This window comes from Sapajus apella, unplaced genomic scaffold, assembly GCF_009761245.1.
Source record: "Sapajus apella isolate SASKATOON/1434 unplaced genomic scaffold, GSC_monkey_1.0 scaffold32, whole genome shotgun sequence".
Taxonomy (NCBI): domain Eukaryota; kingdom Metazoa; phylum Chordata; class Mammalia; order Primates; family Cebidae; genus Sapajus; species Sapajus apella.
The window spans coordinates 7,247,634-7,319,722 of NW_022436972.1; the positions used below are offsets into that span (position 1 = coordinate 7,247,634).

General features: G+C 35.8%; 1 protein-coding gene and 1 long non-coding RNA gene across 2 annotated transcripts; one reads left to right on the forward strand and one right to left on the reverse strand.

Moving 5' to 3' along the window:
- The first annotated feature begins 11,898 nt into the window (after positions 1–11,898).
- LOC116562538 lies at positions 11,899–15,468 on the forward strand. Its single transcript, XR_004274000.1, has 2 exons — positions 11,899–12,123; positions 15,327–15,468. It is a non-coding gene; the product is annotated as an uncharacterized LOC116562538 (long non-coding RNA).
- An 11,642-nt stretch (positions 15,469–27,110) lies between these two features.
- On the reverse strand, positions 27,111–31,882 carry LOC116562210 (nucleolar protein 56-like). Its single transcript, XM_032294344.1, has 2 exons — positions 31,856–31,882; positions 27,111–28,255 (listed from the first exon to the last, which is right to left on the reverse strand). The coding sequence occupies exons 1-2, from the start codon at positions 31,880–31,882 to the stop codon at positions 27,860–27,862; spliced, it is 423 nt and encodes a 140-aa protein (XP_032150235.1). The 3' UTR covers positions 27,111–27,859.
- Positions 31,883–72,089: the final 40,207 nt, after the last annotated feature.

Consider the following 72,089-nt stretch of genomic DNA (forward strand, 5'->3'; position numbering starts at 1 on the left):
TGTTCATCAAGATATCTGACTACCACCCAGGGTTAGCTGCTCACTTTAAAGGCCTCTTTAAAACTGGGGCAGAAAAAGCTTCAGTTCTTTTTTTTCTTAAAAGGGTCACTGCAATCTCCACCTCTCATGCTCAAGTGATTCTCCTGCCTCAGCCTCCCAAGTGGCTGGGATTACAGGTGCGTGCCACCACACCCAGCTAATTTTTGTATTTTTAGTAGGGATGGGGTTTCAGCAGGCTGGTATTGAACGCTTGACTTCGGGATCTTCCCACCTTGGCCTCCTGTGTGAGCCACCGTGCCAGCCAAGAGCTTCAATTCTTTCTGAACTCCAGGTCTAGTGTAGAAGCAGAGCAGATCCTTCCTTCCCATTTGACTCAAATGCCACCTTCACAGTGCCACATTCACCAAACGAGCACTTTAGAACTGCAAACCCTCACTCCAGCCACCCAGGGTCACCTTTCTGACTATCTTTCCACCTCAACCCAACCGGGGCACTTATTGCCATTAATAAGCACACTACATATTTTACTTACTTTGTTTATTGCTTCCTCACCTGACTAGTCTAAATTCCAGGAGAGCGGCGATTTTGTTTTTATTATTGTGTCCTCAGCCCCTTAATGCAGTACCTTGCATTTAGCATGGCTCCCATAAATATTTATTGATTCGAATGAATAAACCACCACTTGGAAGATGGAGTGGGCGTGAAAAGGAATTATAAACAGAACCATCAGAGTTTAAGGCTCTCCTGCTCTACCTCCCCCACCCTTTCTGCACGGGCTTTCCCAGCTTATTTTTGACACACTGCATTGGGTTGTCTACTGCCAGTGAGAAGATTGCTGAAGACAGAGCAGTGGTCAACAGGATTGGCTGTTAAGATTATAATCCAGAGGCAACTGGATGGAGGCTTGAGGAAAATAGCTTTTTGACCGAAAATGCAGTACTTTCTGTTTTTGTTTTTTTTTCTTTTTTTTTCACTGTGACTAGCACAATGACAATGACCAGTTGGCCACTTAGTACAACTGCCAAACAGAAAGATTATATGACATACTCTATAGAGGTCCCCATGTCAAGGTTTTCTTTGCTGCTGCACCAAAAAAAGAAATAACTACTCCAAACCACTTAAACACAATAGAAAACATAAAAACAAATGCACCCCCAAAGGACTCTACTTAGGGTTCCCACAACAAGTCTTCCAAAATCAACAGTGCAGTCTATATGAATGTTATCAAAGCTTGCTAACCATGCATTCCCATGACATGACTCAGTGACTCCATTTCCTGCCTGCACTTCCGCTAGCTCTGGGCCTCACTGTGAGCTTGGCTGTCAAGTGTAGTAATGCCAGATACTTCCAGCTGCTCCATGTAGACCATAAAAATTCTTTAGAAAATATACAACATGTGAGAATAATATCAGAAAACAATTTACTTCCCAATTTCATCCATTCTTGTAATTGTACCTGCCAATTAAAAAAGTATTCAGAACTCTAGGTTTTCTTGGACATCACTCAAACCAATTACCATCTTAACCATTTTAAGTGGACAGTTCAGTGGAAATGTGGAATTTTGAACTTATCTTTTATATTAGAGACTTCTTAAGAAAATGCTGACTTATCAAATAAGAGCTTCTCTATACATGGTAATATTTGAGAAAGACTTGAAAATAAATGATAAACATGTACAAGAGGCAGCATGAACTAAAGTTAAAGGCTAGGAAAGCTCGAACACTTTCTTCATGTGGATTACTTACTTTCTTATTAGTCTTGAGTCAAATATTTAAATATTTGTGTCTCAGATTTCCAATCTTCTAAACAGAATTGAAATACTTGCCATGTATATACTATGTTTGAATAAAGCTAGTAAGAAGGAGGGGGGGATGTTATACATGCTTTTAAATTGTTTTGTATTACTCTCTGCTTTCTATGGATGTAATGGATATTTAAATAATGGATGATTTAAATAAATTTTTTTTGGATGATTTAAATCCAAAATTTATAATGGATGATTTAAATAAATTTTCATCTTAAGCTAATAATCTCTCCACATTTAGTATAATTTATTTTTTATTCAGACAACTATAATAATATAATCATTATATTATTATATGATATCATGGAATTATATTATAATTATATAATAAATATATACAGATTACACATAATGTAATTATATAATTATTATAATTATATATTAACCATATATAATTATTTAAGTAATTTTATTTTTACAATATATTTATAATTTTATGATTTTTATAATTTATGATTATTTAAATATAATTTATAATATACCTAATTTAAAATATAAACATAATTATAATATAAATTTTATGATGCACATATGCATTATATAATTTACATATACATTATAAAATTCATAATTTTATAAAATAAAAATAAACTCAGTTTATTTTATAAAAAATAAAGTGTATTTACAATGACAAATACATTGTACCTAACATTGCCTCATTGTTATTGTTACTATAATTGTTAATTTATTTAGAATAATTGGTCAGTTTCCATAATATCCTCCTGGTAGAAACTTCCTCCTGGTATCATTTTTAATACACAAATCTCTCCCTAACTCATCCTCCCATTTGATTATGCAATTTGTCTTCTTCTTATACATGATATTTATGTATAAGAAATATACATAAATATATGATATTTATATACATGACTATATGATATTTGATATATTTATATATGGTATTTATATGATATATTATATTTATATATATATTTATAAATGATATAAATCTATATTTATATACATGATATATGATATTTATATACATGACCTAAATATTTATTTAGGTCAGACAGTTGTGTAATATCAATTCCTCTGAATTACCTGTATGCATAGGCACATATAATATGTTTTTAAGTGTCAAGCACCCAAATGGCTTCCATGTTTAACTCTTTTTATATAACACTAGAACAGAAGAGTACTTTTACATTTCATGATGATTATTATGATAGTGATCATATAATTTACAGATACTCATTGCTGTTTTTAACACAGAAGAAATATATGCCATTTTGCCTCAACATCAAATGATAAATTTTCAAATTCTATTAGATCTTTGAGTTTTGAAAATCTTTACATAGTTTCATTTCAGGATAAATTTAGGCTATGTGATAAGCTACTCCCTGTTTTGTTGCTATTATCCTACAAGTATCATTTTTCTCAACTGAACATCAAGTATTTAACAAATGGACAATTTTGTAAGAAATATCTGTTTGGCTTATTTTCATAGCTTTGTGATTATTCTTTATGACAAGAAAAATAGACGTTGGGTGTCCTCCCAAATTTTGAGAATAAAAGACAGGTTTAGCTTAATTAGCATGACCTCAAATGAGTCCCATCATATTCCAAGACCTTTAAGTTTCCCAAATTATTAATCTAATTACCATCCTGAAAAAACTGATCTAGTGTGCTCCTCCATGCACAAATGTATGTTATTGATGTTATGTGCTTAATATTAAGATGTAACCAAAAACATACAGTCTACTTCCTTTCCATGAACAATGAATTTTGTTCTCTGAGTAATATCAGTCATCTAAAGGACTATGTATAAGACTGTTCTCTGCCTGAAATTTTGTTTCCTTCAATCATAGTTGAAGCAATGATTATGTCAACCTTGGAAGGTCTCTATCTTAATAAAGAAGTAAGAAAGGTTTTCTAAGATCATGAAAATATTTAGTAAACAGGTGGTAGTATGAGCCTTTAGTTCTAAATCAGAGCTAAATCACTAAGTCACTCATCCTGGTTATCTCGACACTGATCTATTTATTTCTCTCCCTTTTTTAATATAAAAACCTGTCAAGTTCATTTGGTGGCCAAATTAACTGCTTTATTTATTTTATCTACTATCTGCTTTAAAAATCACTATTAGTCTTTCCCTGTCTGTTTTGAACTAATTACTGTGGTTTCAACATCCACCAAGCGCCAAGTACCATTGTGTCTTCTTTTAGGTCCAGTGAGCCCTACTCTTTGTGGAGAGTATCAGGTTTGGTGAAGGTGGAGTTAAACATGTGAGAGTGTCCTGGCATATACAACCCTCAGAACTCTGAAATGATTATAATTTGGAAAATATGCAATTATTTCTGTGGTTCTAGTATGTAACTTTAGTATCATGGGAATTGATAAATAGTGACATACAAAAATCTGTAATATGAAACGAGTCCCTTCACCATGTGGATCCATAACAACCAACTTTTTACTAGCATAACATAAGACATTACAATAGTGGCTAATAAAAAAGAGCTGTGGTACCAAAGGCTGATTTCAAACAGACAAACTAGAAGCTACTGATACTTCCTCATGTCTAAATTGAAGATTTAAAAGCATTTAGTTCATTGCAAACAGAGAAAAATAACATATTTACCCTTGAGTCTTAAAAGTCAATATGAAATAGTTACAAGCACAGCATGACAACTGATAACCTTCACTTACAAGAATTTGGAATTCTTCCCTGCTAAGTGTATACACCGGGTCAAAGTGTTATCTCAATGTTGATGAAAAAGGTTTTAATGGAAATGATATGAGTGAGAGTTAAATAGATCAAAATTCAAGTTCCTCTAATTACTTTACATTAGGGATTGTTAGAGCCTCCTTATTTCAGAATATTGCTGTGGGTCATGAATTTCATGTTTTAAAGTATTTGCATTTTTGTAATAGGCAAAAGATAAGGTCATAGGACCTCTACTAATATAATGAGAGAAACATAAGATTAGCTTTAGGTAGAAAAGATAATCAGTGAGATTGAATGAGTTTAAATGCTTTCTATTATTAAATGTACCTGAATTATACATAAAAAAGATAATTTCAAATAACATCTTTGCAAGATGAGATACAAATACTTGTTGTAGTAAATAAAAAATGCTAAAATGGTACAGGGAAAAATAATAAGGAATCAAAAGTAAAGACTACATTCAGCTATAATCCAAGTTATAAAATAGTAAAGAAAGGCATCCACCGCACCTCCGTCATATTTTCAATATTGCATATTTGCATATGCAACGCTTCAGAAATACTGAGAGAGGAATCTTGATAGTCTCAGCCTCTTCCCAACACAATAAACCTATTTTGAGTACACTGTAGCACTTTAGGAGTCCGAGGCAAGTGGATCACCTGAGGTCAAAGGTTCTACTAGCCTGCTGGCCAACACGATGAAACCTTGTCTCTACTAAAAATGCAAAAATTAGACAGGCGTGGTGGCATGTGCCTGTAATCCCAACTACTCAGGAAGCTGAGGCAGGAGAATTGCTTGAACTCAGGAGGCAGAAGCTGCAGTAAGCCTAGATCACACGATTGCACTCCAGCCTGGGCAACAGAGTGAGACTCTATTTCACAAAACAAACAAACAAAAACAAAAACAAATTCTACCACAGAGTGAACCTCAGAAATGATTCAATCTGATAATCTTATTTTTATGAATGACAAAACTGAGGTCGAGAGAAGTTGAGTGGGTGGAACAAGTATATTAGTTAACTTAAGCTGCCATGACAAAATACCATAGACTGGTTGGTTCAATAACAGAAATTTATTTCTCATAGTTCTAGAGGCTAGGAGTCCAACATCAAGGTGCCAATGTGGTTGGCCTCTGGTGAGGGCTCTCCCTGGGTTGCAGATGGCCACTTTGTTGCTGTATTCTCACATGGCTGAGAGAAAAGGAGCTCCAGTCTATTCCTCCTCTTCTTCTTTTTTTTTTAAAGAGACAAGGTCTTGCTCTGTCCCCCAGGCTAGAGTGCAGTGGCACAATCATAGCTCACTGCAGACTCAAATTCCTAGGCTGAAGCAGTACTCCTGACTCAGTCTCCCAAGTAGCTGGCACTACAGGTACCTGCTGGTGTGCCTGAGATTTTTTTTTACTCTGTGCTGCCGAGGCTGGTCTTCAACTCCTGGCCTAAAGCAATCCTCCAACTTTGGCCTCCCAAACTGCTTGGATTACAGGCTTGTCACTGTGCCTGGCCACTCTTCCTCCTCTAATAAAAACACTGATCCTATCATGAGAGTCCTACTCCCAAGACTCTACCTTAATTACCTCCCAAACGCCCCACCTCCAAATACCATTGCATTGTGGGTTAGGGCTTCAACATATAAATTTGGGAAGGAGGGACACAAACACTCAACCCATAACAATGTATTAACAAAAATTCAGAGTGAAACTAAGAACTAGAACCTAGGCCCACTGAAACCCTGGCCACTTACACTACTTAAGTTCTCACTTACATTACTTAAGGTCTAAAATTAATTGTGCAATTTTTGAAAACATAGTTGAAATAATGCTAAGGATTAGAAAACCAGCAGAGAAGGAAAATGAGATTAACAATATCCTACTGTTCTGTATCTTACATGTGTAAAAATTTTTCTATGCCATCTGGTGCCTGTCTCACATCAGTTCACTATGTTCCTTTTTAATAATCATCCTTAATGCACCTGAACAGAATGTATTAGAGATGTTCAATGAAAATTTTTTCTTGCTGCTAAATAAATCAATTTCGGGTGCTCTTTGGCTTGTTATTTCTTCAGATACAATCAATTGAGGGCTTGATGAAATCCTTTCTGCCTCAGACTGTGATGACTTCTAACATTTTGTTTATATATTTAGAAGAAAAAAGGAATCAAGAGCTGCCAAGTATTATTAAAGTAGAACCAACTACAGCAGGAATTCTATCATGAGGGCAGCATCATTAATGAAGTAAAGCAGTGAAATAGAAAATTCTAACCATAACCCCAGTTTCTAACTCCTCATAATATGGAGACATTGATTCTCTTTCTGTTTTTAAATTTAAACAGCAAAAATAATCACAGGATTCTCAAATAGTGCTTCAGTATACATGTAATAATTAGAAAATGCTTTCTTTTTAAGGCAAAACAGTATTAATTATCATAAAAATATTTTTTGTGTTAAAAAAAACCTTAAAAATAACAAAAAACCCTGCCACATCAACTTTCTTTCCTCTACCTACCTTAATTGTTCCACATCTTTTTTTGAGAGAGACAGAGTCTTGCTCTGTTGCTCAGTGGCGCGATCTCAGGTCACTGCCTCCTGGGTTCAAGTGATTCTCCTGCCTCAGCCTCCCGGGTAGCTGGGATTATAGACACCCACCACCACATCCAAGTAATTTTTGTATTTTTCATAGAGACATAGTTTCACCATGTTGGCCAGGCTGGTCTCAAACTCCTGGCTTCGAGAGAACCACCCGCCTTGGACTCCCATGTGCAGGGATGACATGCCTGAGCCACTGCACCCTGCCCCATATCTTCTTATAAAAAATAAATTACACCACGAAGATGGCAGCAATAGCTGCTCTATTTGAGACATTGCTAGAAAGGTCTTACTTCTGCAAAAAAGTCCTTCAGCTATAGCCTGCATATTACTCTGCCTGAATGAAAGCCTGTTTCCCAAGTACAACTCACAGCAGCTTGGGTGTTCAGTGAGAACTGAATAAAGGAGCCCAACACTCCCCCTCCTAATTCTGTGAGTTTACAATCCAGTATTTGTTGCTCTTATAAACAAAGACTGGGAACAGTAAATTGATGGCAGAAGGAAAATAAATATTTATTGAATGTCCTCCATGTGGCCAGCAAAGCATTAAGTTTCATTTTATTATACTATTACACCATTCTTAGAAAAATGTCGCAAATGTTCTACAAATAAGGAAGCTGAGGATAAGGCAGTAAAAACTGAAGATTCATTAGTTGGTGATTGGTATAGCTAGAATCCATCCTCAGGTTTCTCTAGTACTAAAAAATAAGTTAGTATATAATTTAATAAGTAATTAAACATTCATATAGAATTATCTCACATTTTTAAAAAAGTAATTTCACAAAAATGAATATTCATATATAGCAGGACATTAAATATTATGAGCCAGAAAAATTATATATGGTTTTGCACAGATATAAAATATAATACCAAAACATTAATATTATCAAGTAATTCTTAAACAACAAAATATCATTTAAAATAAAAGACAATTTTCAAATTTGTCTGGCACACAAGTCTGCCAAAGAGCAATGTCTTCTGATTTAACTACATCTTTTGTTAAATTTTTTATCCCCAACTTTCGAACATTTAGAACCAAGTATTTCAAAGTCTAGTTTGACATGTATTGTTATAATGACAAAAACGACAGATGAAAATCAGTGGCCAAGCCAAAATAGCACCTCATGCTCATGGGTCCTTTTTTGGTGGGACCTCCCCAAGTATATTTATTTCAGTTCTTACAAGATATAGCTATAGTGTGGTCTGCAGAGTCCTGGGCATATCTGAGATGCTTTCTGCGGGTTTATGAGGTCAAAATTATTTTCTTTATACAATTGAGATGTCATCTGCCTTTTTCACTATGTTGATATATTTACTAGTGGTGTAAAAACAATGCTGTGTAAAACTGTGATGTCATAGCACAAGTCAAAGCAGTGGTCCCCGACTGTACCCACAGTCACTGTCCTCTTCAGTGGCATGCACTTGTAGGGGAAAAAATACAGTGCAAGTTTCACCTAAGAATGTTATTAATGAAGCAATAAAAAATTGTCTTCTTAAATCTCAATGCCTAAGTACATATTTTTAATATTCTGTGTGACAACATAGAAAGGAAGCATTAAAGCACTTTTCTTGCATTTTGCATTTTGCAAGAAAAGACTGCTTGGGGAAAAGCATGTGTGATTGAGTTGCAAGCTGACTCAGGTACTTCTTTTGTGAAGGACCATTTTTACTTGCATGAACAACTAACAAACTATGCTTATTCAGATGTTTGGCAGACATTTTCTCAAAAATTAATAAAGTGAGTCTATCACTGACAATTTTTCTTGTCAACAATATAATTCCAGCTTTCAAGAGAAAATTAGAAGCTTAGAAAATTTATATTCACCACTATGAGCTTGAAAGCTTCCAAATACTTAAGAGACTTTGCTGAAAATGGTATTGATGAAAATGGGTGTGATATTTTTGATGTCATATAATGAAATGTGTCACAATTGGAAGATTTCCATAACTCAGTGAACCAATATTTTCCAAACAATCAAGGCATGCTAAAAAAAAAAAAAATCATGCATAGATAAAAGATACAGTCAAAGGGCAAATTTGACCAATGGATTACAATGTAAGAGAATATGAAAAGCTCATTGGTATGGTTTCAGATTCTACATATGTAGAAATTACCACCTGTTGAGTTTTAGTGTAGTATAAAAGAATATATACAATTATCTAAAAAGGCTATTAAAATACTACTTGTCCAGGTTTGGTGGCTCTTACCTGTAATTCTAGCAGTTCAAGAGGCCAAGGTGGGAGGATCCCTTAAGCCCAGGAGTTCAAGACCCACCTGTACAACATAGTAAGACCCTGTCTCTACAAATTAGCCTGTAGTCCCCAGTTACTTAGGATGTTCAGGTGAGAGGATCACTTGAGCTTGGGAGGTCAAGGCTATAGAAAGCCATGATCACGTCACTGCACTCCAGCCTGGGCAACAGAGAGAGATGGTCTCATAAAATAAAATAAAATACTTCTCCGTTTTCCAACTACATAACTGTAATGCCAGATTTTCTTCCACCCAAAACAACACAGTTATGAATTGAAGCAGAAGCAGGTATAAAAATTCAGTTGCTGTCTATTAAGTCAGATAATACAGAAATTTGCAAAAGTATAAAAAATAGTAATGAAGCAAGTGAGGTTTTTTTTAATGTAAAACTTCTCAATTTTTTTTTTGTTTTGAAAATATAGTAATGTTTCACTAAAATAATTACATTAACTTTTGGGTTTACTGTTATTTTAAATAAAATTATGAAAAATAATTTTAAAACTTCTGAGCCCCCCGAAAAAACTTAACTGCTAACAGAGCCTACTGTTGACTGCATGCCTTACTGATAACATAAATAACTGACGAGCACATATTTTGTATGTTGTATGTATTATATACTGTATTCTCACAATAAAGTAAGCAAGGGAAACTTTTTGAAGAAAATCATAAGGAAGAGAAACTATATTATTAAGTGGAAGCAGATCATCACAAAATCTTCATCCTCACTGTCTTCTTGTTGAGTAAGCTGAGGAGAAGGGGGAGGAAGAGGGGTGGGTCTTGCTGTCTCAGGGGTATCAGAAGTGAAGGAAAATCCACATGTAAGCGGACCTGTGCAGTACAAGCCCGTGTTGTTCAAGGATCAATTGTACATGATAATATGTAATTAAGTCTAAACTGTGTTTAGTATCTGCCTCCCATCTTTAAAGTGACTTGCCTAATGTAAGGAATACAGGCTTTTTGATTTAGCACCTTCTTCAGAAGAACCACTCCTCTGCCATTCTCAGTGCAAGTGGCTGATCCTACTCTCTGGATCCAGAGGATGTTGGCATGTGTTGCAGAACTTACTAAGTATAGTACTACATTCCTGAAGAAATGGTCGGGTGGCCCAGACAGGCCAACAAAGGAATGTTTGTAACTACAATTTTGGTTGTGTTGCTAGCTCTGCGAATGCAGCCTGCAAATGCAGCCTGCAAATACAGCCTGGAGCTGCTGGTGGCTGTCTTTGCTAACAAGTGGAAAAATGATTACAATGTAGCCAACATAGACAGTAGGGACAAGTGGAAAAAAATGTGTACTGATAATACTGAACTCTATAATCAACATATTTGAAGACATGGATTTTCTAGTTGGGGAAGTCAAGAAATTCCTTCTATTTAAGCTTTTATAAGCTGAATTTATATTATCTGCATTGAAGTGAGCCCTAATAAATACTGTATTTGATAGTTGGAAGTGGAGTGTTGCAAATGACAGACCTTAAAATGTGACATTGGATAAGCTGAGGTGAGAGGGAGGATTCCCCCATTGCAGGGCAAAAGGCAAATGCTGTTCACTGAAAGCAAAGCTGACAGTTAAAAGATGCTTAATGTGTATCTGAACTCAAATCATACAGTCATGTGTTGCTTAACAACAGGAACAAGTTCTAAGTAAGATGTCATTAGGCGATTTTGTCATTGTGGGGACATCCTAGAGTTTACTTACACAAACCTATATGGAATAGCCTACGACATACCTCAGCTATATGATGTAGCCTATTACTCCTAGGCTACTAACCTGTACGGCATGCTACTGTACTGAATACTGTAGGTACCTGTAACACAATGGTTAAGTATTTGTGTATGTAAACACTTCTAAACATAGAAAAGGTACTGTAAAAGTATAATCTTATGGGACCACCATCGTAGAAGCAGTCTGCTATTGACTGAAACATCATTATGCAATACACGACTTGACTGTAAATATCAAGGATAGAGTATTATGGAAGTAGGGAAAAGATGCCCGAATTTTGGAGGGTGTTGGCTACTTCTTTTAGCCTTCAGTAAGACCATACGGGAAAGGAACAGTCTTCAGTCTAATCTGGCAGTTGCAGAAGGAAAAAGGAAAAGGGATTTGGTCCTTCCTAAGAGTCATCCTTTTTGCCTGCTCCTGGCCCTCCAAAACGGCCAAGAGCAGATAACCATTGACCTTTAGGATGTGTAAATCTCTGCCCCATGCTAAATTTAGTACAAGCAGGAAACGTAACGGAAAAAGAGGTTGGGATCCTGGTCAACCAGGGACTTGCTGCTGTATATTCAAAGAGAGCAGGTACAACTCTGCTCCAAAAGCCATACCCAGGAATTCCACCACTGAGGGTTAGGATCTGTGTGATTTCAGCCCATTGTCTTCAAGTGTGAGGTCCAAATGGCTAGAGAGAGGAGCAGAGCATAAAGGCTGATTGCTAAGAGGGAGAATCAGTGAGGTTTGGAACCAGGCTGATGGGCCCTGACTCCACAAAAGCTCTGGCTTTGTTACCATTGCAGGGAGTATCCAAGAAATTAACAGAGCCAACAGCCAACAGATCTGTCAGGAGAGGCTGTGGTATTGCCAGTGAAATTCCAAAGCTCACCGAACAGACCTGAGAATGCCTAACTTACAGGGCAAATTTTCAGTGTCCAAACCCACACAAACAGGAAGGAGGAACTGAAATGTTCTAGCTGTTAGAACAGAAACCTCCCAGTGTCCATCTGACACATACCTGTGCAAGACAGTGGAAAAAGGACTTCCTCCCAGAAAGCAGTAAAGGGCCAGCCAGATTCCTGAACAAAGAACTCCCTCCACTGTCAGGTCAGAGAGTCCTTGCTTTCTTTGCCCAGCAGCATGAGATTATTGTGGCGAACTTGAGATCACTCTTTAGTGGTTGCCCTTCTCTCTTTTTCCAAATGGAAGTTTTATGGCAGTGATGGTGTTTGCTCTCTACCACTGTGAATTGGCAATGCTAAATTTATCCTTTAGCCAGAGGTTGCCAAGCCATGATGAGCTACATTTAGACAAAACCAAAAACATGTCATAACTTAGAGATTCTAGAATTGAAGTTGAAAGCAGGAACTGGATGAGCCAGTCTCCCTTTAGAGTAGAGGTAGGAAAATTTTTCTGGTAGAGGTATATTTGCATTACATTGGCAAGGGCCACTTCGAGAATTTTATAAATGGAAAGAAGGGTTATATGGATGCTGGCCAGCCAAGGGATGGAAACATAATGAGAGAGTAGTTAACCTTTGTTTTGTTCAGCCCAGAATCTCTTTAGGAGTTAGGTTTTTCCCATTCTGAGTCCAAGTGCTTTAGGTGGGGATGATCCTACCGCCTGGCTGTAGGACTGCCATTATGGAAACCCGGCCAATAAAGTACCGGATTTCTTCATTCATAGCGATTATATCCAGGGATGGTCACATGACCAAAGCTAGGCCAGTGAAAGCTCTCTCTGGGTCTTCTGTTAGAGCTATTGAAAAACTGACTTATTTTTATTTTTATGAGAAATTCCAGCCACCAGTACAACGTAAACTCAGAACTGCTGCTGGTCATTTTTGCTACATTGTGGGAAGAGCCTGCCCAATAATGCAGCCAACACCGAGTTTAAGCAGAAAAAAACATTTTGAATTTCTAAATCTAGTCATATCTAAAGCTAGACTCGTAAGCTCTGGTTTTCCAAATTATTTGAGTCAATAGATACATTTTTTGTAATTAAATGAAACTGAGTTGGGTTTCTGTCATCTTCAAGCCAAATAATCCTAAAAGCTAAGTGAAATTTATTTTATTTTATTTTATTTTAATTCTTTCAAAGGGAAATAATTGAACTGACATCTAAATATTTCTTTCTGTTTAAAAGCTGATGTTGGCTGGGCGCAGTTACTCATACCTATAATCCCAGCACTTTGGTAGGCCGAGGAGGGCGGATCACTTGAGGCCAGGAGTTGGAGGCTAGTTTGGCCAACATGGCGAAACTCCGTCTCTACTAAAAATACAAAAAAATTAGCTGGGCGTATGCCTGTAATCTCAGCTACTCGGGATGACTCTTATCATCACTCTGTCCTGGGAAATTACCCTCCTAATACAGATCTTTGTGATCTACTCGGGAGGTTTGAGAATCACTCAAACCCAGGAGGTGGAGGTTACAGTGAACCAATCTTTGTGACCTTAGGTACCTTTTAATGCCACCCTAGGTTACCGTGATTTTTTTTGTTTGTTTCCCCCACAGATTTTTAAGCGACAATTTCTGTGCTGAAATGTTATGTTTGTATTAGATGGTAATTTCCCTGCACAAAGTGATGATAAGAGTCAACCATTTACTATTTATTATTTGATGTTTAAATAATTTTTGTGTCTCTTTGCAATAAAAGGCACTATGTAATAAAATCATTAAACAAATTAAAAACTAAAAGCTCCAAATAATAAAGCGAAGGAAGAGCAAGTTGTATTGCAAATCTTAGGCTGAGTCTCCCCACCAGAGTCAAGTACAAAACTGGTCTCTGAGCTTCTGAAAAGGCAAAGCAAAGTGGATATTCAGAAAGTTCTGTACCATGGTTATCTTAATTGAAGGGAATATTTCATAAGGAGGGATTACTTGCTTCCACCACTAAAGTTTAAAAATAACTAATTACCTAGCTCTTTATACACTAGCCCCATGTAATAAAATTGAGAGTCTTTAACAGAAGCTTCATAAAAGATGCAGAAATGTTCTTTTTACAGCTCTTAAAGAAAAAAAAAATGGGCTATTAATTAAAGCTCAATTGTTTAATTGTAAATCCATGAAGACAATTTGGAAGCAGACACAGGCTGTTTTTAGTAATGTAGCTTGATATTTGAGCAGATTTTGGGGAATGTATTCCAGAAGAAAGGGTGGTGGGGGTGGCATGTCCCTTAAGACCACTCTTCCCAATTATCCGTTGACTCATAAAAGCTTGTAAATAAAAGTTACATACACAGCAAACCACTGGAAACTAAAGACTAAGATCAATCATAACAAATTAAGTGCCAAAAGAGGACTGCTGATTAAAGTGATATCTACATTCACTAAAGATCCTATTATACGTAAGCAAAATTTTACAATGCAAATCAGCCTTGCTTGCTTTTCTTACAAGATGGGGAGTAATAAATACTATTAAAATGCATAACTAGAAGCTTCTAAGATTAAGAGAGTCTTAGAGAAGTGTTAGAGTCCTTAGAGCAAAGACAAGTGTTTTTTAAATTTAATATGTTTTTTCACTCTTGTTTTTTGAGACGGAGTTTCACTCTTGTTGCCCTGGAGTGCAGTGGCACGATCTTGGCTCACTGCAACCATCCGCCTTCCAGGTTCAAGTGATTCTCCTGCCTCAGCCTCCCAAGTAGCTGGGATTACAGGCGTGTCCCACCATGCCCAGCTAATTTTTGTAGTTTTAGTAGAGACAGGGTTTCACCATGTTGGGCAGGCTGGTCTCAAATTCCTGACCTCAAGTGATCTGCCCACCACGGCCTCCCAAAGTGCTGGGATTACAGGTGTGAGCCACTGCGCCCAGCCGTTTTTTCACTCTTTAACCAAAGCTTCAGCCCAGGTTATTGTAACCTCAGATTGCCAGCAAACCGCTGGAAGCTACCAGACAGTGCTAGAACACATTCTCTCTCACAGTCCTCAGAAGAAACCAACCTTGTGTACACATTGATCTCAGACTTCCAGTTCCAGAACTGTGAGACAATAAATTTCTATTGTTTAAGTCACCCAGTATCGTACTTTGTTATGGCAGCCCTAGTAATACAACAGCTACGCTCCCTTATTTATATATTGTCTACAGCTGCTCTCATGTAACAACGGCAGAGTTGAGTGGTTGGAACCAAAACCACATGTCCTCAAAGCCTAAAATATTTACTATCTGGCCTTTTACAGAAAATGTGCTGTTGACTTATCTGACGAGTGAGATAGGGTGAAGGGTCACCAGACAGATGAGGTTTATTCTCCCTGTATTTCTCCTTTGAGAACTGTCTGATCATCTTTGCTCAGACCCTCTCTCTTCCACACAGGCTGGAAGTGTCCATCTGACTCACCTGGAATCACTGAGTTCTATTTGGGATAAAAGTAGAAGAAAATAAGAAGACACTTTGGGTCTGAGGCATGGTCTCTAATTTAGCTTGATCAGCAATAAAGTATTTAATTTTCTCTCTTCCTGATAGCTATACATATTTCTCGGTTGATTTCAAATCTGGGAGGAGAGACATATGTGATTCATTGGCTTCCATGGAACTCAACTTCTTCCTCCTCGTAGTATAAAGGTGTTAGAAATGCCATTTCCCTCTTGAAGGTTTTCCAAAAAGGAAGTGAGTACTAATTTCTTTTTAACCTGGCCATATACTCTCTGAAGGTGCAATTCTCATGACTAATTTTTAAATTCTGTATCACATAAAATGATTTTACTTGCACTCATGCTCACAAAGTTTAGTTTTTTTCATGCTATGCCATTATGTATTTATGAGTATTTGTGTATGCTTGTATAGAACAGACCTAAATTACTATAACCTTTCTTAGATTATGAGCTTCTGAGCAGATTTTTGTTCAACTTGCAATCTGGTTTGTTTAATAGCAACACATTTCTATGCTGTTAATATGTTTCCCCCATTAATAACAAAGTCCCCACTAATCGACTGCTAACAACTTTACTCATGTAATGTAACAAGGAAGAGAATTTTCAAGATGAAAAAGATACTGATAACAGCTTTGAAGACTGAGTGAAAAATATTTTAATCACTAATAAAATATATCTAGAAATATACCTGAGAAAGTCAGCCTCTAATCTATAACCTGTAGCTTGTAATTTACTCAGTTAACCCATTGATATTTATGGAAAATACCCATTATACACAAGATTCTCTCTGACATCAGTAGATGGAGGGACATGGAAGATAATAAGATTAAATAAACAGTTGGGAAAGGACCTTGATGTTCAGGCAGAAAAATCTGGCTGTGATTCAGTAGATGTTCAAAAAGTGTAATGGAAAAAATGGAGACAGTGTTTGGAAGGAATTGTAGAGGTCTTAGCTTAATGATCTAAATGAGAGATGTGCCGTGTTTGGCTTGGGTAGGCCTGCCAGGTCTGTTTGCTTGAGCGATCCAAAGATACTCAGAGAAATAACTCATCTAAAGGAATGACGGCCATGGGGTGCTGTTGGAGGAATTGTTGAGCTTGTTACCTAGTTATCCAGTTACCAGTTATACCTGGCTCAGCCTCTGTGAACTGCTCAGGGAGAGAGGGTGACGGTCAAAAGTGAGTAAAAATGAAAAGAGCAGTTTCCTTAAAGACTCTGTTGAGGGCAGTGTTTAACAGTAGGTGCCACAATGGAAGCTGGAGGGTAGGGTGGGGCCAAGGGCAAGTTCCTACTCAGCAATTACCTTTGCAGCTGCGTGCTAGAACAGCCTCTGGCTGCACCAGGCAAGTGAGACTAAAACACAGGGGCAGCATCAGGATCTTTGGAGGGCTGGCTTCAGCTGCACCACAATATGGGGAGTGACAGATGATACCATGGATTTCCAAACAAAGTCATAACAAACAAAAAAGGAGCCTGCCATGATCCAACCCACAAATCCAAGTTTAGACATATGTGGACTTATCCCCCGACACTCCACTCCCACCAAGATTCCTTGGGAGAAAAAGAGCCCAAGGACTGGTGGGCAGAAATTGTAGGAGGCGGGGTTTGAATAAATGGCAGTAGAGCCTCGGAAAGTGTCTGGTTGCAATTACCGCTTCCAGGTTGTGGGGCTGGAAACCACCACTTACAAAGATGTAGAAGAGGAGGTGATGTAGAGTAAAGGCCAGAGTACTAGATGCCGGTTGTGTTAAATACCAGCTGTGTGACCTTGGGCAAATTAGTCAAATGTTCTGGCTTCAGTTCCTGTATCAAAAAAGTAGAATCTTTTGAATGCCCTCACAAGGTTGTGGTAAAGCTCAAATATGTGAGAAAACCCTCTACTTTAATAAAGAGTTATTATTATAATTACATGGAGTATTGCAGAGCAGGCTATTTATAAAAGGTTCGGAGTGCACTGATTTACAAGATATGCTGCCAAATAATTCACCTGTCTTCTGGTATAAAAATGTTTTTGTGTCTTCCTAAGCCATTTCCCAAGGAAGTAATTTTTCTCACATAAACAATTGTCTCAGCAAAACCCAGAGGCACTTGAAATGACTGATTTTAGGAGCATTCGCGTTTGTCTGTGTCCTCCAAAAAGACACAACAGGGAAAGTTCAGAGACAGCCCGCATAGGAGAAATGAAGGACAGGAAAGCCTTTGGGGTACTAGAAAGTGGGGACATAAAAATCTTGGCCTTATTTTAACATTTCTCAGAATATCGAAGAGTCAGTGTATGAGCTTGTTGGTAGTGATGGTTCTACTGGGAAATCTTAACTTTAAATTGCCTGCCAATCTTTATTTTGCGTGTCCAAGAAGGGCCATTTATCACTTTTATGAAGCCACTGAAAGCCCGCAGTGAGGGAAAAAACTAATTATTGAGTAGTACATGTCTTCACACTAAATACATAATGAGGGTAATGGGCTGAGGGCTGCAGATATGGGTAGTAAATGTTTTGATAAAACAAATCTAAGATGCTCCTGACAGGAAGGCAGCCCTTCCTCATCTCGATGACTTCTCTATTGCCCACCTGGAGAGCAAGTTTCTGATAATTAGTGATGCTCTGTCATGATGGATTTTATCTGATAGCTCATCTCCACAGTATAGCCTTTCTTTAGTCATGAAAATAACCCATGTATGCATACGACTCTCACTCTTAGCAAAGCACTTTATATATAGATGGACACACACACATGTAAACTTTGTATATATATAACATTCTCAGAAATGTTATATATATAATTTATATATAATGTATATGTAATTCATATATATGAATGTATCTATTTTTATATATCATAATATGTATTCATTATATATAACTCATAATATAATGAATTATATATAATTTCACATATAGTTGGGGTATCACTTAAATACCGGGCAATAATTAAGCATATCAGCTTCAGCTGTTTTTCTTACCTTAAGAACACTGAGAATGTTTTTGAATGAACTCCACCATCATCTTTTAATTCCAAGTAAAAAACATATCCCCTTACATGCACCTGAAGCCTACTCAGTGAATTCTACCCTTGTCAAATAAATCTTCCTTTGCCAGGCTATTTCTTGGGAATTCCTATCCAAAGTTAATTTGCTTAATTTTTTCTCATTAGTCTTCTTAATGCTCTCTGACTTAGATTTTATAAGATTATCTATTTATTGGTTAAAAAATAACAAATGGCTTTCATCATCATGAAGTCTTTCCTCTTGGGTCACCGCCTAGAGCTGCTCTGTCCACTGCCCGCAAGTGGCTCCTGAGATCTTGGGATGTGGCTAGTCCAAATTGAGATATGCCCTAAGAGTAAAATACACAACAGATTTGAGGACTTAGAACCCCCCCCACAAAGAAAGTTACATATCAAGCCAGGCATCGTGTCTCATTCCTAAAATCCCAGCACTTTGGGAGGCCAAGGAGCAAGGATCGTCTGAGTCCAGCAGTTTCAGGTTTTAGTGAGCCGTGAGTGCACCACTGTACTCCAGCCTGGACAACAGATAAGATCTTGTCTCAAAAAAAAAGGAGGAAGAAGAAAAAAAAGTAATGTGTCAGTAATTTTTTGTGTGTTGATTACATATCAAAATGATAAGACATGGGATATATTGGTTTCAATCAAATATACCATTACAATTTATTGGTTACACCTGTTCCTTTTACTTTTTTTAAGTGGCTGCTAAAATATTTAAAATTACCTATGGGGCTTGCTTTGATAAGCAGTGCTGAGCTTTCAATTTTGCATCCTAGGTCTTCATCACAACACTCCCCACACCCATGCAAGCTCATCCTGCCCCTTTTTTTTTGTTCCATGGGCATTAACATCAACACTGAACAGCTAAGACCCAGTTCCTTTTGACTACCTCTACCTCAGCCAAAGAAGAGTTCCTCAGCCTTCATTTGTTGGAGGATAGATGTAAGATCGATGTTACTCACATAGCAAGCACGCTGGTCCTGAAGTTATTCCATCAGAAATTTTTAAAAATGGTTTTCCTTATTCCTGAAATGATGTCTTAAAACTTAAACCAAAGTTGGCAGAATAGGGGCAGAATATTCACAGATGTTCCTACTTGTCCTGAAGGCAAAATCGACTTTCTGGAAAATTATATCCAGTAAGACAGTTCTACATGGAGTGAAACAAACTTAGTCCTGATATTCAAGGGCGTGCATAAAGGTTCGTCCAACAATGGAGAGTTAATAAAAATGGATGGCCAAACCGGTTGTGTTTTTCTTGAAGGAAGATCATAGGCAATATCAATCCAGCCCAAGGGAGCAATGGAGCTCGATATTTTCCAAGCGTTTGCCATCAACAGCTGGACTTTCTTAACTGTGATTTGCCATTCTTTTTACACTTCTGATATTTTCGGACAAATACATCCATACACAGACATATTTGTAACAAACCATTGTCAATCCATGATGTATACACACCTGACTCACAATAACCAAGCTGTACAGAGAACTGCCTGCCCTGTCTCTGTGCCCTGTCTACCTACTGGCTGCTCCTTGCCACCTTTCTTTCTCTAGCCTCTACATCTGCTTCTGGGACTCATTATTTAACAACAACAACAACAACAACAGACAACAATATTGAAGCTTTTAGGGAGTCAGTAAGACTAGAAGTTGGGGGCAGGAAAAGGCTCTGAAAAAGCAGAAACAACTTCCAGGAGCACAGACTTCTAGACAGGGCTGGTCGGCCTGTGTTGTGCCCGATTCTGAAACAGTTTCTTGTGCATTACTTGGTTTGCTTTTATTGCAGTGTTACATTGCAAAAATTACCCCCATTCCAGATTTATTTGGGCTAAGAGAGGATCTTTTAAAAATGCAGACATTTCTGAGAGTGTTAAAGTGTGAATTTATCCATCGAATTGCCCTTCTGCTTTGGACTCACTGCTTGTCTTCCTCAACAGTAAGGATAGCAATCTAATTTCAATATGAAGAGTTAGAAAGCCACCTATCTGTGTCTACTCCTGAAATCCACCAAGGTGACATTTTAATAGCTCAAAAAGCTATGCCAAACTGCTTCTCAAGTTTCCTCCAGCAAAATGATTTGAAAACTAAAAAGATTCAAGAGACCTTATTTTTGTTATGCAAATATGGGAGATGAGGTGGGGCACCAATTTATGGTCCTGTGGTCTTAGCCATGGAGAAGGGAATTTCCAAGAGGTGACAGCTGTTTGCGGAGGGTGGGGAGGATGATAGCGCTGAGCAGAGGCAAATGGCACAGTTTGCTAACTCACCTGTCACACTCACTCTCCAGGAACAGCTGTGTAATCACTAAAGAACCTGTTCTTCAAGACACAGCTGTTTATATTTATGGCCAGAATTCACAGTCACTTCTGCACTTTGCATATCTTGATGGGGGCTTTTCTGGATATTTAAAGTCTGTAGCTCCCTGCTATTTGTGTATGAACCAAATCTATTTCTCCCACCTGTCAGATACTCCTGCCCATGAGCTGGGCCATTCCAGTGGGTCCTGTCTTCCATGGGTCATGTAAGGTCAAGGCACATGATGACAAAGATCCTCTGCTTGACCGAACATCTAAACCTTCTCCCAGGCCCATCTGAGCACTTTAGCAAGAACTCTGCTAAGTCAGCTTAACAAGTCTGCATACCTGATGTCCCTCGATATCTGATCAGGTTCGTCATGTATCACCAGCCTCCCATGTGATGATGTCTGATCACCCTGGCCTGTCTTCAGCAAAAATCCTCTTAGATGGGGTTAGGCAGATTCCCACTCCCATTGATGATGTTTCCTTTTGGTAATTTTTTTCTTTTTTTCTTTCTTTCTTTCTTTTTTTTTATTTTTAAGATGGGGTTTCACCATGTTGGTCAGGCTGGTCTTGAACACCTGACTTCAAGTGATCCACCAGCCTTGGCCTCCCAAAGTGCTGAGATTACAGGTGTGAGCCACCATGCACAGCCAGTAAATTTTTTTTTTTAATCCACTAGCCTTTAATCCACCCTGCTCCTTGGCTATGAATTCCAGCTTGCCCATGCTGCATTTAGAGTTGAACCCAATCTCTTCCACACTGCAAAATCTCATTACTGTGATTCCTATACCTATCTTGAAGTGCTTTAACAAGTGTCATTAAATAATTTCTTTAGCAATGACCAACTCAAAAAACCACAGAAAACATCATTGATGGTTAATTCCTTAATCTCTGTTCCAACTTCATAACATAGAAAATTAACAGTGGAGAGACCTTGAAACATTAGGAAATCATTATTTCTCCCATCTTTTTGTAAGAGATGAGGTATTTGTAATATTTCCAAGCCCTATACAGAGCCAACTCAACACAAAAACAACAACTCTTGAAGGTTCTACACAGAGAAGGTACTCCAAAAATATTTGGAGGCTGACGTGTTCAAATGTGTTTTTAAGAGCACTGCCAAATGTATATCTTGCTTTATTTGTAAATGTGTATTTTCTCGAAATATCCTCTTCTCATAGATATCTAATCATTTTCTGTTGCCCTCTGGTGCATAACTTCTGGCATAGGTGTGGGCTGCCCAGGTCTGCAGGGAGGAGAATTTATTACAATAGACGATGCTGCTATCCATTCAAGACAGATATGTATAGCATATCTGTGTGATCCGTAAAGGCTATCAAATAAACCAGAACAAAAGCCTTGAATTTTTCAGAAATGCCATGTTTAAAAGTACTTCTTTAATATTTCAGAGGAGAAATATGTCTGGTTGGTAGCCGGGGTGATTTCATGGGTGGATATACCTAGTTAGGGCTTAAAGAATGCAGGGGCCACATGTGGTGTGACTGCATATTTTCACCCACACAAATGGGCTATGTTCCTGAGACAGATGCTGTTTTACACAGGCATGGCTTAGTAGGTATTAGTTCTGGCAAATAGTCCCCAAATCTGAAGGAGATGGAAGGACCTAAATAGCATAGAATAATCATGATTTAATCATAAACACAATATCAATTACTGTGTTTTAATCTCCAAGACGTTACTTCTAAAAATAAAAAACAATCATGCGGAGTCTATCTTCCATCTGCTGCACCACTGTGTACATTCAGATTGCCCCTCGAGTAGTACTGCCTCAGCCTGGCGGTCAAAGTCATTCTGCCTTCCCCACAGCTGCTGCCATAAGGATTTGCTTCACATATACTTCTGATCCCTTTGTCTATGCAAAAATCCTTGGAACTTCCCCCACTGTGCATCGCAGGCAGGGATCCATGTGATTGTCACGCATGAAATAATGGTGAGGAAGAAGTAACATGAGGCAGGAAGAAGCCCCACACCCCCACCACTAGGGGCTTCTCTTCTCCCATATTTCCATAGTAACTCTTTTCCAGCTTAAGTGGAAACTCATCTGTCAAATCTCTAGCCCCTGTGCTGTCTCAACTCTTACAACGCCTCCAGATATTTCTTCATTCTTACTTAGCTTCTCTAATTAGATTCTAAGAAGTTCACTGAGCACAGGTGGCCTCTAAATGATAGATAAGCATTACTCAGGACCCATCACCTAACTGTCTCATCTTCAACCAATGCACAGTCCTAGCCCCATGGGAACACTGACTCGAGCTGGGAGAGTCCATGCCCTCAGTATTTGGCAGGAACAGAGAGTCACTTATTTGGTAATCAGGCTGAGATTCAGAAATGAGCACATGTTCCTCAGACATGTTCTACAGGGCAGTGAATTTCACACATGAGGTAATTAATGGCTAGGGTTATGCAGGCTAGCCTGAGAAATTAAGAAAATAATAGCGTCAGATGAATAAAGGTACACTAGATTGAAGAAGTTGTTTTCTATCTTGACAGAAGTTCAGACAATGGCAAGTATTCTCTGTGTGAGCTTCTGAGTTCATGACATTTGAAAGAATTAGAAGTGAGTTGGCTGTTTAAAAATTGTTCTCTAGAAGAGGAAAACAGCAAGGGAAACAGAATCTATTGTCCATCTCCCTAAAGATTCACAGCTAGAACAGCATCAAATGGGTTCCTCTGCCACATGGGTCCCAGCTTGCTCACTGCCCGGTTGCAAGTGACCATCTTGCAAGGAATGCCTGTGATAGATAGTGGTGATGAATGCAGATAACAGAAAAAGATGTTGAGGATAGGTAGATGTCAGTATTAATACCTAAGGATATATATTTCTCCTCTTCAGTCTACATGCCACTAAGAATTGACAGATTATGATTTTGTGAAGGAACCAGAAAATTAAATATTCCCCAGATTTTACATAATTTATGAAGTTATTCTGTTCCTAACGTGAATGAGCTAATTTGGAAAAAAAATTATCTGCCCAAGCATAATTAAGAGCTTACTATAAAAACAAAGAAACAAGGTGAATAAAATAAAAAAAGACTATTAGGGAAGCAACTAAGGCAAGTCTCAAATGCCTCTTTAATAAATTACGTTCCCTTAAGAGGCAATAGGCAATGAATTATAGCATTAAACTAAAGATAACGGATCTCTCCTTTTTAACTTTCATTGTTAATTTTTAAGAAAGTCAATCAATATCCAATAAATACTTTCTTCTTGGGCTGAGAAATGGTCTAAGTAGGAAGTCTTGTGTAAAAGTTTAATACTATTTATCAGTCATTCTTCACCAAAAAGAAACAAAATGTAGATCATAGTAAACATCATTAAGATGTACTGCATTTTTCTTTTTTTAATTGAAAGTGTTGCTTCAAAAAAAAAAAAAAAAAAAAGAGCAGTTTTAGGTTCACAGCAAAGTTAAGAGGAAGGTATGGATATTTCCCATATGGCCCTTGCCCCACATATGCACAGCCCCCCCATCATCAACATGCCCCACTGTCCCCTGGAGTGGTACATTGGTTACAAAATAATGAACCTCCATTGAAACGTCATCATTACACAAAGCCCACAGTGTATAGTACGGTTCACTGCTGGGGTATATTCTATGAATTTTGACAAATACAGAATGACATGTATCCACCATTTATAGTATCAAACACAGTAGTTTAATTCCCCCGAAAATCTTCCACGTTCTGCCAATTTATCCTTCTTTCCACCTGACCCCACCACCCACAGATTTTTAACTGTCTCCTTAATTTTGCCTTTTTCATGTATTAATAGTTGTAGTCAAACAGTATGTAGCCTTTTCAGATTGCCCTATTTCACTTAGTAATATACATCATCTTTTTATAACGGCATTACAAAAGCTCCCTTGTGTATTGGTAGTGACAGACAGCGTGGAGACCCAGACTTGAGTACTGGTTTTTTTCCCCTTGGGCCAGTCACTTATGTTTGCTAGGCCTTGGTCTTCTCATTTGTAAATTCAGCATAACATGTATAGCTTCCCTGATAACTTTGCCATGTTATGAAGATCAGGTTTCTTCTCTAGAAAATTAAGGTAGCAATGCCTCATAGGGGTGTTGTAAAAATGAAATAGGCAATGTGCGTGAAGAGCTTAGCATTGTGCATGGAACATATTCCACATTCAATCGTGGCAGTTAACAATGTTATTTTATTATCACATGTGCTGAATATTGTTCATCTGACCATCTGAAACTATTCTCTGCTCTTTTCCACCTTGTTCTGTGGGGCACAGTTTCTAAAGAATGGATCATCTGTGCTCCTTTCTCCTGACTTCTCCATGGATTCAGCCAGTGGGAAGCCCCAGCAGGAGATTAGAAGACGGGAGGAGGAAGAGATGGGGTATTTATTCCCTGAGCCTCTTCTCTGTCAGGCTGTAGTTTGGTTGTGGCTGTATTTCTCTGTGAAGGCCAAAAATCTTGCTGAGCCACCAACATTTTAGAATTGTTGATTTACCTTAACACTGCCCATATCTTGCTGAGTAATTTCTTAAACTATCCCTTTTTGGTAATTTTAAAAGTTTCTCCTGTTTTCTGTCAGGAGGATACATGATGTTTGCCTTTCATATTTATTTGGAAATCTATTATTACTTTTTATATTGTAAAGCAGACAAGGCATCATAAAATCAATAACTATAAGCAACTGTATACAATCTTGCAAATTATTTCTTAAAATCCTTCTATTATCTAACACTGGTCAGGATTCATAAAGGCCTACTTTGATATTCAATTTTTAAAAAGTGAAAAAAATTCAAAAGATTCAAAAAAGTTATAAATATAATGAAAAGTTGTAAAATGTCTATAGAAAAGGTTGGTCAAATTTTTCCGTATTAAAAGTATACCCCCAAATACAACAACAACAAAAAAAACCTCTGTATATTATTTTCAGCTTGATAGAACAAAGAACGTTTTCTAAACAAAATGGATTGAACGTCAGTAGTTGATGTTTTCTAGATGTGATTCCCAATCTTATGCCTCTTTTCAGGATCTCCGAACAGTGGGACATAGACCAACCCAACAGGGAGCCTTTTATAAACATAGTTCAAGGAAATTTGCATTTGTAGCATAATTTTTTACTAAAAATGAAAAGATGAATTGAAGTATATACAATCCACTGCCATGGTTAAAATGGACTAACCGTTTTACCTTCCGTAAAAGCATTTTTTTTCTGATTTTGTATTTTTTTTTCTGATTTTGTAAATATTAACAACTATATATGTTCTCATGACAAATTTTCTCATGTTGTAATAAAAAAACTAGTTCACACTAATGTCAAGTTTGAAAAAACAAACAAGAAAAATAGACAATTTATGAACATGGCGCTGTTTTTACCGTGGTGAATATCACCGTATGAACAAAGGACACTCGTATCAGGGGCATCTGTAAGAAAACTAAAACTTACTTTAGTTTTTGGTTGAGCTCCAGTTGACATTTGGCTTGGCACACCATCAAGATTCTGGATGTTTGCAGTTTTAGTTCTACAAATTCCTTTCTTCTAAAGATTGTTCTTAGGATTACTCTCCATGTTTATAGAATCCTGTAAGAAAAAATTTTAAGGAGGTTTTTTTCATATATAAAGAACTTCCCTTAGTCAATAGTTCAAGTAAATTAATGACTGTTACATCAATAAAAAAAAATTTTTAACTGCAATCATTTTAAAAATTGACATAAAATGTAAGAATATTCTTAAATATTAATAATTTTTCCAAAGACATTTTTGCTTAGTGAAATCAGCCACAGTAAAGCCTAAGGGCTTGACACTGTAACTTTAAGAACTAAATGTTATTATAAACTCTCAAGATAAATTATAGAACTACATTAGCATTTTCTAAAACTTTAAAAAGCAAAAGCCAGATGTGTTTATATATTTATTTTAATCGACAAATTAAAATTGTATATATTTATGGTGTACAACGTGATGTTTTAAAATATGTATACATTATAAAATGGCTAAACCAAGCTAATTAGCATATGCATGACCTCAAATATTTATTTATTTATTTATTTTGTGATGAGAGCACTTAAAATCTACTCTCTTGGGAATTTTCAAGTATGCAATATATTAGTATTGATTGTAGCCACTGTGTTGTGCAGTACAACTCCTGAATTTGTTCCTCCTGCCTAACCAAAACTTTGTATCCTTTGATCACCAAAGGTGTTTTATTTTAGTTTTTTTCCATCATTATTTTCTTAAAGACAGGGTCTCACTCTGTCACCCAAGCTCGAGTGCAGTGGCATAATCATAGCTCACTGAAGCCTTAAATTCCTGGGCTCCAGTAATCCTCCTGCTTCAGTCTCCCCAGTAGCTGGGATTACATGTGCTTGCCATTACACTCGGCTAATTTTCTTTAGTTTTTGTAGAGACAGGGTCTTGCTATGTTTACCAGGCTGGTCTTGAACTCCTGGCCTCAAGTGATCCTCCTACCATGGCCTCCCAAAGCACTGAAATTATAGGAGTAAGTCACATTGGCTGCCTCCAAATGTGTTTTAAAGATTGAAATAAATATTGAAAAATTGAAATAACAAAATGATATTCATATAGTACCACAATAGTCTTTTAAGCCTTATGATTTCAGCCCATATGTTGTAATACTGGAAAACAATTTATAAGACTTTATTTTCGAAGGTTAACTATGCAAGTAAAATTATTTTAAAATATTAATATATTAGTATAAAAAGAATCCTAAAGTTTCTAACTACAGTAAAAGTTATTTTTAAGAAGGTTGGATAAATTTTTATCAAATGCATGAAATAAGTTTGTCTTTACTAATTCTTCCCATTGCTTGGAAGTCTTCCACATCTCTCTATGTCCAAGTTATCTAGAAACCTCTATCGCAATGTTCTGTCTCAGCATATTCCGTCTGGAGAAAGTATCAGTTCTGCAGAAGCAGGAAAGGTTGGAGATGTACTAATTTTGCTCACAGATTATCAGAGGTTGTTTTTGGTGAGGGGGAATTTAGAATAAATCAACTTGTACATGAATCTAGCACTACCAAATACTAGCTACCTAACACTGAACTTAATTTCCTCAAATCTTTATTTAAATTAAAAAAAATTTTTTTTTATTGGGGAACACAACACAGGGTGGGAAATGTCACCTTGGGTTATGGTATGTCCCACCTCCCACAGAATGTCCATTTGCATTAATCTTCCTGGGCTGCTTTATGGAACTTTTTCTTCTTCTTGGAGCTGCTCTTGCTGCCAGCAGCCTCTTCAGGTCCACTGCTGACCGGCTCCTCTTTGAAAAATTTCCTCTTTTCCTTAGAGACACTTCTGTTGCTTGAATCTTTGGAGTCATTAACTGTTTCCTCCTTGGGTAAAGATTTCTTCCTCTTGGGAAGACTCGGGCTGCCAGCGGTCTCTTTAACATCGCTACTCATCAACTCCTTGGAAAAAGATTTCCTTTTCTTGGGTTTGGAGAAAGAGATATATAGGTCTTCCATTCCATTCTCCTGAGGAACCTCCTGGGACTTTTGCTTTTTCTTCTTTTTGAGTTTTTCACCCGCCTCCTCACACTCCTCTGGAATATTCCCGAAGTGCTGGGATTACAGGCATGAGCCACTGCTGTTGTAAGTGTATACTATGCTACAACGAAAAGTATTCTTTTTCAAAATTGCATTTGCTGTGCTCTATTGCTGGTATATAGAAATACAACAGATTTGTCTTAACTGATGTTGTACCCATAAATACTTGTAAGCCTTCTTATTAATTTTATTAAATATTTTATTAATTTTAAGTATATACATAGTAAAATATGCTTTCCTTGGGAACTGTCTTTGTAATCTTATGTCTGGAACTAATGGCAGTTTTGTTTCCTTTCTATTCCTTGTACCTTTATTTTATTTTCCTTACGACATTGGCTAGGACTTCCAGTCAATATTGACTAATGGTTGTCAGAAGTGTACATCCTGATCTTATTACTGGTTTTAAAGAGAATGCTTTCCATGTTTCTTCATGTAAGTATAATGCAGTTTTTGGTTCTGTATTAATCAGGTATTAATAGTTCAATTTTATAATCAAAATTTTAAGAGAAAATACGTTGAATTTTACCAAATGCTTTTTTCTATTAAGATGATCAGATTTTTCTCAATTTCTTAATTTATTAATTATATTCATTAATATTATAATGCTAAACCAACCATACATTCCTGAATTACATTATCAAAGTACCCTTCTAGTTTTTAAGATTGTTTATAATAAATGTTATAATAAATAACATTATAAGTAACATTTAAATGTTATATTCACTATGATAAACATGCCCTTTACATAGACTTATCAATTAACTACAGTAATAGATTTATAATTATTACAATAATTATTACAATTATTAAACCATCCTTATGCTCGTGAGATCAACTGTGCCTGGTTGCGACAAGCAATTCCTTTCAATTCTATTGAATTTGGTTAGCTTGTGTTTTCTTTGGTATTTTTGCAGCCATGTTCATTGTTGTCCTCTGTTAATTTTTCTATCAAGAGGATATGTTTCATAAAATAAATACGGAAGCTATGAATCCTTACAAATAAGTTATATTTGTAATATATAACTAAGCACTTGGCACAGTAACTGAAAGAGGGTGAACACCCAATACCTATTTGTTAAATGATGACTTAATTGCTTATTTCGATGGCTTTCTCTGCCTGTTTATTCCCTAGGACCATAAGTTTTAGTTGACTTTTATAGCCACCATACCAAGAGAGTAAAAGAGTAGTTAGGAATGCCAGTTGTAGAGCTAGAGCTCTAGGTTCAAAGCCAGGCTCTGACACAAGTTGTGTGACTACAGACTAGTTGCTTTTTCTCTCTGTATTTAAGTTGCCTCCTCTGTAAAACTAGAAGTGGTAATGCTTTGTACTCTCTGGATTGTAAGGAGTTTATAAGGGTAAACCTCTTTTAAACCTGTCTGGCGCATTCTAAGTGATGAGTTAATATTAGCTATTATTGTTAGTACATGACAGGTAAATTAATAAAATAATAATGAAAATGTAAAGATAGAGAACAGGAAGATAATACTTGCTGTGCCTGTGGGCTGTCCTGAGGATCATGTGATGTGAATTTTAAATGACGACAGTGGTTTGAAGTGTTGTTTTTAGAGCCATTACAAATGGGGAGCCCCAGTGGTCAAAAGAAGAGAACTGTTTGCTTCTTTGTCAAAAAAGTGACACAGCTAGAAAAATATTTTATTAGGTTTTCTTCCTTAGTAGAATTTTTCTCTTATATGTTAACCTCTTCTATATTATTTCAAATACATAGTTTTAAGAGTTTAATATCTTTGTACTGCAAAATAAGTGACAAGAATTTTCCATCAAACTTCATTGCTTCTTGGATATAATCTCTGATTTTACAAACATTTTCTTTTTCCTGGGTCTTTAGCCATTGCTTACACTTTGTAGTTCATATATTATTCAAACAATACTTCTTCATTTGTTCCTTTCCCAGGCTCCTTCCCCCACCCAAAAAAATTTGAAAATGCTATCCTTACGGTCATTCTGTAAAGTTGCTATGATTAGGTAATAGTCTACTACAGTCAACTTTACTGATATAATAAACATTGAATAGTTTACTATATTCAACTGAGCAATGAAAGAAAATCAATTATGAATTACAGAAAGCCAATAATAAAGTTATCTTCCTAATCTTTGCCCAAATTTCACATGAAGAGAACTGAGGAAAAAATTTCTGTTAACATATTTCTATGTATGCAAATACAGCAAAGAATCAAATGGTGGACTCTCCAAGCCAGGAGAAATAAAGAGTTGATTCCTTTACTCATTCTGTTCTTTTCAGAATAAAAGAAAAAAACATAAAAATACAGATAGGTAACCCCTTTATTTAAAAAATTCTAGGACATTTCTAACATAATTATACAAATTTTAACTTTACATGATACTTAAAATTATAGCATGTCATTTTAAAATTTCCTGATTTACAAAGAAGAAACTTACTCAAATGATTTGGAAACGAAAGGCCATCATGTTTCTAGAGGAAAGCACATTTATCAAGAAATATCCATATTTTAAAATATTTGGAATACTATTAACAATCCATTAACTGACCATTAATGTCCAACAGCCATAAGTAATGTAACATTATTTTTTGGTCCCAAATAAAAATGAAATGAGCTGAATGTCTGAGCCTAGCATAGACTGAAAGTTGTCTTTGCCATTTATTCTTCAGGTAGTAGGTTTGTCCTGTATCTCAAAAAAGAAGTTTGTGTAATGAACCTCCAGAGAACATTCAAAACATGATGAAGTTTAAACACGTATCAAAGTTTTCCCCAGCTAAGCTAATATACATTATAGTCTACTATATACTCTACACACACACACACACACACACAGATATTTTTTGAGATGGGGTCTCCTCTCTCAGGCTGGAGTGCAGTGACACAATCATAGCTCACTGAAACCTCAAACTCCTGGGCTCAAGCCATCCTCTAGCTTCAGTCTCCCAAGTAGCTGAGACCATAGAGTATGCCACCATGTCTGGCCAACTTTTTTTTTTTTTTTTTAAATTTTTGTAGAGATAAGGTCTCACTATGTTACCCAGGCTGATCTCAAACACCTGGCTCAAAGGATCTCTTGTCTCAGTCTCCTAAGTCCTGGGATTACAGGCATGAGTCACCACACCTGGCCCTGAGCTAACATAATTTGAATTGAATTTATCTTAAACAATGTTTCTAATCTCAGATGTTCCTATAACTGAGACTAATTTATTTCACCTGCTATATTAGCAAGAAAGACACCACATGATTCCACATCTGAGAAATAAAAGGCCTTCCAGTTTTTCATTCTTCCTAGTGCTGGATACAAGATTTCTGTTTTTGATCATAGTAACTATCTCTTCAGTGCTTATATTTAGGGTAGTGAAAGTAGGCTGCTGCCTAAGTTCATATCATGATTCCTCTGCTTGCTATATAGGAAACCAGTAATAAAATTTATTCTAATTTTTGCCAAAATTTCACATCAAGAGGGTAACTTGTGACCTTAGAGAATTACTTAACCTCCCAATGCCTTTGCCATCTCATTGGAATTAATGGGGATATTAATAGAATTTACTTATAGGGTTTTATTCCTGTTTTATTTTTTGGCTCATATTTTATACAAGATATTGATAAAGCTTCAGGAAGCCAGAGATCTACCTGTGTAATGTACTTTATAAGAGCCATGATTATGCTCTTTCTGACGGGTCGAGTACTGCAAAAAAAAGAACCAGAGACCGAACATAGCAGACTAAGAAAGTTAGCGCCATATTGATTGAAAAATCCAAACACCTCTTCCAAATCCCATGATGTGTTCTGTTGAAGATGCATAGAAATTAACAGAATAAAACATGAGATGTGAGAACACAGAATGTGTGTTCTGATGATTTCCAATTCTACTTAAAAATTAAATATGCAACCAGATTTTGTAGTTTTATGCTTTTATTTTCACTTGAACATAGTTGATTTAGAAATCTGAATCTTGTTCCTGAACCCAATGGTGTTACAACAAAGTGTATCTTTGGAGCCCTTAATTCCTGTCTCTTCTCATTCATCATTTATTCATCCAGCCAGTCATTCATTCACATGCCAAGTGTTGTCCCAGGACTGAGGAAACAAAAATAAATATAACCTATTTTCCTAAAGAACTCTAATCTAAGGAGAAAGGGTCATATAGACAGATACTATCAAAAGTATTTAAGCCAAAGTACATAAAAAATGATATGGGAAAAAAGACAAAAAAGCAAATAATTCTGCCTAGGGGAAAAGGAAGTGTTCATAGAGGTGGTAACCTTTAAACTAAATTTAGCAGGAAGAATAGCAGTATTTTAGGGGAAGGGAATCCCAAAGGCATGAAAGCCCAAAAATAATACAGCATGTTCAAAGAATAGTGAGGATTTTATCTAAGTCCATCTGATGGTGCCTAGGGGGTACTGGCAGAAAATCATCTGTAGAAGGTAAATGGGGAACCCCAGGTAAGAAGCCACATATTAAGGAGTTTGAAATTTTGCTGTAGGTAATGGAAACCCTATGAAATTTTTTTATTGATGTTTTTTACAACTGAGAAAATGAAAAAAGATAAGGAGCCTACATAAATATCAAAGAGTTAAAAAAAAAACATGCATAATAACTGCTGGTATCCCAACATTTAAAATTTGAACTTAATTCTCCCTTGTCTCTGCTCCCGATATTTTGGTGAATGCTTCTTCAAAATCTTATTTTTATTGTGAAATAAAGGAGAAATACAGAAAAGCACACAAAACACATGTATAGCTTCATAAATTAAGGTGAACAATCTTCTAACTACTACAAAGTCAGGAAGTCAAACTTTGCAAGAACTCCCCCAACCGAGATCCCTCCAAATATCCCCTATCAATGACAATTCTCCTTTCCCCCAACTATGTCACCATTATTGTGGCTCTTACAGTAATTATTTCCTTGCACTTTTCATTGTTTATCACTGAGATGCATCTTTAGGTATTCATGTACATTGTTAGTCATTAAAGTGTAGTCCTGCCCTTTTATACATTTTTTGATGTGTTTTGTCTTTTCAATTGTAACTTATTTTTGTTATAGTTTATCTGTTGAAAAAAATCCAAGCTTTCCTAATCTGAATTTTGCAAATTGCATATTCAATAGCACATTTCAACTTTTTCTTGTCTTCTGTTTTTCTGAAAACCAGGAGCTAATTAAGATTTGGGTTTAATCCCTTTAACGTAACTATAGGTAGTGTTGTGTGCTTCCATCAAGAGGTATATAATGTCTAGCCGTCTTTCTTTTTAATGATATTAGCAGGTAGTCATGTGAAATACCTACCTGTATTCATTCATTAGGGGCTGCAACACAGTATTATGTTAATTCTTTTTCCATCTATGAGTTGGAATATGTTTATACAGAGATATTTTCCCTCATTTACTATTTGACTACACAGTGTTACAGTCATATAGGAAAGCAGAATACTTCATCCTTTCCTTCATTTATTAGTTTTCAAGGTAATGAATTGGTTCTCTATTGATATGGTTTGGCTGTAGCCCCACCCACGTCTCATCTTGAATTGTAGCTCCCACAATTCTACATGTTATGGGAGGGATCTGGTGGGAGGTAATTGAGTCATGGGGGCAGGTCTTTCTTGTACTATTCCTGTAATAGTGAATAAGTTTTATGAGTGATGATTTTATAAAGGGGAGTTTCCCTGCACAACCTCTCTTCTCTTGTCTGCCACCATGTGAGACATGCCTTTCACCTTCCACCATAATTGTGAGGCCTCCCCAGCCACATGGAACTGTGAGCCCATTAAACTTCTTCCTTTCATAAGCTGTTTCAGTCTTGGGTGTGTCTTTTTCAGCAGTGTTGAAAACAGACTAATACCACTATTATGCTCTAAGGGCAATCAGCTGTTTTTTAAAAAAGTATCCTTATGAACCATGGATTTAAATATATTTAACAAGTTTCAATCTACTTCAATTATTCTTGTGAATGACATTCAACTTGTTCTATTCTTGGCCAGTGGGTGCCTTGTCTGAGACCCTGGTAGTGTTTGATAGCTTCCTTGCCATAGTATGGCAAGCTGTTCTAGATTCATCTTGTATATTTTCTTCCTTCAAGTTTCTCCTACAAGCCCTGGTTTCTTTAAATAAGAAATTATCTATCTCAAGAACACAATCCAAGCAATAGGGATAATCATTACCACTAGGTTGGTCATTGTTTCTAAGTGTTTCCAATGGACATAAAGATAGGAAGAGAAGAGTGGTGAGAGAGAGAGACCTCATTAGTTCATATCCAATACTTCCAATGTAAATTTAAGACTACAGGACTTTTACTTAGTCTCTAATCTATTGTATCTGTATCTCTTTTCTTCCAAACTGAGAATCTTGGTTTTCAAGGACACAGACAATGACAGAATTAGAATATCCCATTATTACTAATTCGTTTATCTTGTATTATACACATAATAGTCTCAAAATAACAATCTTAATGCTGCCACCAAGAGTACTGAAAACATTTGCATTTGCTGTCCCCATTCTCTCGCCCCATCTTTTTAGCGATTATAAACTATTTTCTCTCTCTTAGCCTTAATTAGCCTTAGTTCTCCTATAAAGTCTCTATTGCAGCTCAGCACAGTCCATAGGCTGTCACTCTGCTTACTTTACCTGAAGCTCATTCTCTTGCAGACTCTTCAGAAAGATCTCATAAGTCCTTGTGACCTTTTCCTAAAAAGTAAGTTTTGCTGGACACAAAATGCTTGGCATATACTTTTTTTCCCTTGAGAATCTCAACTATGTTACTTTATTTTCTTTTAGCAGAATGAATTGCTATTGAAAAAAAAAATTGAAGTTTAATTATAATCTCATAAATCATGTGCTTTTTTTCCCCTCTAAATATTCAAAGGATTAAAAAAAATTCTCACTCATAGGCGGGTGTTGAACAATGAGAACACATGGACACAGGGAGGGGAGCACTACACACGGGTCAGTTGGGGGGAAATAGGGGAGGGAGGGTGGGGGGTGGGAAGCTGGGGAGAGATAGCAAGGGGAGAAATGCCAGATGTAGGTGATGGGGAGGAAGGCAGCAAATCACACTGCCATGTGTGTTCCTAAGCAACAATTTTGCATGTTCTTCACATGTACCCCAAAACCTAAAATGCAATAAAATAAATAAATGGGAAAAAAAAATTAAAACCCAGTAATTGTGGTAGAATATCTTGATGTTATAATTCTGGGTTGATATTTTTAGGTGTATGGTGAACTCTTTCAATAAGTAACTTTTAATCTTTTTTCAGAAAACTTTTCTTGAATTATAATTTTTAGCATTCCTTCTGGTCCCTTGATTCAGTTTTCTTTTATGGCTGTGCTTATAAAAATTTTTTCTATCTTGAGGTCTAAAAGCATTTTTATCTTTGTCAAAGCTATAATGCTTTGACTTTTACTTGTATGCTATCAATATACCTGGGATAGTATGTATACAAAATTCCTTTCATGAAAACAGGAGAGAAATTTATGTCATTTGGGTATAATAAAAAAGTTGTACTTCTGAGCAAGTGTTTATTTGCATTTCATGTAATTATGAACTAATCTGATTCATATCTGGTGTCTAATACAGATACGAGGAATCTAAAGGTGTAGCAATGGTCTTGTAAAATTACTGTATTTCCACACACAATTGGGTCAAGGAAGTCCAAATGGTTCTGGTGGACCAGATCACCTTCCAGATGAAGAAATCAGCCAAGAAATTTCTCCAAAAGGACTGGGGCAATGGGATCCCAACAGCAAGAACCTGGGTGGGATGAATGTATCAGTCAACCACGGCTAAATGTTGGCTTAAGTTCTAAGCGGCCAGTGGGGAAAAAGGCAAATCTGAGAATTGTCACTGGAGATTCCAGGCAGAGGAACATAAAGAGGTACTTTTATAGTGTCAGTCAAAGCCCCAAGAATGCCAGTTCCAGATTGTCAGAGTAGTAACCATGCAAAGCTGGGTCTTTTCCCAAAGTCCTTTCTATGTGGTAAGTCCCCGGAAGATAAGACACTGTAGATAGCAGACTGGATGAGGAGCAACAGAGCAAGATAGAAAACAAGGGAGAAATCACCCCATAGGCCTGCCCATAGCAGGTCTCAGCAATGGCAAGGAGCTTTAAATTAGGTAACATTATGGAGCTATGTGATTTTGGTCTGAAAGTTCTGAATATTTAAATGAAACTGTTCTTGTGCCAAAAGGTAACCAAAGGAGAAATCATTCAAAGTAGAAAAGAAATATTTCTTGCACATATTTGAAGAAACAACAGTAAGAAAAAAACAAAGGTTTTTGTTTACCCTATCAAGTTGATTCCATTCAATAAAAGTATTGCGTCTGGTAAGTAAGTGGATTTATGCTTATATAAATTGAAAAAGGCTAGGAAGTACATGGTGAGATCACATGCAATTTAAACCAAAGCCTTTGTTTACAATTTCATGGTATTTGATGTCAATAAAACTTTCAAACACCTGAGCACTTCTTCCATGGAGACTTCCCCAGCCATCCTGATCATGCCTGTGAGGACTGGATATAAAGCTCTAGGCACATGCTCATCCCTTAACAAATGCTGAATGTTATTATGTGTTTCTCTGCTCTCACAGCACGCTTTATCCTAAGATGTTTCCCATTACACGAAATTGTCTCTTTTCTTCAATTACTCTCAAAGTTCCTAGAAAGGAAGGAAATATCTTATACTTACTTTATGTTCATCAGAATACTGGTCAGAACTTTGTGCTTAGAATTTTTCAAAAGTAACTGACAACTGATCAATAAGCAGAGATAAGTGAAGTGATAATATCACAATAGGAATGCTCTGGGGCAAGCAAAGAGAGCCTATTAGCAACCTTGAAATCACTCTTTAGTAGCTGGGTGTGCTTTTCACTTTTTCTATAGTCTCAGATTACTCATCAATAGAATGTCTATTTTATGTCCTAGAGTCTCCTACCATAAAATATTAGGTCTTTACAAATTATTTTGAGTTACCAGAGTTTTAGAATATCTTCTCTGGAATGATACTCAAGTTCAGTGAGAGCAACATGACCTAACTGGATGATGCACTGCTCTGTGTCAAGTTTCCGCTAAGTAGTTTAAGAATACTGAAGAAATAAGAGAGAGAGAGGTGTGTGTTTTCTGTCTGGTTTTAAATGTAATGCAACAGGTAGCCTTTGAAATTCAACATTTTAAAAAAGGTCTCTTGCTTATCAAATATTTAACTTAGTCATGTAATCCTTGTCTTAGAGATATTTGAAACCACATGCTTTTTTTCATAAATGTATTTTGTGATCATGTACAGTGTTAAGCAGGAGAAAAGGAACTTTTTCTAATGTATGTTTTACATATAGAATGCACTGTTAAAACACTATTAAAATGATTATACATTTCAGTGGCCTTTGTATATATGTAACTTCTTAATCTAAGTGTCTAATATACGCACTATGAGATTAAGGATTGTGCCTATTTTAACACTATTTTATAAAAACTTATTTTCCTCTTATTATTCAAGTTATGGGTATCTACCATCCAAACTATTTATTACAAATGAAACATTAACCCCAAAGATGGAAAGTAGAAAAAATTAAAGTTACCATTTTCTTGACGAAAGAAGGTATGTCCAAATTCTGGACATAATAAAAAGAGAACTGGGCCAGGCGCAGTGGCTCAGGCCTGTAATCCTAGCATTTTGGGAGGCTAGGCGGGCAGATCACCTGAGGTCAGGAGTTAGAGACCAGCCTGGCCAAGATGGTGAAATCCCTCTCTAATAAAAATACAAAAATTGGCTGGGTACAGTGGCTTACACCTATAATCCCAGCACTTTGGGAGACTGAGGCGGGCGGATCACAAGGACATGAGTTCAAGACCAGTGTGGCCAATATGGTGAAACCCCAACTCTACTAAAAATACAAAAATTAGCTGGGCGTGGTGGCGCACACCTATAGTCCCAGTTACTCGGGAGGCTGAAGCCGAAGAATCACTTCAACTCAGGAGGTGGAGGTTGCAGTGAGCCAAGATCATGCCACTGTACTCCAGCCTGGGTGACAGAGCAAGACTCTGTCTCAAAATAAATAGATAAATAAAATAAAATTAAATTAAAATACAAAAATTAGCCTGTGTGGTAGTGCATGCCTGCAATCCCAGCTACTCAGGAGGCTGAGCTAGAGAATAGCTTGAACCTGGGAGGCAGAGGCTGCAGTGAGCCAAGATCATGCCATTGTACTCCAGCCTGAGCGAAACTCTGTCTCCAGAAAAAAAAAAAAAAAAAAAAAAAAGTTTTCTTCATTGCATAAATCTGAATACGAGTAGCCAAAGATAAAAGCAAAAGTGTTAAAAAGCACTGACTGAAAATTTTAGCCCCACGTCTTCATTTAAACTTAATATTGATGATTTCAAAGAAGTTTAGAAGAGATACATACAAATATTCTTGAACTATAACAATTTCAAATCAATTAAGTAAAAGATATTTTGTATTTTAAGTTTTACCACAGATAAAGGCAATCAATTAAAGACAAAATTGTATTTTAGTAACTTAAAAATACAACTTCCAGGAATAGATGAAAGAGAAAAGCATCAATTAACTGTTTTGATTTTCAAAATAACTTAATTGTATTAATTAGAGATATAACAAAGTCCTGCTCCAAAGGAGGAGAAAGTTCTTAGAACATGTTGGTTGTTTTGCACCAAGGTCAACTTTATTTTGAACATAAAAACTTATATCCTTTCTCTTTACACAAAAGCTGAAATAAATATGTTCTAGCCCTCAAATGTGGCTATTTGTGTTTTGGGGATAAAGGGGACTTTGCACCCTTATTTATGGCTTCTTCTTGTTTCTTTACAATAACCCTATTCAGGGAAATAAAAGGCACATTTGTTTCACCAATGCCATCTAAGCACATTATAAAAGGCAAGATGACAGTCTGAAAATCTATACTTAAATTACTGGAATGAAAGAGGACTGAATGATCCCTTACAGAATACACAGAGGTCAGACTTAACTCCCCAGCTAGTCCTCATCATGATCTGGAATAAGGGCATCAGTGATTTTTGAGACAGGAATAAAGCAGGGTTATGGGAAAGCTACTCTAGATTTGACATTTCATTTTCTGTGTGTGCATGTAAATAAATTAAATATACATGATTGTCAAACCTCAGTGATACAGTTAGAGAACTGAAGACTCAAAGATGGAAAATAAAACAGTAAAACGGTGAAGCAAAGCGGAAATGGCAAATAAATTGTATTGGCCATTATTTAACATGCCATTATATCATATGTATTTTTAAAACCAGGATTTATGAAATTTAGTGTAACATCATTTGACTGTTTCATCAATAACTTTTTAACTGTTCCAAGCTGCATTTCTTTATTCTATAAGTTAGGAAAATGAAAATGAATCAAAAAATAATAAAGAAAATGAAGTTCGGGAAATAAGAGTATTTGATTCTGAAATATATTCTCCTATCATGGAAGAGTTTCATAAATCTGAGAATGTTGTAATATTACTCAGTCCATATTTACTGCACAATGATTATGCTCTCTTGATAGGGTAAAAATTAGATAAACATTAGGGATGCATACGAGAGTTGACTTGATAAAAACTGAAGCCAATGTCTTACCTTCAAGGGGTTTACAACTCTCTCTGGGCTAGCACAATCTGAAAAGCAGAATTAAAAGGGAAAAACTGGCAGATTGCTCTTTTAATGAACACTCAACTATTAAAACAACCTAGTTTTCCTCTTTAAAGAAAGAAGAAATTCCTTCTGCCACCTTACTGAACAGAATTTCCCTGTGATGCCTGATGACAGCCTATCCTCTGTAAAAGTCAGACTTATTATTAATACACTGGAGCAGAGTTCAGGTTCCATTTTGTCATACAGTCTTAGTGAAACTGCCTCATTATATTGTTCTATCAGTTTGTTCGTAACAAAATTCCCTTGCTATTCATATTAGAGCTACTTTATATTAAAATTTTATTCCACCTTAAATAAACTTTTTAATCAGAGTTTCTTTTAGGTTATTTTATCACAGTAAAACTTTTATTTTAGGTTACAATAACAATTCAGGATTCATTAAATAGCAGCAAGAGAACAAATACCACAAAGTATTACACTTGAACAGTATAGATGATAAAATTTTCACAACATTTCTGATCATGGCTTTCAATAAAATGAACAAGTTGTTTACATGGCTGTGAGACAGGCTACTGTTTCACTAGTTTTGCATACTAGTGCAGCATTCAGCATTCACTAGGAGTCCAACCAATGTTTATTGAATAAAACAAAGTGATGAGCAGAAATCTAGAAATATTGTGGGTTACAAAATACTGCTGCTATACGGACAAGTTATGACTAACATTCCCCCCGAAGTTAAAACTGTCTTTTTGCATCAGACATTTTACAAATAATCTTTTAAAAACCAAACCCTGGCAAGTGGATATCTTATTTGACACTTTAGGAAAACTGAGGCTCAGAAAAATTAAATAACTTGCTCGATTACACCCATGCAGAAAATAGGGGTCTTGGATTAAGTCCTGATCATTCAATCTTTCTACAGTACACTCACAGACTGTGGGCAATGTTTTATATAATTATGCCTTGAAATTACAGTAAAAAGACCCAATCTACTCTCGGGCTGGGCCAGGAAGTATGTATTTCTTTACTGGCATCCAAAAAAAAAAAGGAATAGAAAAGATGTATTTCTTCTTGCCTGACTAGAACATACATATGCTTGTATTTTAAGAGTACCAAAGGTGACAGACTGAATTTACAGCTATAGCATAGTCATGTTTGGCATGCATGGAAATACAACTACCCTGCTCTCTTAGCAAAAGGAACAGAGGGTGCTTCCCCATGCAGAAGACAAAGTCAGGTCAACTCTAAAGAGAACTAAGGGCATTGCCTAGGAATCCATCCTGGCAAGGGGGTATCACTGCCAGGAGGCCCCATAAACACCTCTAGAAGTAAGAGGAAAAGTCACTCCCATGTCTTCTGTGTTGTTTCTGCTATTTAGAAACAAAAAGTAGTGACACTGCTTCAGAAAAAAAGAGCCCATCTTTATTAGCATCGAGGCTGTCATATTATGAGGATTTTTCAAAAAACGACAGACCCCATCTCTGAACTGTGAAGAACTAGGGAAATCTGGGTAAAATACAAAAATGATCTTTTTGATGGCATCTTGACAGCACAAGATCCCAAAGAAGGGTGCAGAGAAGTCTGCCCATATTTGACTGTTTTTCCCCTTATCTTATTCATCAATTTGGAAATTGTTTCAGAGGCTGAGAAATCACACAGATAATGGCAACTAAGAAGCAGAGAAGCAGAGAAGAGCTTCCTTTCAGGAGTTCACTGATTAAGAAAATAAAAATGAGAGTTCAGGGCCCATCAAGAAGGGAAGGCATAACACCACGGCTTTTAGCTGGGACACAGAAAAAGCCAGCCCAGGAATAAGAATGAACCTGAAATAGACCAGATCTAACAAAGACTGAAAGGCAATTTGAAATAATCTCAATTCCATATTCAATCAAGGTGCTCTGCCCTTAGCCTAGCTTCCTAAATGAAGCAAAAGTAAATCCTTTATAGAAGTAAAACACATCACTCAGAGCCCGTTATTATTTTTTTTTCATAAACAAAGACAACATTTCATCAAGAATTTCTGGGAATACCAAGAAACAGAAGACAAATAGAAACAAGATCCAAAAATGATCCAAATATTGGAGTTAACTGGTACAAACTAGTGAATTTATTAATACTAGAGACGTAGAATCCATACATAAGAAAACTCCAGAACTCAAATAAAATGATTCAACAAACTGAAAATATGAACTAAAAAAAATACACTTAGAATAAAAACTATGAAATACGTAGGAAGAAATTTAACAACGTATGTGCAATACCTGTATGCTGAAAATTGCAAACAGAAATTAAAGATCAAAATAAAGGGAAATATATGCCATGTTCTAGATTTGAAAACTCAGTCTTTTTAAGATGTCAGTTCTCTCCAAGCTGATTAATAAATTTAACAGAATCCCATTAAAAAGCTCAGCAGACTTTTGTAGAAATTGAAATGACAATGTAAACATTTATGCTAAAATGCAAAAGACTTAGAATGGCCAAAGTAATTTTGAGAAAAAAAAAAACACTTTCACTATCTGATTTCAAAAAGTATAAAGCTACAATAATCAACACAGTGTGGGATTACATTAAGAACAGATATATTTATCAACAGAATTGAACAGAATAGAAATTCAGAAGATCAGTGGATTTTTTATAAAGGTGCCAAGATAATTCAATGAAGGACAATTTTTTAAAAATAAAAGCTACTAGAATAGATTTCCATTTTGAAAAATATGAATATCAACAGTTACTGTGCCATACTAAAAATTTAAGTAGATCCTAAACATAAGATGTATTGCGAATCTTAGAAATGAGATTTTATGAATAGCTTTATGCTAATGAATATTTGGATATATACAATTGTATTTCTATACTATTCCATTGATAAATGTCTTTTCTTAATGCAATCTCACACTGTATTGATTACTGTAGCTTTATATGTCTTGAAATTCCTAGAAAAAATACAACTTACAAAAGCTGCTCTTTAAAAGATACTATTAAGAAAATGAAAAGCCAGGCCACAGACTGGGAGAAAAATATTCACAACATATGCTTCTGATAAAAGCAGCATACACATAATATGTAAATAACTCCTACAACTCAATTACAACTTAGTTTTAAAATGTGCAAAAATTTTGAACATAACACCTACTTAATGGCTAAAACTAAAGGCTAAAAATAGCAAGTGTTAGCATTTGATAAAGAAGTGTCGCCCCTTTAAACTATAGTAGTTCCCCCTTAGCCTCAGGGAATATGTTCCAAGAATATAGTGGATGCCTGAAACTTCAGAGTTCCCTACCCTGAATATATTATGCACGTATTTCTTTTTCTTTATTCATAATTTCACAGATAGAAGATTCTTACCAACCACTTGGTTCCTAATGACCTTAGGTGATTTCTTAAGTTGAGAACTTTCACCTTTCCACTTAGAGAAAGCACTTTAAGGCTGCTTTTGGCATATCCAAATTGCCAGTATCACTACTATTGGGCCTTGGAGACATTACTAAGTAAAATAAAGGTTATTTGAATCCAAGCTTAGCGATATGGTGACAGTTGATAACTGTGATTGTGGATGCTGAACAACGGGAGGATTCACATCCTGAGATGCACAGAAAGTGGCAGCATGAGATTTCATCACACTACTTACAATTTCTAGCAATTTCAAATTTATAATTTCTAAAATCTTCCACTGAATATTTTTGGACCTCCGTTGACAGTGGATAACTGAAACTATGGAAAGCAAAACCATGGATAAAGGGAACTATTATACAAGGATGTTTGATGAGTGCAGACACAAATAGATTCAATGGTAGGAATATGAGAAAATTCTCGGCTTATGCTCACACTTCTTTCTTCAATAATGTATAAGGGAAAGTCATTAGTTGAGGAGGAAGTTGATAATTTGAGAAGGAAAAAGAATGAGATATTTGGATTACAGAAGGAAAGTGCAAAGTCACTAGAGAAAAGGAGTAGGAAAGTTGATCAGTATGCAGAGGCAATTTAGGTGTAAGATCACACTAGTCCACCCAACAGTTAACCAACTGGGGCCAAGCTCAGAAAAGATAAACGCATGCAGGAGTTCATCCATGGTTTGAGTTTTGCCAGGCAAGTGCTAAACATGAGGGATACCAGTTGAAGATATTTGCAGAGGAGTGATCTCAATGCCACTATTTCTGAAAAAATGTGTTTTCTTTAACCTCTGACAAGCCATCTTAGTGTAACTTATAGTATAATGGTAGCAAAATGAAGCAATCCCTCAATTTAAGGTTGGTTATATACAATGGAGAGAAAGATAGGGAAGACTAAAAAAGTTAAAGTAAACAATTAAATGGGATATAGCCAAAGCTGAAGTATGTATTGATAAACTGATTATTTCACACATTTGATTTTGAGGAATAAAAGCTATTTTGCCATCTTCCAACTCACTCTTTCCAGACCTATTACAGCTTCAGCTCTGACCTCTTTTACATGTTTTCTAGTATCTTCCAACATTTTCCACTTTTCTTTCCCCCTGGATATCTTACCTCCTTCTTGCCCTATTTCTGACCAATCTTTTTAATGATATTGCAATGTCCTCTTGGCTTTTACATAAACAGATACCATGGTACTCCTCAAGTCACAGCAGGGTTCTTTCCAACACCAACTATCAAGACAATCAAAAGGCAATGCAGAAAGCAATTTAATACCCTTATTTAGTAACTTCGGACAATCTTTCTCCTATCCCCTGGCCCACTGCTATTTCTTTTGAAATATCTACTTAAATGCCTATATTCCTTTACCTATGGCTTTTACAAGTATTGTTTTTATATAGGGCAGAGACTGCAAAGAACTCTGAAATCCAAAGATGAAAGTGTTTACCGAGGCTGAAGAAGTTTTCCAGGAGAGCTGAGCACTTTGCACAGCTGACATTTTTAGAATTAGTTTAAAATTAAACAGGGCAGATACAAATTCATACAGATTTCATTTCTGCAACACACTTGGTTGTTTCCTTGCTGCATCTAAAAGCAAAAAAAACCAGCGCACTTTCAGAAACTACTATGGTCCATCTATTAAAACTGGGTTTCCTCTAGGAGGTTAAAAGTGAAAAAGTGACAAAATTTTCCTTTGGAAGAAATCTAGAGGCTTTCCTTTAGTTAAAATTTGATAAAAGACCAAGGCCACACCACAAAACACAGAATATAAAACTGTGTATTGACAAAAATAAACTATTCAAGGTAACTGAAGAGAATCGCTTGCTAAAAAGTTAAAAAAAAGACATGCTTTTTTCAAATAATTTTAAAACGTTTTTGGTTCCACATGAATACTCTATTTATCCCCATGACCTTTTTATTCCTTGTGCCATCCCTACCTTCTCAGAATAAATTCTTAAAGATGAACAGACTGGGGGATCAAGCCGGTTCACTAAGATTTAGAGGGGAAGGCTGGGTCCATCTCAGCACTGGGACCGCACCCAGCCAGCATTTGGATCGCTAAGGACTAAGAAGAAAGTACAATTCCAGTTTTACCTCTTATACCATTAACTTTCCACAAAGCCTTCCAGAAAACTGACTCACAGCCAGAAACCCAAACCCTGTGGGCGGGAGTTAAAACAAAACCCATTACGCCACCATTTCCTCCCTGCCCGCCAGCAAACGCGCAAGATGTACAAAGACGTACACGCAGGCGGCGCCTACGTCCCCAAAGTGCGCAGACGCAGAGCGACATCCCGCCCCCTCGCGCTCCCGCCAAGACGAGGCGCGCGCACCAGCAACCAGCGCCCGCAGGAGCCGCCCGGGGCTTCCGCTTCGAGGCCCGACGGTCGCCGTTCGGTTCCGGTTCTGACCCCGCCCTCACGCAGGAACCCTCCAGAAGTCTTAATATCCGGGACCAGAGGCCGGCTCCGGCACACATTTCCGGCGACGAGCGCAAAGGAAGGAATCTGGTGACGCCCCTTCCCGTCTCCCCAACCGCCCAGGCCCTGGCTCTCGGTGCGGCAGCGCCATCTGGTGCCCACTCTCCCGCCATCCGTGAAGAGAAGGGCACGCGCCCTTCTCTCGGAACCTTCCAGAGAAACCGCGGCCCCCGCTTGCCTTTCTCCGCCCTGACGGGGAGGGACGCAAGTCTCCGCCCCGCCGAGTTCCCGCGCGGGAGGGACTTTGCGGTGACTCTGAAGCGGAAACAGTCTGTATGAGGAGCTTTACAAACCCAAAATAAAGCAGAAACTGGGTTCTTTCTCTAGTTTTAAGTCCAGAAAAAACGGTTTCCTTTTATTTTGTGCTTCCTTATGCTTTGTTCCTGGGTCATTCCCAGTCTTCCCCGCATCAATTCTTTAATTTGTGAGGACTGGGACCCTGTATTAATTGCCTGGTGGGAAGATGGCATGAGCTTTGTGGCTTACATTGGCCTCTGCTGTAAAAGCTTTTGTTTCCTTTCACCTATTAAAGCATTGTTGTAAAAGCCTGCAGTGTATGGGTTAGGAACCCATCGAGAGAAGCAGAGTGTAGTAGATAATTGGCTTTAAAATAGACTGGAAGTTTCAGAAAAGACCGAATGTAGATTTGTTTGCTTGTCATGTTTCTTTTAGATAATCAGAGAAAGGAAACATCCCCCATAGTTAGCAAAATCACATTGTCTTTTAGGAATGAGTTCTTTTTTGTAAACCTAGATTTTCCTGCAAGCTTGGAGGACTAACAATGTTCTTTTTAGTGTTTTATTGTAATGGTGCTGTGGATATCAAAATATATAGTGAAAGTTAAACAAATTTCCCTTAGAATTTAGATAGCGCATCTTAACTTCACTGTTCCATTGTATTTCTCCTACAGTAGTGGTTCTCAATCTTGAGCATGCATACAGATTCTCTATAGGGCTTGTTAAAATTGCTGGGCCTCAACCCCAGAGGTTATAACTGGGAGGGAAGGTTTGGGGATAGAGCTGGATAAGTGTAGCTCTAAAAAATCTCAGGTGATTCTGATGCTGTTGGTACTAGGACCACACCTGGTATAATTTAGAGTTCAGGACTGCTTTGTCAATAATGCTTTTTGCTATTGCAGAAGAGACAGTACTGAATTATACTGGTGATACTAAGCTTGAATAAGTTAGTAAGTTAGTCCTTTTGACTCCATGGATGGGTAGTAGTAAACTAAACCCTAGAACCAGGAAAGAGCTACATAAATGAATGTTCACAGATTAAAGCAACTAGTTCATAGAAATGTATTGTGCATATGATCATGTGATAGAGGGTGCTGTAATACTAAGTATACTAAATATTTCAATTATGAAGTAATTTCTGTTCTTTACATTAGCGGTTAAATAAGTAAATTAGAAATAACTAGAATTGAGGACAAAACAGTTTAAACAAACATACTAGTTTTACCCTTTGGAAGATGCCAGATTTTTTCAGTCTTTTGCATTTTCTCAAGCTCCCTTGTTTTACTGAATTCTCTACTCCCAGACCACTCCCATCCCTACCATGCCATTTATAAATGTACACAATGCTTTTATTGTGAAAAATGATCATCTCAGAACTTTTTTCATCTTTTCAGGAGGACTTTTCTCAAATCTGTCAAATTCTGCCTGTGCCACTGTCTTTGACACAGTAATTAAATCATACAGTAAAGTGTACTTCACACTGGAACTTTTATGCTTGCTACAAACAGAAATACAGATATTGTTAGATAAGTTTATGTTCATTGTAAAAATTATTTCTAAAACAAAAAATTTGGAGCGTTTGCTCTACTGTAACTACTATAAAAATAACTGATAGAACTACAAATTAATGTATCTAAAAATCAATGAAGACAACTGAAATGTTTTTGCAATAATTCAGTAAGGTTTCCATTAATCAAAAGCAATTTTAGTAACTTTATTGAACTTATTAAAGGAATGGATTCATTGTGAGCTTTGAGGAATGGATCCATGCTGTTTAAAAATGTAAGTTGGTCAGGCGCAGTGGCTCACGCCTGTAATCCCAGCACTTTGAGATGCCAGAGTGGGTGGATCACGAGGTCAGGAGATTGAGAACACCCTGGCCAATATGGTGAAACCTTATCTCTACTACAAATACAAAAATTAGCTGGATGTGGTGGCACGTTCCTGTAATCCCAGCTACTTAGGAAGCTGAGGCACACAAATCTCTTGAACCCAGGATGCAGAGGTTGTAGTGAGCCGAGATCATGCCACTGCACCCCAGCCTGGCCATAGAGCAAGACTCTGTTTTAAAAAATAAAATAAAAATGTAAGTTGTTTATCACCAAATTATATCAGATAAATGAGACTGTACCTTATTTGTTTTTATAAAATTAAATGTTATTCACACTTTGTTTTTATCTGTATATTTTAGATACTTTATTTCATTAGATTATTTAATCGTGTCTCTTTTAAGAAGATTATTTGAGATTGTTTCAGACACTGGGTTCCCTAAATCAGTCTTGCTCTAAAGCAAGGTCATGGGCTTTGAGAGTCCATATGGAAATATACAAGGCTCATTTTCTATACTTAGATATGAATGACCGCAATTTCATAGACTCAATTATTCTGACAACTAAAGGCTTCTTGGTAGTAACCTGCTGTGTGAGTCATTCAGGCTTCCTAAATTTGGTATTCATAGACTAAAATTACTGCATTACCACAAATAACTAAGGATTCTAATTCAGTACTCCGTTTAATTGTTTGGTGCCACCAACTCTTGTCACCTTTGCAAACTCTGCTCTATGTGCACACATGCAGGCAATCTGGAATACCCATACTATTCAAAAAGAATACTTTCTGACAGTTTATTACCACGTTACAATGAGATGTTAACTATTCTTGATTATTGCTGTTCTTCCACTTACTACATTTTTAGAATTATGTGAATTTTAACATTTGCACATTGTTTTGTCCTTTTATAATTGCTAGCTGTTATAATTTGGCTGTTGTCTTCTACTTCTCAATTTTATTTAAATCACCAAGTGTTATTTTGTTTACTGGACTTAAGTTGCCCCCACTCCTCTATCCTGAATGAGCCTTCATGAAAAGAAGAAAAAAAAGGTTGAGAACAGCCACTGTCTTAAAACCATGGTATTTCCCCTAATAGGCTAGTACCGTGTGTTTGGCTAATTACTGATGAATCATTTAAATCAAGGAAGGAAAGGTGCATGTCCTTTGCCTCATTTTAAACCTACCTTGTAATAAATTCACTAATGAAGCAGGGAGATATGATGTAAAGCACACTTCAATAGTAATGCTATATTTCATATACCTGCTGTATTTTGGGAGCATTATTGCTATCATTTGGTTTGTTGGACCCCTCCAAATCACACGTTGAAATTTGATCCCTAGTTTTGGAGGTGGGGCCTAATGGGAGATGTTTCAGATGTGGGGGTGGATCCCTGACACATGGCTTGGTGCCCTCCTTGTGATAATGAGTGAGTTCTCTATTTGTTCCTGACAGAGCTGGTTGTTAAGAGCCTGGCACTTCCCTCCTATTGATTATCTGGCTTCTCTGTCTTGCTTCCTCTCTCATCATCTGATCTCTGCACATGCTGGTTCCCCTTTTTCTTCAACCACAAATGGAAACATCCTGAGGCCCTCACCAGCAGCAGCTGCTGGTACCATTCTTCTTGTACAGCCTGGAGAACTGTGAGCCAAGTAAACCTCTTTTCTTCATAAATAACCCAGCGTTAGGTATTCCTTTATAGAAAAATAAATGTACTAAGACAATTGTTATATAACTTTATTTTGATTGACTAAATTAGTATTTTATGACATTTATTTATTATGGCTATTATTATAATTTATACTGGCTAATTTAATCAGTAAACACTCTATAAAATGATACTGTAGTTTACTTTCAACCAAGAATTGGTTGAGTTTGATACAGGAATTAGATTAGGATTCCCACATAAAATTTTAACTCAAAAATAATTTCTATTATTATATAGAAGTCCCCTTTCTGATTTTTTCTATTTTCTAATAACATAATATGTAAATAGATGTATAATGAATATTTGTGGCAAGAAGCATTTGTTTCAGATGAAATGAGAAATAAGTTGGTTCAGCTGTTAAAGGTGTCTTAGTTGTAGCTTTTTAGCAGTATATTTGCTATAATTAATAAACATTAATACTTTTAATTTTACCCTAATAGTACTGATAATCACATTTTGACTAAGTATTGGACTAATTTTTCTTTTCCTTGTCAGTCAGTGGTATTTGAATTTCTGTAGCCCTTATACTGCCCTATTTCTGAGTTACAGTTCTCAGACTTTCTAATCTTTCAGTTTACCACATTTTAAATCTCAAACTACCTATCATTTAAACTAAGTTATTCTTTGGAAATAAGTTTGAATTGACTATTCTGCTGAACTCATTTTAATAACCATGCTCCTTTGTGATGAACTAAGTTTATTATTGTGTTGTCAAATTAATTTTTTTTTTTTTTTGGGGACAGTCTCGCTCTGTCACCCAGGCTGCAGTGCAGTGGCACAATCTCCACTCATTGCAACCTCCACCTCCCGGGCTCAAATGATTCTCCTGTCTCAGCCTCCTGAGTAGCTGGGATTCCAGACAAAATTTATATTTTTTTATTTGTAATCAATCTAAGCCTAATACATGTTCTAATGACAATTTTTATATTTCACATATGAATAAATTATAACAATAATTCTTTTAAAGTAAGAGTATTGATGCAGATCATACTTTTTTCAGAGTAGCATTTTAAGCACCTGACACTTGATGTGGATAAAATATTTGAAATGTTTAATAAAATGTTGAAATAAGTTTACTAATTTGAGCCCTGCCAATTATAATACTTTAGAAAAAGTAAAAAAAAAAAATAGTATTCACAAAAATAGTCATTTCCCAGCAGATGTTTTTTGGCTTTCATGATATACTGTTTTCTTATTCTTTTGGCCATGTATTGATCAGAATTAGTCATTAACTTTACTAAACAACTGAATATAGTTTGTCAGCTTTGATGGTTGGGTTACATAGATATAACTATTGTGTTAGATGAAATTTGATTTGTGTAAGCAAATTTCTATGAAACGCTTTGTGTCAGTTTCCATAATGTCTCCCCAATGAACATTCCTACTGTATAAAATTTTATATATGTGTATTTACATATTTGTACATTTTCCCAAATGTGGGAATTTAGGATACAATGTTTGTAAAAATATGGTAATTTTTCTTGAAGATAATTTTTTGAATTACAAAACACAGGGCCCTGAGAAGAAGAGATAAAGCATATGGAAAAGCAAGTATATAGAGATAATTTTGTAATGTGACCTTGAGAGAGACATAGAAAACTGAGACAAAATAAGCCAAAGGAAAGGAATTAGGATGTGACAGCTTTAGGGTAAGACCAGTGTTCTGCTGTGGTCATTTATGCATTGGCATTAAGTTCTGTTGAATACGGAACAATGAATTTAGAAGGCTTTTAAGATTTAAGAATATCTCACAGTGCTCTGGCATTTTATTCTTCAGTTTTTCCTAAGCTAAATAAGGTAATTGAATAATAAAATTTAAAAGCACTGATTATTTCATGAAGATAAAAAAAAATTTCTTAATTTTTATTTACAAGAAGCAAAAACATATTCATAAGAATCTTAGATGATTAGTAAGCTAAGGAAATAAAAAGTATAGCAACTGTGCTAAGACATTTGGATTTTCAGGTTCTAAGAGGTTAATATGAAATAAAAAAGTATCGCTGACATGGTAGGTATTGTTTTAAGGATGGTCTGTATTTTTTCCCTATGGCTGTCCACATAGCAATACCACACTGTTGTCTTATACTTACAAGCAGGATATTAAGTATTAGTGCAACATTAGTTTTTACCTTTAAGTGATTAGTTCTTACCTTTAATTCAGACCTTGAATTTGGTGTGAAAACTTAAATACATAGGTTGTAGGTTTAAACTTTTTAAAAAGTTGGACTGTCCTTATAGAGACTGCTGCAAAGCATAATATCCTAAGAAAACCAAGTAAATTATTTTAAAGGGAAAAGGATTAGTCTTCAAAATGAGAAAGGCTCAGGTTTGTTTTTTCCCCTTTTCAACAGAATCTAGGATGGCAAAATAACATGGGAAATGCTATCTCAAAATCTAGACAGTATACATAATCAGTCTTGCATACCGTGGGTCACAATAAAGGAGCCATTACAGCGTCATAAACATTGTTGCCAAATGAATTGGAATGGGTTTTGGCAGCAACACATTAACCACCTTTCAGAATATATAACTTAAAAATTCATTTGTAAGCACACAAGCTCTTGACCATTTTTACACTGTTAAACATCTTATTACCCATCTTTAAAAATATTTCAAACTCAGTAATATTTTCAGGTAAGCCTCAGGTATTTGTTGTAATGCTTTGGTTAGATTGAAAAGATTTACAGTCACACAAAATCAGAGCCTTTCAAATAAAGCCTCACATAATTAATGCAATCTTGTGTTTGATTTATTTCCATCTCTCTTAATTCTACAATCTGTTGACAATAACTAGGTGACTTAAATTCTTTGGACTGATGATAGCATATATTTTAAATGCCTTCACGGTAGGCATTACTAAATTTTATAAAGGTGTTATATCTCTCAGAGGCCACTGTTGCCAGCATTGTAGTAAAATTGTGTAAGAATCTTGTCTATGTTACCTCTTTAGCCTTTTTACTTCTTTTAGTTTGGTATAAAAATTCATAAACTTGTAAAATTATTAATCCAAATAACTTGGAATGATTTTTTCTTTTTTATTCTGGATTTCTACCAGATAGATGTTAGCCTTACATGAAGAGGAAATCCAGAATGTTGTTGATTTTGGTTAAAAGAACAGAAAATACAAGTCTGTAGGATTTATTCTAGGGCTTAAAATCTTTGCAAAAAACACGGACATTTGGCCAAACTAATAAAAATTATTTGTTTGAATTCTTTTTTATAATTTTCATTCTGCAACTATTTTCTCTTACAGATTCTGTGATCCCTGTGATCACTTTTAGAAATATTATATCTTCTTATTTTCTGTGTTACTTAGAAATGTTTCATTTCCTCTATTGCATTTCTTGTCCTTTAAAAAATGTCTTTGTATCTTTAGATATATGTTTCAAATTGTATTTTAAAAATCTGTGCCAGTATACCTGCCTGAAATTCTTTACTGCCTCTGCCAGTGTGTCAAGTTTAATACCATGAACAGTCGTGAATAACTTGTCTGCTCCTCATTTTAAATCTTCCTAAATTAGTTGCTTTGTAGAGCTATTGCTAATCCCTTGCAATCCAGAGATATAAAAAATCTTATACTCTAACACTTAGTACAGCACAGAGATGATTTACAGCATTAGTCAGACAATTCCAAAGATGTCATCATTTAATAATGACCCCACTCTAGAGCTGTTATTGTACTACATAATATGACTAATGTGCTGTCATTTCTTTCTGCTTAAACTGCAGCCACAAGTTAAAAAGTAACACATTTTGGCCTTCAGTTTTCTTCACCTTAGAGAACTGGTCATCTTTTTAAAAATTTAGCAGCTTATTTCACTTCAGGTTTTTCCGAATATTCATATCTGAGATAACATCTCCATTGCTGAGGACAGTGAATGAGTTATAGTCTTGAATGTTACTTAGTTCTGAACATCATTTAAATGCTCCCTTTTTTGTACAAGATATAGATCCAGTGTAAATATTGCTTGAATGTATCTGGTATGGTAATATTTGAAGATATGGGATCCAGATTTACAAGATCCAAAGTCAAATCTTCATATTTATTTTAGCAATTTGCTGCCTTTAAAAAAAAAAAAAACAACTACAAAAGTTTATTTTTCTTTATGGCTATGTCCTCAAGGGACTTAACTTCTGTTGATTCTCCAGTCTGGCTGCCTGCATCTTTTTACCTATATGACTTTCCTCACATTTTTCTCTTTGCCTAGAATAACTTCCATTTCCATATGTTCAATGTCTATCCAACACGTAAGCTCAGGTCATATGACACTTCCTTCAGGAAACCTTCCTGGATTCACCACAAACAACAGTAAGTTTGTTTCTCATCTGAAATTATGTGGTAATTCATATATATCTTTAACTGTGCATATTTTCTAAATAGGCACAAGTAAATGATGTACATAACACTAAATATTCTAAAGTCTAGTGGTCCTGTCTTATTCATCTTCATATGCTCTAGAGTACCAAATAGGTCCTCAATCCGTGTTTGTTGAATAAATAAAGTATATATAGCAAAATGGTGTTCATTTTGGGGAAAAGGAATTACTTTACCTAAATTGGTTGATTAAAAACATTTTTACAAATATACTATGTAAAATGATAAAATATCAATAATTAAAAGTAAATTTATATATATGACAGAGAACTTCCTAGAATTAGTTGAAAACAATCAAAGAAATCCTTGCCACGAAGGTAAAATTGTAAGCATAAGCTGTTGGAGGATCTAAGATTGAATGTAGTAAGATGTTGCTAAGTTTATGAGGTTTGATTTTTAAAAAATTAGATTTGTTGCTTTTGGCCACAAATGATATTGGTTACCTAGGAGTCAGTTAAATCAAAGATGTGAAAGATCTCTGCCGGGAAAACTATAAAACGCTGATGAATGAAATTGAAGAGGGCACAAAAAAATGAAAAGATAATTCTATGCTTATGAGTTGGAAGAGTTAATATTGTTATGACAAGCAGTTCACAGATCCAATATAATCCCTATGAAACTACCAATGATATTCTTCATAGAAACAGAAAAAAATCATAAAATTTATATGGCACCACCAAAGACCCCATATAGCCAAAGCAATTCTGAGCAAAAAAGAACAGTGCTAGAGGCAACCCACTGCCTTGAGTTTAAAATAGACTATAAAGCTATAGTAACCAAATCAGCATGGTACTGGCATAAAAACAGACATATAGACCAATGGAACAGAATAGAGGACTTAGATATAAATCCACACATTTAGAGCCAACTCATTTTCAACAAAAGCACTAAAACATACAATGGGGGAAAGGACAGTCTCTTCAGTAGATTGTGCTGGGAAAACTAGATAACCATATACAGAATAATGATAGATCCCATCTTTCACCATATACCAATATCAAATAAAAATAGACAATTATAAGCCTGATGAAACTCCAGAAAGAAAACTTTGGGGAAATGCTTCAGGACATTGGTCTGAGCAAAACAGTTTTGTATAAGACGTGAAAAGCGCAGGCAACAAAAGCAAAAATAGGCAAATGGGATTACATCCAGCCCAAAAGCTTTTGTACAGCAAAGGAAAGAAAGAGACAACCAACAGAATGAGAGAAAATATTTTCAAACTATCCATCAACAAGGGCTAAGTAATCAGAATATATAAGGAGCTCAAACAACTTAGCGCACACACACAAAAACCTGATTTCAAAAGGGCATGGCCAGGCTCAGTGGCTCATGCCTGTAATCCCAGCACTTTGGGAGACTGAGGCGGGCAGATCACCTGAGGTCAGGAGTTCAAGACCAGCCTAGCCAACATGGTGAAACCCCATCTCTACCAAAAACTAGCTGAGCTTAGTGGCATGTGCCTGTAATCCCAACTACTCAAGAGGTTGAGGCAGAAGAATCGCCTGATCCTGGGAGGCAGAGGCTGTAGTGAGCCAAGATCACACCACTGCACTCCAGGCTGGGAGACAGAGCAAGACTCTGTCTCCAAAAAAAAAAAAAAAAAAAAAAAAAAAGGCAAAAGATCTGAACAGACATGTATCAAACAAATAAGACATGCAAATGGCCAACAGGTATATTTAAAAATGTTCAACATCACTAATCAGAGAAATGCAAATCAAAAGCACAATGAGATATGTCATCCCAGTTTAAATGGCTTTATCAAAAAGGGAAAAATGGATGCTGGTGAGGATATGGAGAAAGCAGAACCATGTGTACTGTTGGTGGGAATGTTAATTAGTAGAGTCACTATGAAAGGACTATGGAGGTTTATCCAAAAGCTAAAAATAGAACTACCATATGTAGTTTTACTACTGGATATATATCTCAAAGAAAAATCAACTTATCAGAGATATCCAAACTCCATGTTTACTCCAGGACAAAATATGAAATCACAACAGCCAACATATGAAATCAACTTAAGTGTCCATCAATGAATGAATGGATAAAGAAAATGTATGCCTACAATGGGAAGATTAATCATCCTTAAAATGAATGAAATACTGTCATTTTCAGCACCATGGCTGGAACCAGAAGTTATGTTTAGTAAAATTATCTAAGCACAGAAAGATGACTATCGCAGGTTCTCACTTATGTATGGGAGCTGAAAAAATGTGGATTTCATGAAGATAGAGAGTGATTAGGGCTTACCAGAGGCCAGGAAGTGTAGAGGGAATGGGAAAAATAAAGAGAGATTGATTAATGGGTGCAAATATCAGTACAGTGACTACAGTTAATCAATCATACATTTCAAAACTAGGAGAGAACAATTTGAATATTTCTAAAGACAAAATAAGGTGATAAATATCTCAATTACCCAAATTTGGTTATATGAATGTATCAAATTATCACATATCCTGAAAAAACATGTACAACTATTATATGTTAATAAAATATAAATCAGCTGGACGCAATGGCTCAAGCCTGTAATCCCAGCACTTTGGGAGGACAAGGTGGGCAGGTCACGAGGTCAGGAGATGGAGACCATCCTGGCTAACAAGGTGAAACCCCGTCTCCACTAAAATATAAAAATTAGCCAGGCGTGGTGCTGGCCACCTGTAGTCTCAGCTACTCAGGAGGCTGAGACAGGAGAATCGCTTGAACCTGGGAGGTGAAGGTTGCAGTGAGCCGAGATCATGCTACTGCATTCCAGCCTGGGTGACAAAGTGAGACTCCATCTCAATATATAAACATATATATATATATATATATATATATAAATTTAAAAAGAAAAATATGTATTTTGATGAAATGTGTAATATGTTTGGCAATTTTAAATAGAGAGCTACACTGGTTAACCTGAAGGAAAGCAAATTTACCATGGATTTTATGACCTTTGCATAGCATTTTGATGAATAACTATTTGGGCCTTCTAATCCAGAAGTTGAGAGAAGAACATCAATTACCTGTAGGCTCATACAGATCACTCACCCTGCCCAAGACTCTGCCTCCAAACAGGTAAGAAACATCTATCACAGAAGGGCATGGTTACTGGCTTCAATATCAGCCAATATCCAGGAACTTGACCCAACATATCCTGGCTATTCTCTCCCTACTCTAATGAACATGTTCCTCTATTTGTTCATCCTTCAAGGTTGATATCAATGTCATCTTTGGGAAGCTTTCCCAAGCCTAATTAATTACTTTATCTTTTATGTATTTAAAGCACTTCTACCTATATCTGTAAAATAACTTAATCCAGTAGCTTTTCCATTATCTGTAGTTTCACTTTCCACAGTTACTGGTGATCAATCCTTCTTCAAAAATATTAAATGAGGAATTCCAGAAATAATTCATAAGTGTTAAACGCTATCTTATGATGCCTGTGACATTTACCTCACTTTATCTCATTACATCAGCATTTTATCCTCTCAAATCATAAGAAAAAGTATGAGTACAGTACAATAAGATATTTGGAGAGGCCACATTCGTATTCACTTAGTATGCAGAATTGTTATAATTATTGTTTTATTATTAGTTACTGTTGGTTATATCTTACTATGCTGAATTTGTAAATTAAACTTTATCATAGGTATGTACATATAGGAAGAAAACATAGTATATTTAGGGGTTGGTACTATCTGAGGTTTCAGGCATCCACTGAGGGTCTTGGAATGTATGCACCATGGATAAGGAGGAACTACTTTATTTATATCTCTGCATGATCTCTAACTGCCTGAGACTCAAAGTCTAGTTTTCTGTACAAGTCTATCTTCTAGCCGAGTTTCTGGCACTTGTGAAGAACCTGTATAAGCAAGGACTTTTCCCTTTTATTACAATCATAGTACCATCTTATGATAAACATATTCTCTCCTCTTTTGAAGTTTCTAATTTTCATTTCTGTGGCACCTGCAAAGAAGAACTGTAAAAGATCAGATGATCAAGGACACAGCGAATAGAGCCAGATACCCATGCTTCTTGAAATTTGTTAGAGAGAAGTGGGAAATGAGAAACCTAGATTCCCAGCCAGAGGTCTTTTATAGAATTAGGCAGTAGGGGGACCACTGCACTGAGGTGCAAGCTATTGCTACGAGATCCTTGCTGTGTTTAAATTCCATCCTGCCACAGTCAGTTTCTTATTTCATCTAGCTTACAGCAGACCTGCCATCACTTACTGTATTAATAGGTTCTATCATGCATACTAAATAATTTTGTATTTTGGCTTCAGTTTTCACTTCTTTCCAGTCGTCTAATTTGATGGTTCAGTAATTTCTTATTCCTCTACACCTTAAACAAGTCACAGCATGCCCTTCTAATATTCCCATAGTGTAATTCTTATGCTTTACCCCACTCATCAGCCTTTCTCTAAAACTTTGTTGAAGCTTCACTTGGTCCTGGTTTAAATGTGCATTGCTGAAGCAGAATGCTTTGACCCTATTAGGTACTCATACTCACCTCAAATACCCTTTGTTCCAAGAAATAAATACAAAGGCCCAACTTTTTTTGTCTAAAATTCATAACAAATATTCTGATAGAAATAACAAACACAAAATAAAACTTACAATGGCTGAATTTTACCTGGAGAGTAAAGAATCATGACGTCTCTGTGAAAACAACAGTAGCTCAGGGAAAATCAGAGTTTAGTAAAAGTAATAAACACAAAATAGAACTTACAGCAGCTGAAACAGTACAAGGTGCCATTTGTCGCAGAACACAAATTGACAGAAGAACTAAAGCTTGGTACTATTTAGATCACATAAAATGAAATTTCATATAATTAATGGCCCAAAGTCCACATTTATAATGGTGGAATTGTAGTTGATAATTCTTATCTATAATTGATAAAACTTGATATGGGCAAAAAGTTTTCCATGAACCAAATCCCTATTCAATTTACAGAAAAGTGATAGCATTAGAGCATTTTAGAAAGACGAAAGTGAACAAAAAAGCAAATGGTTCAAGTGCATTGAATAGGCAATTCATCTAGTAGTTAAATTCATTTAATGAAATTCACTCTGAAATATACCTTTTCCGCAAAAAATTCATCTATGTCAGTATACTTATTGAAACACTTGTAATTTTAAGCATGGGGTCAAAACATCTCCATGTCAAAATAGCTGGATCAAGATGCTGTGTGCCCATTTCATGCCAGAAGTTCCTCCATTATAGCCACTGATGCTTCCCTTAGAAGTCTGTATGTAGGGCCTGGCGCAGTGACTCACACCTGTAATCCTGGCACTTTGGGAGGCTGAGGCGGACAGATCATGAGGGCAGGAGATCAAGACCATCCTGGCCAACATGGTGAAACCCCTTCTCTACTAAAATACAAAAAATTAGCCAGGCGTGATGATGCACACCTGTAGTCCCAGCTACTCAGGAGGCTGAAGCAGGGGAATCGCTTGAACCTGGGAGGTGGAGGTTGTAGTAAGCCAAGACTGCACCACTGCACTCCAGCCTGGTGACAGAGCAAGACTCCGTCTCAAAGAAAAAAAAAAAGTCTGTATGTAAATGATTTGGGACTTCACTGGGCCATATGTCACTATTAATAAAATAACAATGTGTTATGGGTTTGCTTTTCTTCTTTAGAAAACGAAGAGATTGTTTTTATGGATAATGGTATTTAGGGATTTTTTTTTCTATTGTTTAAATGAAAGGTTAATATATTTTAAAGAATTGGGGAGAAAATAATGGAGAAATTAAATTTACTCTGCCAAATAGGCATTATCCCTGAGAAGTAGTTCCATCTTATTCTGCAACATAAATCTTTCTTTTCTTTTCTTTTTTCTGAGACGGAGTTTTGCTCTTGTTGCCCAGGCTGGAGTGCAGTGGCATGATCTTGGCTCATTGCAACCTCTGCCTCCTGGGTTCAGCGATTCTCCTACCTCAGCCTCCTGAGTAGCTGGGATTACAGGCAGGCACCACCATGCTCAGCTAATTTTTGTATTTTTAGTAGAGATAGGGTTTCTGCATGTTGGTCAGGCTGGTCTCGAACTCCCAACATCAGGTGATCCACCTGCCTTGGCCTCTTAAAGTGCTAGGATTACAGGTGTGAGCCATGGCACCCGGCCTAAATCCTTTTATCACAATGTATATTTCTATGGGGACTACTTTGATCTTGCTTTGGTACTTACAGTAAATCAAGATAAAGACATCAGTCTGCTTGGACTTGTAGAGAGGTAGCAAACAGGTATGGAAGACCTGGGATGAACTTCAGAAATGCTCATGATGCTTGGGTACCCTGATGTGGTGGTAATGGCACATAAACTACTACCTAACCTACTTGGGTCAAAGAACTTCTGTAAAATTCTGTAAGATACTTTGCACTCTCCTGTGGCAATTATTTGTTAACAAAATGCTGGAAGGAAGAGCTCTAAAGCTTTTCTTAAATATATCTGTCCCAGGGATATCAAATATTTAAGAAAAATAGTTTAGTAACAGGTAAGCTATCAATTTAATTTCACTTGACATCTAATCCAGTTGTGTTACCATGGTGTTCCCAGACCGCACAGAGCTTCTACTTCCACTGGGCACTAAATAATTAAGTAAGAATTTCTTTTTTGGACTGTTGATTATATCAGAAAGTCTCAGGTTATAAATAAGAGATTAAACAGTGAACACACTAAATGTATAAAGTCATTAGCTCAGTATATTTATAAGCCTCACATAATTTATAGAATTTACATTTAGCTATGTATTTATCCAAGGGAGATTTGTTAACCTACATTTCAGAAAGATTTACTAACTATATATGTACATCAAATTCAAAGTAGCCTTATACATGTAAGCTTTATATTGGACAGAATTATTCTAATGACATATTTGTTATGAATTTTAGACAAAAAAAGTTGGGCCTTTGTATTTATTTCTTGGAGCAAAGGGTATTTGAGGTGAGTATGAGTACCTAATAGGGTCAAAGCATTCTGCTTCAGCAATGCATATTTAAACCAGGACCAAGTGAAGCTTCAACAAAGTTTTAGAGAAAGGCTGATGAGTGGGGTAAAGCATAAGAATTACACTATGGGAATATTAGATAAATTGAGTTTTCCTATAGAAAACTTGGAATTTTTTCAACTACCAATAACCATTACCCTCTTAAAAGAAATGACTTCACAAATATGACAGTGAAGGAGAAGACTCATATGAGAGCTTCTGAGTGGGTAGACTGGCCATGCCAATCTGAGTGCAAATAGCATTAAGGCAGAGTTTATTTAAGCTTAAGTCTAGAAAAGTATTGAAGCGGGAAGATACTAATTTATATACATGATCTGTTAAATGGCTAGTTTAGAGATATCAAATAATCTTGTATATTATTTTATAATCATGTTATTCTTTGTAAAAAAGTAATAAGGACAGTGTAAATTGCAAGGCTACTCTCCACTCACACCTTGTTGATAAAAATGTAGATTGGTTGAATACTTTGAAGAGCAGTTTGGCAATACTGAATATGAGCTGTAAAAATATGTAACCGTTATAACATGAAGACCTTATGTAAATTAACAAGAAAAACTCACTTGCAGGGAGTCTTCTTTAACCCCGTGCCTGGGCTAAATGCTCCATTCCAAATAAATAATTTGTAATTAGAGGAGGGTTTTTATGTGCAACTGTGAAATTTTTAAGAAATTTTAAGGATTTAATAATCATAATTAGGGCTTGAAGTTAAAGGGAAAAGACATTAAAAGAGGTGAAAGTAAGCAGAAAGAAATCTGCATATAGTGGTAACATCTCAATCAGAAGAAAGGTCAGAAAAAGACCGACATCAATTAGGAAATGGTAATTACACTAATATTTCATTATTAATTTAAATTATATTGATGGACTTTTTTGACTTATGAGGAAATGGCAACAGGGTAGACTATTAACTAAACTTTCAGACAGAAATATTAATTTTCCCTTTGATCAATAGCTTAAGATATAGGTAAAATAACATGAATAAAGAGAACTATGCTTGTTCATGTTAAAAATTTATTAACCAGCAAAGGCATGAGAATGATATAATGGACTTTGGGGACTTAGGGAGAAGGATGGGAGGGGGCTAGAGGGATAAAAGACTACATATTGGGTATAGTGTATACTGCTTGGGTGACAGGTGCACTAAAATCTCAGAAATCACCACTAAAGGACTTATTATCTATGTAACCAAAAACCACCTGTACTCCAAAAACTATTGAAATCAAAATTTTTTTTTATGATCCAAAGGGAAATATCAGCATGTGACTATATTCTAAGTACATCTAGTTTAAAGTAATGAATATTGTGTCTCATCTGACGCATTTAAAGGTAGGCTTCCCTGTGCCACCATGTATCAATAAAGACATCTATGAAAGAGCATGGGGGAGGAAGTCAGAATCTCTAAGAACTAGCTAATCATTCTTATGTGCAAGTTAAATTAGTTGGGGATTTGGTTTTTCTATCAGTTGGGTAGTCATACCATTTATGCTTTTGATATTAATAAGCAAAACTTTAGACGTATCAGGACACTCATAGATGATTTTAACTTTATAATTTATGTTACCAATTTGACCCTCATTCAAAGACTCACTAATGAACTTTTTGCCCTTACTTTTCTTGGCAAGAACATTTAAACTGGAAATGATTGGAATCATCATTGAAGTACTTATAAGAATCATTCCTACTGTAATTAGCTTACAACTCACTACTAAGTGGATTGCTTTTTGTTCAGTTTTGCTCTTTTCTGCTTTATTTCCAACATGTTTACTGAGACTGTCTTGGTAATATAAATCTTTCTTCTTTGTTAGTCCACAGACAGTTTGCTCATTTTGGAAGAAAGCTCCTGACTGAGGATCCGTTAGATGTGTTTCATGAAGGGGCAGCTGTGCTAAAGCATCACTGTCCCACTCTTCTCCAGACCGATCAAATGAAGCATTTGTCACATCACACATATGGAGTTCTCCACCAACAGCAAAGGCCATTTAGTCAAGGTTGGAAAAAAATACTGTGTTGGATTTTTGTTCATGGTTTTGGAGTTTTCTTTGAAGCTCTGATTTGAAAGATATACAGAAGGATATGGCTTGAGGGAAGAAATACAAATATTATCCTCAACCACTCCTATGCTTATATCATCAGGTATCCTGAGAGTTGGAGGCATTGCACGGCACCTTGGGTATCCTTGAGGAGAAATCCTTTGGTAGAGACTCCAGTCCACAAGGATTGGCAGAAATTCCCAATCTGGTCTCTGACAGCTCCTCCTGCACATTTTGAATTTACTGGGCACGTGTCAGACTCCTGAGGGAAAGACATCTCCTGCTCTCCAAAGAACTGAGATTCCATCACAATGAATTTTATTTGTTCAAGAATGACAGCTAGAATTACCTTTATTTTAAGTTGGCTTGGCAATTATAATTCATGCTGTGGCCTGTCACAATTATCAAGGTGAGGATCTCCTCACAAAGTAAACCAAGTTCTTTCAATCTATAAAATTAGTATCTCAATTCAACTTATTTTGAGTTTATTTATTTTGCTTTTGAGAACAAAAGAAATACCAAGTGTGTAGATAGTTTAAAATTAGATGCAGTAGCTATTTATAACGCCTGTATTTTTCTGCATACCTGATGCTATATATTAGTTACATAATTCAAATACTCAAGTCTAAGAGAGTATTGGAAGGGACTTGATCCATACTTCCTAGTCTTCTGAGCCAGCAAGGCCATGCTTTGCCCCATCACTGCCTTGCCAGCAGTTATTCTATATTCAAGTTCAGATAAACTTGAACAGTTTCTAATGAAAAAGAGCAGGCTCAGTATCATATCCCTGCTTACAAGAGGTGAGTGTGCTATACGGGGTCCAGGGATGAGATGTAGCCTGCTCTATACCAGGTGCTTGCCAGTCACAGAAATTACTGCTTGCTGTTTGACTATATGTATAGCTGGATGCGATGATGGGGAGAATATTTAAGAGGACCTGGAAACATGTCTCTTCTGGGACTGAGAGCAGAGCAGGTACTGAGAAAACCCAACTGCAAGGATAGCTAAGAAAGAAAATAACCAGGGAATGCTAGGCCAGTGTCCTGAGGACCTTAGGTTAGCAGTCTGTGGGAAACAACAAAGCCTGGTAAATATTAATTAAATTGAACACCAGAAACAGAGTTAAAGAATTACATATTTGCTTCAGTAAGAAGGCACCTGCAAGATCTCTTATTTTCTGCCTGCATAGTAGCATCCTAATCTTCAACCATCAATTGTCCCTATCACCTTTTCTGGGTACCAGATTTTCTTACTTATAATGTGTTAAATCAACTTTAGCCTAAAGCTTCCTCCTTACATATTTTGAGTTCAGCCTAAATATTTCTCTGTATATTGTGAGTTTTAACAAGTGGAGGTGTAAACAGACCATAGCCTACACTTGTGCCAATCACTGAGTTTCGGCCAATCAAATGTAGCTGACTGTTTGAACCATGTTCAGGTAAGGCAAATGCAAAGCTGTAACCAATTCAGCTGTTTCTGTACCTCACTTTCATTTTCCGTATGTCATTTTCCTTTTTCTGTCCACAAATCTTCTTACACCGCATGGCTGTGCTGGAGTCTTTGAGCCTACGCTGGCATGGAGGCTGCCCAGTTTATGAATTGCTCATTGCTCAAACTCTTTTAAATTTATCTGAAGTGTTTCTTTTATCAAATGCAGCTTACTTTTTCAATGGCATTGATTACAAACTATTTTTTCAAATATCTTTTATACTATGTTCTAAATGCAGCCAGCCCTCTGTATCCATGAATTCCACCTCCATGGATTCAATGATTGAAAATGTTCAGAAAAATAGTTCCATAAAGTTCCAAAGAGCAAAAACTGAACTGTATACACACCAAGTATTATGTTGAATCCGTGAGAATGAAGTGATGTAAAGGTATATGTTAGGTATTATAAATAAGCTGGAGATGATTTAAAGTATATGCAAGGATGTACACAGGGTTATATGAAAATACTAGGCCATTTAATATAAGGGACTTGAGTATTTTATATCCTTAGGGGATCCTGAAACCAATTCCCATGGAAATTGGGGAACAACTTTAATGCACAAGTTGACCTAGGATATACATCTAATTTCTACCTTATCCTAACAATTAAGGAATCATGGCTTGGTGGCCTCTGATCTCTTTCACAAGTTAAAATGTAATGTAATCCTTTAGGGCCCTACATGAAAGGTGATGGTGATATGGGTTCCTTCCCTAATTACAGTAACAGTCTACTGAGATGTCCAGATAATGTATTTACCTAAGAAAACATCTCCGCTCACAAACTATAAACATTAAAAATATAAATTATAATTGATATCTATATAGAAAAATTGTTACCATTTGGATCTACATAAAAATTAGAAGTTCATGGAAAATATGTGCTCTAGTTAAGTATCTGATATCATACATGCTAACCATCTATTTAAAGATCTTAAACAAAAGCATGAGGCGCATGTACAGCATAGATGCTGTATATATGCAAAATATGAAAGTATTTATTCTATTATAAAATATGTAACAATATTATTAAAGTCTCCATAAGGCTAGGGATCCTGGTAGACTATACAGAGAACGCAAATTACATGGCTAAAAAACTGGCTGTACTTGGGTGTACAAAAAGACCTGGTTTTCCTGAAAAGTCACTGCACATTTCTGATAACAATCAGAATCAGACTATATTATAGTGACAGACATTAAGGTTTTGTTGGTACATGTATTAAAGTAAATAGGTATTCAGACAGAGAATGTTTCAGGGAGTATAAGCAGAAAAGTTATAAGTTATCTCATAACAATGTTAATTTTATTAGAAAAATATATTATTCCTTCCTTTGTTCAGTTGAAGAAACTGGATTTAAGGAGTATCTAGATTTATGGGACCCTCTCCCTGGGTTTTACTTTCATCTTACCACCAGTATCCTGTGATGTGTCTTCATGCATTTAATTCCCAGAACATATTGTGTACAACACTGGTGAACATGAACAAATATTTTAAAGGTATTTTTATAATATATTCAAAAATAGCACATAAAATTGTGATTTCAGTTATTAGTTGAAGATATAGTTAAAAAGAAAGCTTGAAGCTTGTCCTTAAATAATAGTAACGATAGTACAGGAATGTGACAAAAATCATGAATCTTGCCTTAAAAAATGACAGAAGTTTGGAAAGCAGTGGAAGAGAGGTGTACAGGGAGCTGAGTGTGGGGAGATGTGGATAGGTAGGATAAAAAATAATATGGTGTGAGAGATTTTAATTAGACATATTGCAATATTTAATTAGACATTTTAAAACCATATAATGAGGTATGTTTAGAGTAACAAACCTTAAGACAGTTTGATAAAAATTTGTAAAATCCTCTTTCCTGGAAGTCATTATAAAAGCACTCTTAGTGATTTTAATCACTTAATTCTTTAGTTTCTAGTTTAAAGCCACCGAATGTACTGATCTTTAAAAAATTCCCTTCAAGTTTTATGATTCCATAAACACAAGACCTAACATTTATTTGGGATTTCACATTCCACAAAAGCCCTTTTAAAAAGTTTTATTATTTAATCATTACCACAATCCTGATTAGTCTGCCTAATTATTTCTATGTCTTTACTGCAGAAACTTACTCTTGATTCAGTGATTTTCAGAAGGTACTACAGATTTGTGCAGCACAGACCTTGGATTCAAACTAAACTTAGTCAAACCCAATTAGATCATGTTTTATTGTGTTGCTGATAATCATGATGGCAACCAGCTCTATTCTACAAAGAAATAAGTTCACTTTAAGACTGCTTTCACTTTTTAAAGGGTTTCCCTCAGCTATAAATTGCATGGTATAAAAATTCCATTTTTTTCACATTGTTGCACTTTAAACATCAAAAGTCTTATCTGGTTTTAAAAAGGGAACGGATCTGCCTTTTTCTGTATGTAAATTTTATCCTAATGAAAAGATTAACAGAATTATTAGTAACCAATAATGCTATGAAGAATAAGCTAGCAAATAATAGAAGTTATTGCTAACAAAATGAACTCTGGAATAAAGAGCCCAGAAATAGACCCTCACATATATAGTCAGCTGATATTTGAGAAGAGTGAAGGAAATTCAATAGAGGAAGGATAATCTTTTCAACAAATGATGCTGGAACAACTGGACATCTGCATGCAAAATAATGAATCTAGACACAGACATTGCATCTTTCACAAAAATTAATCTAAAAAGGATTATGGACCTCAATGCAAAATGCAAAACCATAAAACTCCTAGAAAATAGTATAGAAGAAAACCTGGGTAACCCTGGGTTTGATAATGACTTTTTAGATACAAAGCCAAAGCAAAATCCATGAAAGAAAAATTGGTAGTTAAACTTCATTAAAAATTCAAAACTTCTGTTTTGTGAAAGATGCTGTTACATAATGAAAAGACAAGCCAAAAAAAATTGAAAAACAGATAAAGATCTCTACAAGGAGAACTTCAAAACACTGCTGAAATAAATCACAGATGACACAAACAAATGGGAATACATCCTATGCTCATGGATTGGAAGAATCAGTATCATAAAAACAACCATACTTCCCAAAGCAATCTACAGATTCCGTACTATTCCTAGCAAAATACCAACATCATTTTTCACAGAATTAGAAGAAAATCATCCTAAAATTCAGATGGAATAAAAAAAGAGCCCCAATAGCCAAAGCAATCCTAAGCAAAAAGAACAAATCTGGAGGCATCACATTACCAGACTTCAAATTATACTACAAGGCTACAGTAACCAAAACGGCATGGTACTGGTAGAAAAGTCAATACATAGATCAATGGAATAGAGAATCCTGAAATAAAGTAAAATATACCCAACTGATCTTTGACAAAGCATATGAACATATAAATTAGGGAAAGGATGCTGTATTCAATAAATGGTGCTGAGAAAATTGGATAGCCACATATAGAAGAATGAAACTGGATCCCTCTCTCTCACCATATTACAAAAATCAACTGTAAATGGATTAAAGACTTAAATTTAAGAAGTAAAACTATAAAAATTCTACAAGAAAACCTAGAAAAAACTCTTCTGGACATTGGACTAGGCAAATAATTTATGATTAAGACCTCAAAATCAAATTCAACAAAACAAAAATAAGTAAATAGGACCTAATTAAACTAAAAAGCTTCTGCACAGCAAAAGAAATAATCATCAGAGTAAACAGACAATCTAGAATGAGAGGAAATATTTGCAAACTATGCATCTGACAAAAGACTAATATCCAGAATCTACAAGGAACTCAGATAAATCAGCAAGAAAAAACAAATAATCTCATCAAAAGTGGGCAAATGGCATGAATAGATAATTCTCAAAAGAAAATATATAAATAGCCAACAAAAATATGAAAAAGTGCTTAGCATAACTAATCATCAGGAAAATGCAGATTAAAACCACAATGAGATACCACCTTACTCCAGCCAAAATGGTCATTATTAAAAAGTCAAAAAATGATAGATGTTGGTGTAGATATGGTAAAGAGTGAATGCTTATAAACTGCTGGTGGGAATGTAAATGAGGAAAACCTCTATGGAAAATGGTATAAAGATTTCTCAAAGAACTAAAAGTAGATCAATTCGACCCAGCAATCCCACTACTTGGTATCTATTCAAAAGAAAAGAAATGATTATGTCAAAAAGACACCTGCATGCATATGTTTATCACAGTACAGTTCACAATTGCAAAGATGTGAAACCAACATAAGTGCCCATCAGTCAATCAGTGGATAAAGAAAATGTGGTATATATACACATGGAATACTACTCAGTCACAAAAAAGAACAACATAATGTCTTTTGTAGTAACTTGGATGGAGCTGAAGGCCATTACTCTAAGTGAAGTGACTCAGGAATGTGAAAATAAATACAGTATATTCTCACATATAAGTGGGAGCTAAACTATGGGTACACAAAATCATACAGGGTGGTATAATGGACTCTAGACTTAGAAGGGGGATGATGGACAAAAATCTATATATGGAGTACAATGTACACAACTAGGGTGACAGGTGTACTAAAAATCTCAGATTTCACCACTATATAATTTGCCTATATAACCAAAAACCACTTGTACTCAAAAAGCCATTGAAATATTTTATATATATATATATATAATTTATCCATATTACATATAAATACATATAATAAAGGACTGGTATACAAAATATACAAAAGAAAACTCTTATAGCTCAACAATAAGAAAGTTCAATTTAAAATGGGGGAAAATCTGAACAGACACCTCATTAAAGAAGACACGCAGATGGCCAATAAATATATGAGAAATTGCCAACATCGTATATCTTGAGAGAAGTGGAAGTTAAAACAACAATGAAATACCACTATACACCTATTAGAATGACTAAAATTCCAGACACTGGCAACATTGAATCTGACAAGGATGTAGAGTAACAAGCGCTCTCATTCATTGCTGATGAAAATGCAAAATGGTATAGCTGCTTGGGAATACAGTTTGACAATTTCTCATGTAATTAAATATACTCTTAATATAAGATCCAGCAATTGCACTCCTTGGCATTAACCCAAATGAATTGAAAACTTATATTTACACACAAAAAATTGCATGTGAATGTTTATAGCAGATTTACTCAGAATTACCAAAACTTGGAAGCAACTAAGATGTCCTTCAGTAGATGAATTAATAAACAAACTATGATATAGTCATACAATGGAATATTATTCACTGATTATCAATCCCCCCCAAAAAACATGGAGGAAACTTAAATACATGCTGCTGAGTGAAAAAAGGTGATCTGGAAAGGCTACACCCTATATAATTCCAACTAAATAACATTCTGAAAAAGGCAAAACTACGGAGATGGTAAAAAGATCAGTGGTTGCCATGGGCTTAGTGGGAAGGGAAGGAGGGATGAGTAAGTGAATGGAGAGGGCATTTTTAGGAAGGTGAAACTATTCTGTACAATACTGTAATGGTGGGTACATAATATATTTGTCAAAACCCATAGAACACACAACACAGCATGAACCTTAATATGAACTATGGACTTTTATTAATAAATTATGTATCAATATTGGCTCATCTATTTTAATAAATGTACTACATGAATGAAAGATGTTAATAATAGAAGAAATGAGCAGTATTGTGGAGGGCAGCAGGAGAAAGAGAAAGGTATATAGGAACTCTGTATTTTCCACTTATTTTTTCTGTAAACTTGAAGCTGCTCTAAAAAATAAAGCCTATTCAAAAATCTGTATGATTCAAGGCCAGGTTGGCACACATTTTATCTCTGTTTATAAGCAAGATAGACTTATTATAGTGTAATTATTCAGAATTAGAAAACATACATACATATACACCTGTTTATCTCTCCCAGGGGAATACAAAAACGTATCCAAACTATAAGAATTAAATGACTACTCCTTAAGAAACCCAAGCCATAAAGACTTAGAATATTCTTACAAAATTAGTTTAAATTGTCTTGAACACATTAATGTTCTTCTGTTTAATTCAGTACTTGCTAATCTAGTTTAAATAAGGAGATTTTGATTTATTAAATATATCCTAACCACAATGAGAAAATTTTTTGACAATTAATTTTAAAATTAGCCATTTTCTCATGCTTATTTTATCCATAATTTAGCTTCTGAGAACAGAGGATGATTGTCAGAACAATTCAGTAATTAGTATTTATCAATCCTTCATTAAAACTTTAATCCTAAAATATAGTTATAGAAGAAGATCTGTGTAGACAATTACTCAAGACTTTTCCCCCCATACTTATAGAGTAGACCTGTAAAATTCTAAACAAAAATGTTTGAAGTGTTTCAAATCAATGTATTTTTTGAGGGTGGAATGAATTCCCAATGGGCCCAAGATCAACTCTATAATCTGTCTTGGCAGTTAATTATTATAATAGACTAACCCTATTACATTCTATATAAAAATTATACTTGACCAGCAACATTCATTTGAATTTGTTAGTTCTAAATGGGATTTTATTTCTGTTGCATTATAAAAACTGGTATTTCAATTTATGTACTCTTCATCCTATTTACATAGATTGTATATACTTAATGTTAAGCTATGAATATTGCAAATATTATAAATACCAGGTAACTGATCTATGTTCTAGAACAACACGGGAGGAAATTTTTTTTTGTGGCAAAGTACTTCAAGGAAAGGTGATAACAAATATCAAAAATAAATGATTTGATGAAGAGTTATGTTTCATGACAACAGCGCATGTACATATTAACAGGTATTTGCAGAATGAAAGACTGGATGAATATATACTCCTAATTTAATAAAATGATAAAGGAAAGTTACTAACATTTACTGAACATCTACTATGTACTAGGCACTCTGTGCACTATCATGAAACAGCACAGCAAACTCTTATTATACAAACAATTAAAGATGAAAAAGGCTAAGTAGCTTGCCCAAGTTTACACAGCTATTAAGTGGCAGAGTTGGAATGCAAACTGGGAATGTTTCTGACCCTTGTTCTTACTTTCATTCCTTCTATGTTGACTAATAGAGATGAATACTAAGATCTGAAAATTTGAAATCATGACATCCTCAAACATGGGTAAAAAATCCTCTCCTCTCCTAGTTTTGGGATGTACTCTGTGCCTAGCAGAAGAAGGTAGAATTAAGAGCATGCTAATAATTCTTAAAATACTGCAGTGAGTATATCTACAAATACCTGTTAATATGTACATGCCAAACACTGTGGCAATCAAACATAACTCTTCATCAAATCATTTATTTTCTATATTTGTATCACCTTTGCCTTGAAGTACTTTGACATACAAAAAAATAATTCCTTCCAGGTTGTTCTGGAACATATATCATATTTTGACTTTTCTTTGGTACAACACATTATGAGCTACCAGGCCTGGTCCATAATTATTTTTATTTTCATTCATTTATCAATAGATATGAGTTATTTCCATCTTTCAGTTATGAACAATGATGTTATGAGCATGGATGTACAGATATCTGTTTGTGTCCCTGATTTCAATTTTTTAGGGTAATGCCCAGAGGTAGAATTGCTAGATCAAATCATAATTCTATCTGTAATTTTCTGAGGAGCTGCCATACTATTTTCCATAGTGATTGTACCATTTTACATTCCCACAAGCAGTGTGCAAGGGTTCAATTCTCCTTATCTTTACTAACACTTGTTATTTTGTCTTCTTTTCTTTTTTTATAGTAGCCATCTGTATTAGCTCATTCTAAC

Coding starts and splice junctions, on each gene's coding strand:
- LOC116562210 (XM_032294344.1), bottom strand. CDS start 31,882: ATGGCTCTTATAAAGTACATTACACAG. Junction 28,256..31,855: donor TTATAAAGTACATTACACAG/GTAGATCTCTGG, acceptor CTGTAATCCCAG/CACTTCGGGAATATTCCAGA.